Source organism: Lathyrus oleraceus, chromosome 3 (assembly GCF_024323335.1).
Source record: "Lathyrus oleraceus cultivar Zhongwan6 chromosome 3, CAAS_Psat_ZW6_1.0, whole genome shotgun sequence".
Taxonomy (NCBI): Eukaryota; Viridiplantae; Streptophyta; class Magnoliopsida; order Fabales; family Fabaceae; genus Lathyrus; species Lathyrus oleraceus.
Genome location: NC_066581.1, coordinates 368,657,804 through 368,729,892, shown reverse-complemented (window position 1 = coordinate 368,729,892; position 72,089 = coordinate 368,657,804). Strand labels below are relative to the sequence as shown.

Below are 72,089 nucleotides of genomic sequence, written 5' to 3'. Positions count from 1 at the left end.
GATGAAGAAAGCCTTTGATAAGAAGGTCAAGCCTCGCGTGTTCCGAGAAGGTGACCTCGTGCTCAATAAAGTTTTGTCTTTCGCGCCCGATTCCAGGGGCAAGTGGACTCCAAACTATGAAGGTCCATATGTTGTTAAGAGAGCCTTTTCAGGCGGTGCCTTGATACTTACAACTATGGATGGGGAGGATTTCACTCGTCCTATGAATTCAGATGCAGTCAAGAAATACTTCGCCTAAAAATAAAAATAGAATAGCTCGCTAAGTTGAAAACCCGAAAGGCCGGCTTAGGAAAAAATGAGCGTCTCGGTGGATTGAAAACCCGAAAGGGAGATCCAGGAAAAAGTTAGAGACATATAAAAAATGATGAAATATATATCCCGCTAGATTGAGTACCTCACCCTGGGGCAATCTAGTAAAAAATTAGGGATTTGGCAAGTAACTGCATCTTGACAAGACTTCGTTTTCCAGCTGTCATCTGTCAAAGATTCTCTCTCAGTCATCGTCAACTGAAGCTTCAAATACATTGGATTCAAAGTTGGTGGAGAAATGGTCATTATGTTCAAAATAGCCTTTTCCAATATATATCACCAATTTCAAATTTATAAAGATACATGGAGTCTTGCCATTTGCAGACTACCATTCCATCAAATAAATTTGAGCCTTTATCCAATTCTTTACACTCTTATTTGTTTCTGTTTAACAAATGTTTGCATGTTTTAATTGATGAATATCATTGTTTTAAACAAATAAAGTTTTTATAAATTGTTTTTAAACAAAGTGAACATTCACAAAGACTGAAAAGGATAATTGGGATATCTTCAGTGCTCTCCCAAGGATAGTATGATCTCCAAAAGGGTAAGACATTTGTTCATATTCCTAGCATATTTGTTATTCTCTTCATCATCTTTCAGGTTGTCTCCTCCGTGAGCGCAGAAAGGTAATACACCACCAAAACCCCAGAGAGTCCGGAGTTTGGTCTCAGTCTTCTAGCTCCCCAATGGCTCTGGTTCTAGCATCTGTGTTATCAATTATATGGTTGTCATCCCTTGTGTGGATTGACCTAAAATCCCTTATAGATTGATAAATTGATATGCTATCTTTTTGAGGAAGTTGGTCTTCCCTCATTCATGGAATTTTCCCGCAGAGTGAGCAAAAAATCCCAGCATGAGGGGAATTTTCAACAAGTTGGTTTGCAGCTTATCCCCAGTGGATTCGCGTACAGTGATCTCCAGCAGGTTTGCTTCCCATTCATCCTCAGTAGGGTTGTTCACCTTAGACTTCCCCAGTTTGGTCACCAGCAGGTTATCTCCAGCCGATCGCCTACAGGTTATTCCCGGTTCAGTCATCAGCAGTTGTTCCCCAGTGGAATTGCCTGATCGGAGCCTGATTGTGGTTACTTCCTCCTTCTCGGATAGTTTCATCCTAGCAGAGCGGGCAATGAAAATGCTTATTTTCTATCCCCAGTGGAGCGTTGTTTCTCTTTTCCTCGGCAGAGATTGTTTCTCTAGCAGTATGAGGAATTGTGATGGTTATTGGAACTTTTGTTTGGTGGTTGTTCCCCACAGAGTTTCATATCTTGTCCCGATAAATTCCCCAGTAGAGTTTCTTCTATGATGGAATCTTATCCGTGTAGTTCCCCCAGCTAAGGATCTGTCTGATCCTAGTTTGGCTTTGGAACTTCGAGGAGGACATGTTGTCTTCTTCCCTAGCGGAGTGTCTGGTGATGTCTCCGTAGCAGAGATATTCCTTCCGTGGTTAGAAGTGAATGATTGTTTGATGTGCTTCTGTTTGGTGGCTATTCCCCAAAGAATTCCACATCACCCCCTGATAAGATCCCCAGTAGAGTTCTTCTCTGATTGATCTTATCCTTGTCTCTGCGTATGGTTGGAAGATCCCCAGCTTTGGCAGTTGTGATCCTTTGCTTTTTCCCTACAACAGTCTCTGATTCCTAGTGATCCTGTTTGTTCCCCTAGTAGTGATCTTTGTCCCTGTAGTGACTTCGCTTGATCCTCAATGATGATTGGTTTCCTGGTATTTGCTTCCCCCCACCAGAATGGATTTCTCCTGTGGGCATAGCTTTCTCTTTTGAGATGTTGTACCGGCTGTCTGTCCATTGATTCTTGGACCTGTTTGTGTTAGATATGTATGTTTGTCAGCATTAATCATACATAAACCACGCATATACATGCATAATAATAACATTCAGATATTCATGCGGCATTCTTTGCCATATATCGTTGTTGTTATCTCCTGCTATTTGGTGATACATATTTCCCCAAGCAGATGATTGTGTCTGATCTCTACATAGATTCAACCCCATAAGCAGAAAGTGTCTACCCTTTCCTTCACATCCCCACTGAGTTATGTCCTCGTGGATGATTATTATTTCAGTTTCCTCCCAAAACATGTATTGGGACAAAATTACTCCCCTGAGTTATATCCTCATTGGGTCGAGTCTTGTTTCATTGCGTCTCTCTAGTTTGTTCCTAGACTGACTCCTTTCTTGTTATTTTTCCCCTGCACTTCCCTGTGGTTCAGGTGATCAATTACTCAGTAAACAGTGATTGTTCATTCTTTCCCCAGCGGAGGTTGTGGTCTTCTACCTAGTAACCGATAGTTGTAAGTCCTATTTCTGTGGTTTACTACCCAATAATCGGTAGTTGTAAACCCCATTTTTGTCCCCTTGCAGAGTTAACCCTTGATTTTATTCTTCCTAACCGATGACGGTTACTCTCTTCTATGGTTTTCTACCCAATAACTGATAGATGTAATCCCCTCTTTTTTGGTTATCTTTATCCAATATTCGGTATTGATATTCCTCCATTTTCTTGAGTATACCACCTAGTAACCGGTGATGTATCTCTCGGATCATTGCTTTTATCAATGTATCCCCAGTGAGTCATCTTTCATTTACCCGTGTTTGGTAATGATTGTTTCTCCCCTTAATTGGTCATCATTATATACCCAGTAACCGGTATCCCGATTTCCTTTCTTTTCGATCGATTTGTCCTTTTAACCCAGTAACCGGTTGAGGATAATCTTCCATGCGAGTATGTTATCTATGTTATGACGGTAATAGATAATATGTCTCATGCGCCCTTCTGTCGAATTCTTTTTCTTCCCCAGTCGAGTAAGATTCGTATTTCCTTATGGAATCGAATGCCCGTCCTGTAACCGAGTTTGCTTTTTCAGCCCTCCTTTCGGATGATGAGTGTTTTGGACATATTGAAGGAGAATTGCAATCCAAGGCGCAGCGGAATTTAAAAATTTCTCCATTTAGTGATCCTTACGAATGGGCATGATCAATGATAGAATCGTAACCTCTTGTGGCGATTCAAACCTTTGGTGCAGATCTCTTGTAACGATCAAAACCTTGTATACAAATCCACGGAGCGATCACGAACGTTGAACGATGACAACGTCTCTACTCAGTCCACACGAACGGGTTCCTTCAATCTCAGTGCTAGCTGGTACGAATGAAGGCTTTGAGTGAGAGAGAGAGGGAAACGAAATTCCAAGTCTTTACTTGAGTTTCAGTCTGAGTGGAGTGACAATGCTTCTACCCAAGGGGTTCTATTTATAGAACCACTTGTGTGGGCTTCAAGCTAAAAAGCCCACTTAAGTGTATTTTGGCCCATATCTCATAATATGCCCAAAATCACTTAAGTATTTGGTACCTTACCATATTTTGTATTCCACTTAAGTGCACCGTACCTTATGATGTTCCTTAGTTACTTTATCTCTCATCAATCCGTCCTTTGTGTGTGACCTTGTAGGTTTTCGCGGCGTCGACAATTATATTAAATCACACATTTAACATAATAAACAGTGAGCGGTATCTAGCAACACATCACTGCTACCCAAGACACGAAAATGTCATGTGATCTGACAAAACCTCCTGTGATAATGATTATGTGTATAATTACCCCTTTGCCCTTATGTCTATATTGAACACAAGATATAGACCGTGTCATTCTTGTCCAATTTAATATTGGGCCCATAGACATTTATCCTGTTACGCAGGATGGGCAAATTCCATCTAGGACACTCATGTGCCTCAGCATGCTTTGTGGAGTACCCATCAACTGTCTTTATGGTTATCCAGTTACAGACAATGTTGGATCAGCAATAAAGCACTCGACTCTACATCTAGGATCCATAGTGGTTTCAGGTCGAAGAGTGGTATACAATATTATCACCATGAGAATAACTTATACCACTTTGCATAACTTTCTATATAGTATTCTCATAGCGGGTCAATCCGGTATAAATATTACTCTTAATATTCATACCTATGTTTAAGACTTGATAACTCTTTATCCATGATCCATGAGATGTGATCATCAGTCTACAAACATAATACTCTTAATGCTTTAATGTTATCCCACTTCACACTAAAGCTCGACTACAGATACTTTAAGAATAGTGTCCTTATGTTTAATGTGCTCTCATGATTAAGTCACACTTAATACATTAAACAGACTATCTATTCCAGGGACTTTATTAATCAACCATAATAAAGAAAATACCTTTTGTTATTAATAAATAATTCGATACAAGTACCAAAAGTATTGGCCTCTAGGGCTTACACCAACAATCTCCCACTAGCACTAGAGCCAATCAGGCATACCCCGTATGCCCATTGATCTAGTATGGCCATCATGCTTCTGTTGCGCAAGAGGCATTGTCAGTGGGTCAACTATATTGTCAAGTGTAGGTACTTTACATATTTTTGCATCTCCTCTATCTATTATCTCTCGAATGAGATGATAACGCCTAAGTATGTGTTTGGATCGTTGGTGAGATCTAGGCTCCTTAGCTTGTGCGATAGCACCATTGTTATCACAATAGAGACCAATGGGATCCACAACGCTAGGGACTATGCCAAGTTCACTAATGAACTTCCTGATCCAAACAGCTTCCTTTGCTGCACTTGAGGCAGCAATATACTCGACCTCGGTTGTAGAATTAGCAACTGTATCTTGCTTTGAACCTTTCTAGCTCACAACGCCACCATTTAAGCAAAACACATAACCATTGGAACCATTAAAGCGTCTCAGCACTTTGTCTATGTACTCTGACTTAGGCCAAGCATTTTGTGATCTATCTCTATAGATTCTGATTCCTAATTTATAGGCTGCTTCACCTAGGTCCTTCATAGAAAAGCATTTCCCCAACCAAGACTTTACTTATTGCAGTGTAGGGATATCGTTTCCAATGGGTAATATGTCATCTACATATAATACCAGGTACACGATCATGCTCCCACTAACCTTCTTGTAGACACAAGGCTCATCTTCGTTCTTGATGAATCCACATTATTTTACTGTTTCATCAACACGAAGATTCCATGAGTAGGTCACAGGCTCATTTTGATCCATGAGCAATACATCACCTTGATTTGTTATGAGATATCCATATCTCTCAGGTAGGTGACGTATCCTGCTTGACCTACGCTGGTCTTGTTCTACTTGAGCAAGTTGCTCTTTACACAACTATTTGTGTTTCCTTCTCTAATTCCTCCATAGGTGTACCAATGCCTTGTGATTCTTGAATTTCTTCAAGCTCTACTTTCCTCCCACTGGTTCCTTTGGAAATAAAATCCTTTTCTAGGAAAACTCCTGTTCGAGCGACAAACACTTTGCCCTCAGAAGGATTGTAGAAGTAATACCCTCTTGTTTCTTTAGGATACCCCACAAATAAGCGTCTGTCAGATTTGGGCTCAAGCTTAGTCGAATATTATCGTTTCACATAAACTTCGCAACCCCAAATCTTCATGTAAGACATATGTGGTTTCTCAACACTCCATATCTCATATGGTGTCTTCTCAACCTTTTTGGATGGAACACGGTTAAGTGTGTAAGTTGTTGTCAACAGCGCATGTCCCCAAAAAGAGTTTAGAAGATCGGCGTGACTCATCATGGACCGGACCATGTCCAACAGGGTTCGATTTCTTCTCTCAGATACACCATTCCATTGGGGTGTTCCAGGAGGAGTGAGTTGGGATAGGATCCCACACTCTTTCAGATGGTCATCAAACTCTAGGCTTAAATACTCACCACCTCGATCTGATCGAAGAGTTTTAATATTCTTACCTAGTTGGTTTTGTACTTCATTCTTGAACTCCTTGAACTTTTTAAAGGACTCTGATTTGTGTTTCATTAAATACACATAACCATATCTACTGAAATCATCAGTGAATGTGATGAAGTACTGAAAACCTCCTCTGGCTGGTATGTTCAGTGGTCCACATACATCAGTATGTATGAGGGCCAAAAGATCATTAGCTCTTTCACCTTTTCCTATGAATGGAGACTTTGTCATCTTTCCAATTAAACAAGATCTGCATGTCTCATATGATTCATAATCAAAAGAGTCCAACAGTCCATCTTTATGGAGTTTGGAAATGCGTTTCTCATTTATGTGGCCTAATCGACAATGCCAAAGGTAAGTTGGATTTAACTCATTAGGTTTCATCCTTTTAGTATTGATGTTATAAATTGGCATTTCAAGATCAAGGACATATAATCCATTGTTCATTTGATCAGTAGCATAGAATATATCATTCAAATAAATTGAACAACAATTGTTCTTTATTATGAATGAAAAACCGAACTTGTCCAAACAAGAAACGGAAATAATATTCCTGTTGATTGCTGGTACATAATAACAGTTCTCTAACTGAATTATTAAACCACTAGGTAAAGTCAATTCATAAGTTCCTACGGCTAAGGCAACAAGCTTTGCTCCATTGCCAACTCGTAGGTCGACTTCACCTTTTGCCAAATCTCTACTCCTTTTTAGTCCATGCACATTTGTACAAATGTGAGAACCGCATCCAGTATCTAATACCCATGATGCAGAAGTAGATAAATTAATTTCAATAACAAAAATTCCTGAAGTTGGAGTCTCTACTCCATTCTTCCTATCTTCCAGGTACTTTGGGCAGTTCCTCTTCCAGTGTGCGGTCTTACCGCAATGGAAGCAGGTGCCTTCTTTTTCTATGCTTCCACTAGGCTTCAAAGCAGCAATAATGGGTTTGGGTTTGGAAACTTCCTTGCCTTTCCCTTTATCATGTTTGAGGACAATCCTCATGTTTCGGTACCAATCCAGAAAATTTGTCCCAGACGATTTTTCCTTCTCAAGGTTTGATCGTAATATGTTGTTAGAGGTGTTTGTTGTCATGGTTATCTACATAAGGATTAATGAAAATATAAGTATCATTGACATATTTAATTAGGCCTTTAATTAAATATGCTCCCACTATTTTATTCAAAACAAATGACCCTCATCATTTGATTCGGAAAATCCCGTTGGAAGATTTTCTAGTGGGTCGAGATCCATATTTCACTTCGTTCTAAGTCCGCGTAGGCGGATTACACAAAACTAGGTTATTTAGGTAGGAACTCCTTCCAATTATATCTCATACAACTCTCGAAAATTTCAGTTGGGTGAATAACTCCTTATTCCAATTCATCATATGGATCATTCCCAACTCTTGCTTCTAAACATATATATAATCTTATTATAATTTGTTTAGTTAAGTTTGACCCATTATTTTAACAGTTGGATATTACAATTATCCCATCGCACCTTACTAATATAGAACATGCACCTCGCGTAGGCGAAACCTACATTATTCGATACTAGTCTTGATGAGTGTTAAAACTTGGAAAGCATAAACTTGATATTTATTTTGAGGGAATTGCAATTTTTCTGATCTCACCGGCTTGTTTATCATATAAACCGTCTCTCACATGCATCAACATACATTCACCTGCATCAACATACATACAAACATAATGAAACAGTTATGGCCCCTAGCGCAATTGTTCTCCCAAGCCAATGAGAGAACCTAAGCTAACCTAACAACGATCTAAGCTTCTCCAAGCAAGATCTTCAAGGTTGTCCTCCTTTGGTACTGACTTCTTTGCTTTCTTTATATTATTACATTACAAAAGAAACTCGTTTTACATACGAGGGAGTGAGATGAGAAAAAGAAGTTACATTTGGGAGACAAAGACAGAGGCACGACACGCAGGTCGTATTTTAAAACCCAAAGCAGAATAAAGGAAAACTAAGCCCATAACCGATCACCACAAGACAATAATAAACACTTTATTATTATTATTAATTCCTTTAATTAATTAAAATCAAATTAAATCTCGACGACCGATCACCACATTTTAATGAACAATTCATTTAAAATCAATGTCGCTTTTCGCATCAACACTTGATACTTTTAAAGCACTGAGTTAGCCGAACGGGTGAATTTTGCCTTGCGTTAACCGGTTAACCATATGCGTTAACCGGTTAACACTGTTTGAAATCTGTTCAAAAATTCTTTTCTGCCTTGTGTTAACCGGTTAACCAAAAGCGTTAACCGGTTAACACTGTTTGAAAAACTCAAAAAAAAATTATTTCATATTGCATTAACCGGTTAACCATATGCGTTAACCGGTTAACACTGTTCCAAAAAGTGTTTAGAAAGCACAACTCTTGTGCAGTCAAACCCCAATCGCATAACTCTCTGACAACATAACCCTTGTGCCGTCACTAACCCTGATGCACCAATTTCAGACTGTCAAACACATCTCGATTGTTAATTCAGTATGATTGATCAACACGTCATTGCTTCACCATACTAATGTCGAATCAAGAAGCAAACGACCATTGATCGCTCAAAGGAAAACAATCATTAAGTGTTTGAATGAACGATACGAGAACACTATATCATATATAATGTATTTTGCATCAAGATTACATATATCATATATATGACTTGATCGATCTCAATTTAATCTTTGATTTATTCTGTCTTTAATCATATTATTACAGAACAAAAACAGTTATCAAATTCATGGTTTTGTAAGTGGCTCTGATACCACTGAAGGAGAATTGCCATCCAAGGCACAGCGGAATTTAAAAATTTCTCCATTTAGTGATCCTTACGAATGGGCATGATCAGTGATAGAATCGTTACCTCTTGTGGCGATTCAAACCTTTGGTGCAGATCTCTTGTAACGATCAAAACCTTGGATACAAATCCACGGAGCGATCACGAACGTTGAACGATGACAACGTCTCTACTCAGTCCACACGAACGGGTTCCTTCAATCTCAGTGCTAGCTGGTACGAATGAAGGCTTTGAGTGAGAGAGAGAGGGAAACGAAATTCCAAGTCTTTACTTGAGTTTCAGTCTGAGTGGAGTGACAATGCTTCTACCCAAGGGGTTCTATTTATAGAACCACTTGTGTGGGCTTCAAGCTAAAAAGCCCACTTAAGTGTATTTTGGCCCATATCTCATAATATGCCCAAAATCACTTAAGTATTTGGTACCTTACCATATTTTGTATTCCACTTAAGTGCACCATACCTTATGATGTTCCTTAGTTACTTTATCTCTCATCAATCCGTCCTTTGTGTGTGACCTTGTAGGTTTTCGCGGCGTCGACAATTATATTAAATCACACATTTAACATAATAAACAGTGAGCGGTATCTAGCAACACATCACTGCTACCCAAGACACGAAAATGTCATGTGATCTGACAAAACCTCCTGTGATAATGATTATGTGTATAATTACCCCTTTGCCCTTATGTCTATATTGAACACAAGATATAGACCGTGTCATTCTTGTCCAATTTAATATTGGGCCCATAGACATTTATCCTGTTACGCAGGATGGGCAAATTCCATCTAGGACACTCATGTGCCTCAGCATGCTTTGTGGAGTACCCATCAACTGTCTTTATGGTTATCCAGTTACAGACAATGTTGGATCAGCAATAAAGCACTCGACTCTACATCTAGGATCCATAGTGGTTTCAGGTCGAAGAGTGGTATACACTATTATCACCATGAGAATAACTTATGACACTTTGCATAACTTTCTATATAGTATTCTCATAGCGGGTCAATCCGGTATAAATATTACTCTTAATATTCATACATATGTTTAAGACTTGATAACTCTTTATCCATGATCCATGAGATGTGATCATCAGTCTACAAACATAATAGTCTTAATGTTTTAATGTTATCCCATTTTACACTAAAGCTCGACTACGAATACTTTAAGAATAGTGTCCTTATGTTTAATGTGCTCTCATGATTAAGTCACACTTAATACATTAAACGGACTATCTATTCCAGGGACTTTATTAATCAACCATAATAAAGAAAATGCCTTTTATTATTAATAAATAATTCGATACAAGTACCAAAAGTATTGGCCTTTAGGGCTTACACCAACACATATTCCCCAATTCACGCTTGGTTGGTCACCTATTATATACCCAGTAACCGGGATCCCTGGTGTTCCTTCCCTTCTGCTCCCTATTATGAGTTTTTCTCCCCTGTGGAGTCAGATTTTCCTGAGCTGAAATATACCTTTTAGGTTTTCCTCAAATATTTTTAGATGATTGATATCTCTCACCCTTATACCGGTCTTAGATATTCTTTCTCCCCGAGTGTGTTGTTCTCTCACCCTTATACCGGTGTTTTGATCACATGTCTCTTCGAGCTTATTACCCAGTAACCGGTAATACCTCATTTGTTTCTTCCCCACCTGAGTCCCTTAGCGGATTTTCCACATCCGAGTCCGGATTTTTATCCAAAGTATCCTTTGTGGATAGTTTTGTTGTATTGGCATATTCCCCAATACATACATCTTTGCGTCAGCTCGAGTCTTTCCATTGATTTATTTTCATGGAATCCCTTCGTGTCTCCCAACAAGTTTTAAGTCGTGACCTGCTCACGCATTTTATCCCCTTTATTCCCCAATAAAGTCCCCCAGAGTCTTTGTCCCATTTATGAGTGTATTACTCATATGGATTCTCAGTTTCTCCTGATTTCTTTTTCCTTTGTGGACACATATCCCCACAGAGTATTAACCTTTGCATACATACATTTGCATCATGAGGTCTCTTAGGGACCAAAATTCGTCTCTTTGTTATTACTTAAGCCCATTCTACCTCGTTGAGACGAAGATTTTAACCTTCATATATCCGGCTAGAATGACCTTAAATAGGGGCATCTGTAAGACCCTAATTTTGACCCTAAGATCCCTCATGGCATCATATCATTGCTCATTTTCATTTGCCTCAAGGATCATAGCATCTTGGCTCCTTACCCTAGGGTTAGGACTTATGTGAGTTGGGTTGAGACCACTAAGCATGCTTGAATTGTATATTATTGCTTTTCTTATTTTGTTTACTAACCAAAAGCACAAAAATATGTCACTAACTTTGTTTGTTTTCAAGCTCAAGCAGTCATGTGATCCAAGGCTCCTAGGAGACCCCTATGCTCATTGTGGTGGCCAAAAGAAAGTGAAAGCGAGAATGACAATGGTTCATAAAGATATAAATCATCATATATGCCTCCCAAGTATCTCAATTTGTCAATTTGATCAAGATAAACCAAAGGGCTTGAGGATTGTTTCCCAAGGAAACCCTAATTCAACTGTGCATTGACTGTGCCTTGCTCATGAAGAAACCTCAACCCATAATCAAATACAATCAAGGGAAGTTATTTCATTTATCATTTTATGCATATATGTGCCTATGTGAGTGTCCTCAATCACCCATTCATTAAGATTTGAAGTTTGGACTTGAGAAGTTGATCAGTCAATTCATCTGACTATTTTGAAATCCACTGAGATCTAACTTTTGATTGTTTGTCAAATGAAGATGACCCCAAGAGAAAAAATGTTCTTAAGAACCATATGAAGAACTTTCATGTTCATAAAAAATCCATTTTAAACTTGGAAGGTCATCATTCATTTCAAAACATTATAGGTCATTTTGACTGAAACCCTAATTTTGGGTCAACTTCCCAAGAACCTAACTCCTTCATTTTTTATGATTTTGAGTTGAGACCAAGTGAATTGGAAATTTTAAGATGTCTATTTAAATTGTTATGTTGGACAAAATTTCATAATCCTAAAATAAACAAATGTGATAATACAAAACATTATAGGTCACTTTGGACCAAAGTCATTGAAATGTGAAAAAGTCCAACTTCAAGTGCCCATAACTTTCTCATCAAAAATCCAAATGATGAAAACTTTAAGTCCAAATTGATTTTCTTGAAACTCTCTACAACTTTTATGTTGAAGGTTTTGTCATTTGAGGCTTTCATCATTAAAACATAAGGGCTTAAAGTTGGTCCATTTTGGCAAAATTTCCATATACATGTTTTGTACATTGAACTTCATGGCATGTTTTCAATATTTTCCCAACTCCAAATGGATTTTTGTTCAACATAACATTTGTTCCTCATGTCAAGAACTTTCCAACCATTACCCACATGCCTATGTTTCAATTTTGCAAATGGCATTTTCGTAGAGGAGAAGTTTTCGATTCAATTATGCATAACACATCAAAACTCCATGCACAAGCTTACACATTACAATCTGCATGTCCAATTCCATTTGGCTGATGTTTAGCACTCAATTGCCATTGCTTTTGGGCCTCCCATGCGCCTGTACAGGCCCATGCATGGAGGATCCAACTTCACATGCACACGAGTTTCTTCATGCATTGCATCATCCTTGCCTATAAATAGAATGCCTTGCACACATCAAACTTCAACCTAAAGGCGCATGAAGTTCTGCACAATTGAATCCCTAACCCTTACTCAAAGGGATTTTGATTTTTCTCTCAAATTTTCAAGTTAAATTTTCAACTTCATTGGTTGATCTTTGAACTTCAATTCCTTAGCCTAGCTTCTTTGTTACCTCAAGAACAAGTTGTATCAAAGAATTGGAGTGGATCAAGCATTGAAAAGCTGCTCTTCAAAGGTTTTCCCTCCAAGTGTTTTCCTTCGAAACTCCTTGGATATTGATCATTTTTTGTATTGGTTGGTACCTCTTAAGTCCTCATGTGAGAGGCAATTGGTTTGTGCTTTTAATTTTGATAATTGAGCGAACTCAGATTGAACACCTCATTTTTCTATCTCAGATTTCTCCTTCTATGAGAGTCTAGAGTAGAAACTAAGGGCACAGGGGTGATGTACATCACCCCAGCTTTCTATTGATGCATGGATCGTGTATTATGATCAAGGTTTGAAAACCTGCAACTCTGGCCGGAACAGTGAGTCTCACCGGAGAAGACAGTGGTTTCCACCACTGTCCCCATGTGGATGAGTTCCTGGCCATTGGATCCGTTGCTTCGAATCTAATCTGGACTCTTGGTTTGGTTGACTTCATTTAATGTCATGTGTGATGCTATTGACCAGAGTGTACCATACGCGCGTGTTTCCCAGCCTTTAGATGCACCACGTCAATTAATGAACCAAGATCCAAGCGCTGTGGATTTTTGCGTTTTTCTGAATTTTCATTTTATTTTATTTTATTCCAATTATTTTCAAAAATTCATAACTTCTTTATTTTGAATCACAAAAATATGGGACCAATTGCAAAAAAATTCTCTTAAATTCTAGTTTCAAAAAATGATTTTTAATTATTTTTGTGATTCAATTTAATATTTTTTGTGAATTATTTCTTTTCTGGTTATTTTTAATTCATTTAAAATACTTTTTAAAATTCAAAAATGCCAAAAATATTTTCTTAACATCTTTGAATGATGATGAATCTATGAAAAATATTCTCATCAATTTCTTAATTGATTTGAGATTTATTTGAGATTTTAGTTTAATTATGTTATTTTTCTTCATTTTTAATTGTTTAAAATTAGTTTCAGTTTTCAAAAAATGATGAAATTTTTTGTCAAACCTTGTTTGACCATGTTGAACTTATGATGATCCAATTGGACTTTTCCAAGTTGATTTGAATTGGATTTGAAGTTTGACCTTTATTTGTTTATTTTAGTTCAAGTATTATTTTAATTCCAAAAATTACCAAAAATATTTTTATTGCTTCTTGACTTCTAAGCTTCATTTCACTTCTGTTTACCATTGATTGATATTGATTCCATTCATGTTTGATCAATGTGTGTTGGTTATGTCATTTGAATTTCAATTATGTACATTTCATTTCTTCTTCTTCTTCTTCTTTTTTCTTTTTGATCAATGAGTTAATGATTGGTGGTTAGTCTTGACATATGAGGGGCTTAACCTTCTTTGATCCAAATCAAATTCATCTTGATCAAAGATCAAATGAATTACTTTGCATTAGAGACAGGTTGCTTCTTGGTCAAGCAAAAAACCTAAATCCATACAAGATCATTCTTCTTTTCTTTTGGCATGGAAAGTTGTAGGAGCTTGGCTTACTAGTCATGGTCTCTAACTTGTGTTTGTTTGCCTATAGTTTTATTGACCGGCCTCAGATAGGTGTGACTACTACATTAGTCCACTTACGATTGCTTAACACATCGCTAAATTGCCTTATGCCACACTAACACTAACTACTAATTACTAACTTTTAATTCAAGCATTTAATTCTTGCAATTTACTTTAATGCAATTTAATTTCTTGCTCATTAATTCATTTGTCTTTTGCCATTTGCTCACTTGAGTTCATGTTTATGTTAATGCAATTTGCCTTTTGCTCACTTGAGCATATTATTGTGTATATACTATTGCCTTGTGCTTGTTTTGTCTTGTTTGTGTGAACCCAATGCAAATGGACAAAGGACCTAGATTTAGGACCTTACCTATGCTAAATGGAGTTTCAAGAGCAACTAGGCCTCATGCCTTTAGAATGCTATATATGTTGAAGAGCAACTAGGTCTCATGCCTTTAGAATGCTTAATCTTGAAGATGAATTGAAAGGACCCTAATTCTAAACTCACTCTTGTCCATTCTTTTATTTGCATTGTGGAAATTTTTTATTTGTGTGTTCTTGTGTGATAGGGATCCTAAACTTGAGCGAATTAGAAGAACCATTGTCATGGACATCCAAGATAAGAGATACAAAAGCCATTTGGAAGATTCCTAAGAGCTTGGTTGATTATTTGCTTGATTGCTTGAGTCATTTGCTTATTGCTTGCTAAATCCAAAGGAAAGGAGAAACCTGGATCATCTTTATGATCTCAAGAAGAGAACTCCAAGTGGTTTTATTTCTCTTCCCTCATCTTTGCATGTTTAGGATCTAGCCCTTCTCTTCTTCTCTCCACTCTAACCCAAGCCAAACTTTTGTGTAAGCATTAACATTGCTTTTAAAAATTAGAAACCTAAGCACTATGCTTTTGATTTTTCAAACTCTTTTGATAACACTTATTTTGAATTGAATCTTAAGTCAACTTAGACCTTATTTTGTGAATACTTTTCATTTGTAAATACAACTCACTAAATTGTTTTTTGTGGTTGCAATGACCATTTGTGTTAAAGATTTTCATAAACATTAGCTATTAGGTTTGAGTTATCCTATAGGTTGATATAATACTCACTTATATCCTTAGTGATGGACTATAAGTCTTCCATGCTTATTATAGGGTTAACCCCTCACTAGCATGTTGAAGCTCTCCTCACATGGTGGATTTGTGGTTTTAGGTTGAGTTTTATCCCTTTGATAACAAAAGACCTTAAGGCTTTTGACCAATCAATTCACCAACTTATTTTGAGATTTTTACCCCGAACTACGAGGTTTTGATCCTACCTTTTTAAGATGGTACATAGGCAATGGGTTTATCCATTCAAACACAAAATTGTAAATAACTTGTATATTCTTTTCTCATCTCCCCAATCCTGTTTGCACAAATATTTTCACAAATACCAACCTACCTTACAACATTTGTAAAAAGGGCTCCCTTAGAGTACTAAGGATGTTTTGGGTGCTTAAAACCTTCCCATTGCATAACCAATCCCCTTACCCAGATCTCTGACATTTTTATTAGTTTTTGATTTGATAAAACTTCTCGGTTTTTGTTCGCTTTCTAACCTTTCCTTTGGATAAATAGAAGTGCGGTGGCGACTCAAATTGTATGATTTACTTTTGATTTAGTCAATAAATCTAAAGGTAACGAATACCCCTGCTACAGCGCCATACGATACGGAGAAACGGAGATTGGAGTCGTCCCAGGTATCAGATTAATAGAGAATTCCACTTCCCTTTCAGGAGGAAGAGAAGTGACGTCCTCGGGGAAAACTTCTGGAAATTCACAAACGATAGGAATTTGTTTAACATTCAGATTGTCGCTAGGTTCCTTGGTGAGACCAAGAGAACTGACTTTTCCTTCTCAAATAAGAAATTAACCAGGCCAACTGTACCTTCCAAGATAGTAGTCAATACATCCTTTGGAGTAGGTTCACTAGATTGAATGATAATCAACATCTCTTCACATCCAATAAACACCGAATTGGCGGAAAGCCAATCCATCCCCAAAACCACATCAACCTTCTTAAGTGGTAAACAAATAAGATCAATCTGGAAATTTCTACCATTCACCGAGAGCAAACAATTTTCACAAATTAACGGTGTCTCAACCACATCATCCATGGCAGTAGTGACCATCATAGAAGGAGACAAGGGAATTGCTTGCAAGCCAAGACGTTTCATACAGTGAATTGATACAAAAGAGTGTGTTGCCCCACAATCAAACAATACAAAACAAGGATGATCATTGACGAGACACATACTAGCAATCAAGGCATTGTTGCTCTTAGCCTTCCTTGCATCCAAAGTATAAACTTGGCCAGTGCTCCTCCCTTTCATCTGATTCCTATTCTGAGGGAAATCCTTAGCCATGTGTCCCTCCCTCTGACAAGTAAAACATTTAATTCCATTTCCGACACATCTTCCAAAATGAGACCTCTTACATACTTGACATTGCGGAGGATGGTTAGGTCGTTCATGTTGCACTTGTTTTCCCTTGAAATCTTGAGGTCTAGGCCTAAATTGGTTACCCGACCTCCCTTGGTCCTTCTGTCCACTCCTATACTGATCCCTTTCTTCTTGAACTTTCTTCAAACTGTTCTCAGCCACATAGCATTGCCTTAGCAATTTAGCATAAGTAGTGAATTCCCTTTGAGAAACACTATGAGAAACTTCACCTCTTAGACCAAAAAGGAATTGATCAATCTTCCACTTCTCATCTGGGGCGTAGTCGGCCTGTCTAGAATAAGCAGCCATATCTTCGAACTTCTAAGCATACGCAGCTACTATCATAGTACCCTGTCTAAGCTGCCGAAACTCAAATTCTTTCTGAGTCCTCAAAGAGTTAGGAAAATACTTATCTAGAAAAGTAATCTTAAAGTGCTCCCAATCTCTAGGTACCCCTTGATTGGTCGTAAGAGTCAAAGCACTCTCCCACCATCTCATAGCATGACCCTTCATCATGTGAGAAGCAAACACAACCTTATTCTCTTCACTACAATGCAATATCTGAAAAATCCTTTCCATGTTGGTTACCCACTAATGAGGCTTCATAGGATTTAATCCACCATGGAACTCAAGAGGATTCATGCGAAAGAAATCCCGGAAACTACCACCTACAGCTTCTTGTGGAACCCCTTGAGGATGAAGACCACTGTTCCACTGTTGCATCATCAGTTGCATGAATTGGTTTTGTTGCTGCTGCATCTGTTGCACAAACTAAGGCCATTGAAAACCTTCACTACAATTTGATGGTTCAGAGTCTGAATTCTGAGTTTTGGGACTACCACGACCTTTGCGTCTGTCAGCCATGGTCCTGAATGTCTTACAAATAGAATCAAGTTGATCAGGCTCAATACGATGAATATTACATCAAGGACAATGGTGATAACCCACATATGAGGCAGAAAGAAATACTTATAATATCTCATGGCTAGGTCGAGGATACGACCTGCTCTGATACCAATTGAAACACCCACATATAATATATGTCTAGAATACATATTATACATAGTGTAATACTGGTACTGAAACACATAAGCGCCTAGCGGCACAGTGTACATATTTACATGCCTAAAAGAAAACACTGCATGGTACAAAACATACACAAAAGTGCCCAAAATAAAAACTAAGACCTAGATCATTATAGAATGATCTCAAAAATATCTACATAGCGGAGTAGTCAATCAAAACATCAGGTAAGCAAGACATCACTTTATCTGGTCCTTACCCTTCACCTGCTCAGAACCACCTAAAAAAATAATCAACAACATTGGGTGAGATAATAATCCTAGTGGGTTCCCAATCTTATGGGTCCACTCGGCTCTACAGGGTTTTCTAATCAATTTCTAACTTAAGTCGACAAGGGAAAAAAGACTTAAGTGATGAGGAACTAACTCGCAATGTATGGCAACATGCTCCTAAGTTCTCGCAACTCAAAACAAGACCACTATATAGATTCACGAAACATCAATCCCTGAGCGGACCTATGTCTAGGGCAAGCCAAATTCATGCATGCTCGTATGATTCAACTTTCGCGGTGGATATCAGGTCCTCTATGAGTTCCAAACTCATTTCAAGCGACCGTCACCCGTATGGGACTCTAACCCACTTAGGTGTCCACCTTTCCCCCACGTCCGCCGTGGTTGGTGCACAAACACAATTGAGGCACGAATCATTGGTATCACATCCTATTGCTTACTCATCTAAGCATATCAAATAGGGATGTGCACCACCAAGGGCAAAACATTCTGAATACGTGATCGGTTCCATAAAGCATAACAAGATTCATCAATCACAGGTGACTTCATTGACCAATACACAAGAAATAACATTGCATGTTCCATACAAAGCGTCTCACTCTCAACTATGGCAACCATTCACTTAAGACCTCCACATAAGCATCGTACGAATGAACGTCGCCTTCTAATGTTATCTAAGTTATAAGTCTAACTTATTTCCTAAAATGATCACTAGGTTAATTCACTAGATTCAATATGTATTTCCCACATTTAACATTGATTCAATTCAAGTATAACATCACAAATGATTAATGGTTGATGAAATGCACTTAGAAACATTTAAGAAATGAATTTTGAAGTTTTTGGTATAAGCCAATCGATTAGTTGGGGAAGCCCAATCGATTGGCCCCTCTCACATTTCTATTTTTCAAAGAATACATAAGATCAATCGATTGATCCTCAGTGTCAATCAATTGGCACCTGAGAAATTTCTAGTTTTCCTAAACATAAAGTTTGTGCCATCGATTGGAGTCCCCTGTCAATTGATTGGTCCTGCTAAAATGTCCTTTTCTTCACAACAGAAAGTTGACACAATCGATTGCCATCAATGACCAATCGATTTTTCCTAAGCATTTGCCACTTTTTCATACACAGAGACATCATTTCTTCTGCAACTTCCAAAATTCCAACCTGCATAATGTTTGTTTCACTTCTAACTACCAATCTCTTGATATGAACATAACAACACATCGAAAAACTTCCAAACAACAACCACATCATTATGTCACAAGAATCTAATAAATGCAAGAACATACATAGAGACAATATCAATGAAATTTCACATGATTCATAGAGAAACTCATCATAATCAATAGGAAACATTCATCATATAGAATGGATTCTTATAGTTAACCTATGATTCTATAACCTAAATCCCTAGAAATATTAGGGTTTATAACTAGAACCCACCTTAAGAATGGAAGAGGAGGTTGAAGAAGATGATGAGATGAGATGGTGATGAAGTGATGAAGTGATGATGATGGGTTCCAAGCTTTTCTTCCTCCTTCTTCTCTCCACTAGCTTGTTTCCTCTTCTCTTGAGCTTCTTCTTCCTTTCCACTAGTTTGTCTGATACATAGAGAAAATGAAATGGTACAAGGGTAGTTGGTAAGAGACCACTTGTGAGAACATGTGGACCTTAAGCCATGAAACATTGTATGGTTAGAAAGTGGGTAAAAGTAGTAGAAAGAAATATCTTGAGTGATACCATACTTAGATAATTATTCTACCAGAGCAATTGACCCATTATTAGTGTTACCAAAATGTCCCAATTAGTAAAATGTAAGTCCCAATTAATATTAATTAAGTCAATATGGATTCATTATTCACTTTATTTATCCCAACTGATAACTTTTAGAGCACATAGAAACTCAATTGATCTCAATTAATAAGAATTTGAGTATTTAAGAAAATATGGGGTATTACATCTTCTAATCTAAAATACATGATAAAAAGCATTATGTAGGATAAATGGCAGCTACAACCAAGTCAACACAATGGAATTATAAGACCTCCTTTCTAAATTTGAATTCTATTGTTAGTATAGTTGATTATATTATTATGATTTCCTTTCATTTATATTTAAGTCAACTTAACAATTTTTACTATAGTCGACATAAGTTTATAACAAAGGTACCAAAATTGAAGAGGGGCATGAGCATGATACAATTTTCCTATCCACAAGTAAGCAAAAGATTTCATGAGTGAGTTCATTTAATTGCATGGAATTTCTTATTACATGTTTATAATTTTGAAGTATAAAACGCTAACTCCAACAGAGACACCGATATTCAACACAACATGGATAATCTGACACACCTTAATATCAAAAGCATAGATCATTGACACTACTATATATATGACAATATAAACCTGATATATGTCTATATTTAAATTTAGTTTTATAATGTTATTTTATAGGACAATTCACTTTATCTTATACGAGAGTTCATTTAATTGCATATAATATAATTCTTATTACATTTTTGTAATTTTGAACTATAAATCATGGACTCCAACACAAACACCGATACATAACACAACACGAATAATATAACACACGGCAATATAAAAAATGTAGATCATCGACACTGCTACATACATGTACAATATAAATCTAAATGTTTCTGTATTCAAAATTGTGTTTTACTATGTTATTTCATAAGGGAAATCAATTTCAATTGGTCTTTAAATATGACAAACAAACAAGTTTCCAACTATAGTTTAACTCCTAATGATAAATACAATTGGTCTTTAAATATGACAAAATCAACAAGTTGCCAACTATATTTTAACCCCAAATGATAAATACAATTGGTCGTACATTTTTAGTTATTTCATTTGTGTGTATTATTGCAAATTTTCCTATATGAATATCATTGGTCTATCTTTTCTAAATTAACCACTTTTTTAAAACCTGAAATTAAAAGTATAAAAAATAATAGTCATAAAAATTTGTAAATTGTTACTCAGTAATCATTTATATTATTAGCTGAAGATTCTAGCAAACATTGTGGTATTTATAATCATGTATTTCTCCTTAAAGAATTTGACCATTAATCACTCTAACTTAATATTATTTCAAAATTAATAAAGTTTTGAAGAATAATTATAAATTTACTACATCTGCGCATCACGTGGGTCTCGATCTAGTAATATTTTAAATTTGAAGCAATAAATTATATCACAACATATGCTAACACTTTAAATTTATTTGTGCCACATCATCTTATTGTCGAATGTGGTACCTCCCTAAACTCATTTTCAAAATGTCAAAGATAATAGTTATTCTCTATTAGAGTTCACGAGTTCAAATCCTTATAAAGACAAAAAAAAAAAAACATACAATAAAGACAAAAAAAATACAATATTTGTTCTCTATTGGAAGTCACAAGTTCAACTCTTCACAAGAGAAAAATATTTATGAAACTAAAATTAAAATTTTGTTTTCTTTAAAATCATTAAAAATAATTAATATAATATATTAAAATAGAATATATTAAATGTTTTTAATCTCAAAGTAGTTATAGCCAACATTATATTAACCTAACAATAAATTACTAAATTAGATTAATATATTATTTTCATAAATTTTATAGAATAATATTTACATTTTTCTTGTACTAATTACTATATTTAGTATTTTTATAATATTAAGTCTTTAAACTGAAACGCCTAATTATATCACGACATATGCTAACACTTATGATTAATTTGTGCCACATCATTCCACTATTTTGTGTGGCACCTCCCTAAACTAATTTTCAAAAGATCAAATGTATTAGTTATTCTTTATTAGAGGTCCCTAGCTCGACTCCTTACAAAGACAAAAAAATGCAATATTTATTCTCTATTGGAAGTCACAAGTTCAACTATTCACAAGACAAAATTAATTATGAATCTAAACACTAAAATTTAAATATTGTTTTCTTTAAAATCATTAAAAAAATTATTATAATATATTAAAATATAATATATTAAATATTTTTAATCTCAAACTAGTTATATCAAAAAATATATTAATCTAACAATAAATTACTAATTTAGATTAATATATTATTTTCATAAATTTTATACAACAATATTTATATATTTCTTGCAATTATTACTATATTTAATAGTTTTTAAATATTATGTTTTTAAATCTAATTTTAATTTTCTTCAATTATAAAAAAAACTTAATGGTATAGTAGTTTTTCATCATTTCATTTACAACAAATAATATATGAGAAGTCGAGAGTCGATTTTAACGTTAGATTTAAAAATTACAATGCAAAAACTTAAAAATAATATACTACATATATTCATAAATTTTATAAAGCCATTGCATGTTTAATTTGAGAATAATTTTAAATGATATTTTAATTTTATTTAAAATTAAATATAAATATATATATTTAGCAACTTAAAATTAAATATCTAAATCAAAGATAAGTAGAGCACGATAAGAACTTTCCATTAATGGTGTAAAGGATTATATATTACAAAATTTATATAAAAGTATTTAATAGTTATATTATCACTAGTGCATCTGTATGTTTTTTTAAATAAATTGAATAGGTGGTATAATTTCATTTTTTGTGGTAAATAAAAACATATTTGATAAGTTAAAAATAAGAAATTATAAATAAAATAATATAAATATATAATAAAGTCAATGAAAAATGATATACACTAAAGTTCAATATCTCTTTATATATGTATTATAAAAAAAGATATTACAAAGTTATACTATTCTATATTAAAAAATTAAATGCATTTCAACTTTTATATTAATTATAGTTGCTTTATGTGTACTTGTTTACATACTTTAAATTATTGTATAATTTTTATTTTATACTACTATTAAAATTATTTATTTGTTTATATCAAACAATTACTTTTCATAAGATTCATTGAAGAGAAATATTATCAACCTTTGTATCTATGAAAGAAAAACTACTTTTAATATTTGTAGTTATCACAAGCAAAATTTGAAACAAACTTTAAAAATAAATATAACCCATATTTTTTATTATTTATTTGGTGGGGGGCAACACATGACATGAATATAAAATAATCAAAATTTTTTTTAACAAATAATAAGGTTTCGAGGGGAAGTTGACCCAATGTCATACACTTAGATCCATGCTTGAAGATAAAATTCAAAAAGTCATGAGAATCAAAACAAAACAAAAAGCCACTTTATGATCATTTAAATTTGTAAAATAAAATTACGAATGTGACTCTAAATTTACAAATATATATATATATATATATATATATATATATATATATATATATATATATATATATATATATATATATTTCAAATAAAATTTATTTTTTATATGTGATTAATTCACATCATTGTCTTAATTATAATTCACAATAAAATATTGTAATATAAGCTTAATAATCATATATTTTCAAAACAATTTTTTTTTACATATTTACAGTTTAATAAAAATAAATAAACTAATTTACAATAGTATATCGCATGGATCTTTATCTAGTATATCATTAATTCAGCTCAGTTTTAAGGGTGCATATTCGAAATTGTAAAATCCTACATATTTACTAAAGGAGTAAGATTTTGACCACCGGCTTTCTAGACTAAAAATATATATAAGCATAAGAATAAAATAAATTGAACAAAAGAGACTACTAATACAATATTTTTAAGATATGATATATTATGTATAAATGATAAACGACATACTTACTATAATACTATCTCGGCTTTAATATAAAAAATAGATTAATTTTTAAAAAAAATATAGAATAACATAAATTATGTTTTTGTTTTAATATTAAGTATAGAATAACATAAATTATGTTTTTGTTTTAATATTAAGTATAGAATATTACAAAAATACAATATTTCTAATATTTTTTTAGTAATTGAAAATTATTTAATAAAAGCTGAAAAATAAAAAGGGCGAGGAGACATAAAATTTATGTATCAAACAATTAGTAAAATGTTAACTGGACATGCCCAATTTATCTTTAAAAAAAATTTCAAAAGAAAAAATAAAACTAAAGTGAATCTAGAAGGTTTTGTTTTAAAATGAATTAAAAAATAGACAACTTTTTTATTTAATAGATTCGAAAAAATGGAAAGGAAAAACTAAAGTGAACCTAGAAGGTTTTGTTTTAGAATAGAAAAATATATGTTATATATGTTTTATTTATTTTAAAATATAATTTTTTTACGTTATGATTGAGTATTCCAAAAAAATTAATGATTTAGGTTTCACCATATTTGGTTATGTTGTTGCCCCTGATCCATTCAAACCAGAAGAAATACCATTATTATGCAGGTAAGTAAATGCATACTCCTTTGACTCTTAATATTCAAATTTATATTTTTAGGCCCAACATTAAAATTATTTCAACCATTGATGAGTTGATTTCATACTTGCAAAGATATTATGATTGAGTATTCCAAAAAAATTAATGATTTAGGTTTCACCATATTTGAGTTGTTGTCAGAGGCATTAGGACTTAACCCTTCATTTCTCAAAGACTTTAATTGTGCTGAAGGACACATTATTCAGGGTCATTACTATCCACCATGCTCTGGACCTGAACTAACTCTGGGTGTTTCTAGTCACACTGATGCTGACTTCATCACATTACTTCTACAAGACCATATTGGTGGTCTTCAAGTTCTTCATGAGGGTCAATGGGTCAATGTTCCTCCAGTTCATGGTGCTCTTGTTGTAAACATAGGAGATCTTCTACAAGTACGTATTATTCGTTGTTGTTATCCTTTATCATTAGCTAGTAACCTCGTATGAATTTTATAAATTTTATTTATTTAAAAGGATACTGATATATGTTCAACAAAATCAAACACTCAATTTTTTTATCCTATTAGGGTTCTTTTTATTATAATGCAAAATTAGTTTGTCAATCTGAACGTGCAATGATTTTAGTAAAAAGTATGGAGAGTATACTATTTCTGTATCTAATATCAAGCACACCAACGTCCTCTGTCATTGTTCATACATGATTTATGTTCATTATGCCTAAACATTTTTATTGTCTAATTTATTGTCAGGTCTTTTTATGATTTGGCAAGTAATGATTTGGACTATCTAGAATTTTGCAACAATAATATCTTTTATGATAAAACCTCCTTTGTTGATTACAGGGTGATCATATTATGTTCTTTTCATGTAAGTGAGTTCCATCTCGTTTTCCAACCTTCTCGTCCTCTTTCTTGAATTGGTATAAGAATTTCTAATGTGTTTAGGCATATAGGGGCGCGTTGGGTGGCTAGCTTGATTCTCTCAACTTGATGTATATATGCTATCCTTTGATATTTGGATCTTCGGCTCTATAGTTCTTTTATTTAACTTAATTTTATTGTCCATGGTCTCAGTTTGGTGGTTGTGTTTGTGTTTGTGGGTGTATTATGAGCTAGTTTTACTCTAGCGTCTTACTTGTTTATTTGCGTCGTACTATTCAATTTAAATATATATAATTTATTACAAAATATAACAATGGTGTCACTCAAAGAGATTCTTCTAGAAGAATAACCCAATTTTATATTTTTTATTTATTCATTAACTGTTACACTTTTTTTATTAATATGTGGTGCAATTTAATGAATTTATTTTATATTGTTGTAGCTTATCACAAATAGCAAGTTTGTAAGTGTTTATCACCGAGTCATATCAAAGAACATAGGCCCGAGAATTTCTGTTGTAAGCTTCTTTGTGAATACTCCTGATCCAATTAAAGGTGAATCAAAGATTTATGGCCCTCTTAAGGAACTGATATCAGAAGAAATTCCGCCGATCTACAAAAACTTTACTATAAAAGAATTTTTGGATTATTTTTATGCAAAAGGCCTTGATGGGAATTCTTCCTTGGAGCCCTTCAAGTTATGAGTATAGCATGACAACTTATTTCCTATTTTCATCAAACATGTCATTATCTATTTGAATAACAAGTCTCATTTTCTGCTATAAGCATGCTTTATATGTATCAAGATTTTGAGATTGAAATAAATGACTTATTTATGCTCGTTGATATTTTCTAAAATATTTTGTAAAATGTTTTAAGCATCACTTTTTAATTTAGATGAAATAAGTGATTACATTTTCACATAGAAAAAAGTTGTGTACCAACTCCATGATGAGAAAGTATGGTGTTGGAGACAAATTGTATGAGCTTGTTGACCACATATATATATATATATATATATATATATATATATATATATATATATATATATATATATATATATATATATATATATATATATATATATATATATATATATATATATATATGCATAAAACATGTATTGGTTTAGTTTAAATGAATTTTTTCTCAATGTATAATTTTCTATTTCAGTTAAAAGTTATATAACCAACATTATATTTTATTCAATTGTTGTAATTTTAAGTGAATGTTCATTTCTTCTCGAAAATAGTTTGCTACAAAGAATACCTCACATTATTTATAGAAGATATTTTTCTAGAGGTAATTAACACAAACACCAGAGTCAACTAAGTTAGTTGCATTTGTTAATTTTACTATTGGAAAAAATTATCGAAAGATTAGCAACACAAATTATGTCATGGATCATAGGAATAAGTTTTGATAACAAAATAATGTCCAAGTCAGATGATTTTGGCACAAAATTATTACCTTAAATGATTAGAAAAAGAAAGACATACACATGAAAAATTAAAGAGATCTAAAAGGGTCAAGAGACAAATCTTTCCCATGGAACATGTCACAACTAACATATCATACAAATATTCTAAGTTGGTTTGAGATTAATGTGACCAGTATGTAACTTTTATTAAAAAGTACGTAACATTTGATAAAACTTATAACTCTTAATAAAATGAAGTTATTTCATTAAAGGTCGCAATCTTGTAAAACAACACCAATATGGTCTATCAATACTTCATTCATGATTCATAAAAATATAACAAAAACATACATCCTTTTCACTAAAATTCTTGATACTCTTCCCCACATTCGAGTTTTCACTTGTCTTGTGCAAACTCGAGTATAGGCTGAATTATCATGTATATTCATGCATATAAACTCTAAGACATTCAAGATTGCTTGAAATACTATAAGGAATGTGACCCGTTCACGATTCTAACCTCGATCCATTAAAATTTACAATAAATTTTTTAACAATATTATAATATTTTAAATAATGGCTAATATTTCATTTTAGAGTTTATTCCATATCAAAAATCAAGAACAATAATCTTCAACATAGAACCAGACATATTTTATTTTCACAAACAATTGATATTAGAGTGTGGTTATCAATATTATGAATTTTCTTTAGAGATTAATTGATTCGAATAATAATTTGAATTGGATAATACGTATTTGTAAGTTCTTGTAATATCAATTACATGATATATATTGTATTTTGATAAAACATAAATAATACATGTATCTATGGTAATATTTTTATTTTTTGACATATGTATATATAAATGAAGTAACTAATATATAAGTGAACATATATATTGCATATTGCTTCAATGTATTTGAATTGTAAAAAGTAATTTTATATTTATACTACCGTACGATGTAACAAAATAATGCATATATATACATTTTACTTTTGAATGAATCAATTAGTTTATTTATCTTTATATATATATATATATATATATATATATATATATATATATATATATATATATATATATATATATATATATATATATATATATATATATATATATATATATAACATGTATTGGTTTAGTTTAAATGAATTTTTTCTCAATGTATAATTTTCTATTTGAGTTAAAAGTTATAGTACCATAATCCTAGAATTGTTTCAAATGATGAATTATGTTTCTGAAATATTTATGAACTCGGAAGGGAAAGGAAATTGTTATTATTTTATTAATTTGAAATTATTTATTAAAGTGGAAATGTATTAATTATAAAATTGATTAAATTTATTAAAGTTTGTGATTTCATGTTTTGCAATAGAATTTGATTTAGATTTGATGGGAATAACATGTTTGTATTCAAGAGACTCATTACTATAAGACATATAAAGATCATCCAAAGATGAATCATGATTTATATAGACGTTTGAAATTGGAGTCCAATGTAACTATTGAATACCGAGATATGGAATTTTTAGATCCTTAGCATGGAGGATAAGAAATTCGAAATTCCCATAAACAATGAACCTCATGAGGAAGGTTCTCCGTGATTGGTAAAACACAAACCGAAAGTTCGTCACTAATGAAGTATCTCGTGAGGAAGATGTTGGTATAAGCTCTAGAGGCCAATACTTTTGGTATTTGTATCGAATTATTTATTAATAATAAAAGACTTTTTCTTTATTATGTTTGTTTAATAAAGTCCCTAGAATAGCTAGCCCGTTTATTGTATCAAGTGTGACTTGATCATGAGATCCCATTAAACATAAGCATATTATTCTTAAAGTATCCGTAGTCGAGCTTTGTTGTGAAGTGGGATAATATTAAAGCATTAAGACTATTATGTATATAGGCTGATGATCACATCTCATGGATCATGGATAAGGAGTTATCAAGTCTTAAACATAAGTATGAATATTGAGAGTAATATTTATACTGGATTGACCCACTATGAGAATACTATATAGAATGTTATGCTAAGTGTCATAAGTTATTCTCATGGTGATAATGGTGTATACCACCCTTTGACTTGAAACCACTATATACCCTAGATGTAGAGTCGAGTGCCTTATTGCTGATCAAACATTGTCTGTAACTGGATAACCATAAAGACAGTTGATGGATACTCCATGAAGCATGCTGAGGGACATGAGTGACCTAGATGGAATTTGCCCATCCTGCGTAACAGGATAAATGTCTACGGGCCCAATATTGAACTGGACAAGGATGACACGGTCTATGCCTTGTGTTCAATATAGACATAAGGGTAAAAGGGTAATTATACACATAAGTATTATCACAAAAGAATTTGTCAAATCACATGACATTTTCGTGTCTTGGGTAGTAGTGATGTGTTACTAGATATCGCTCACTTTTATTATGTTAAATATGTGATTTAATATAATTGCTAATGTCGCGAAAAGCTACAGGGTCACACACAAAAGGACAGGTTGATAAGAGATAGAGTAACTAAGGAACACCGTAAGGTACAGTGCACTTAAGTGAATTATAGAACATCGTAAGATACGGTGTGCTTAAGTAGAATATGAAATATGGTAAGGTACCACACGCTTAAGTGATTTTAGCATATCATAAGATATGGGCCACATACACTTAAGTAGGCTTTTTAGATTGCAGCCCACACAAGTGATTCTATAAATAGAACCCTTGTGCAGAAGCATTTGTGCAGTTGCAATTTTGTTTCTCTCTCTCTCTCTCTCTCACTCACTCAAAGCCTTCATTCGTAGCAGCTAGCACTGAGATTGAAGGAATCCGTTCTAGTGGACTGAGTAGAGGCGTTGTCACCCATTCAACGTTCGTGATCGCTTCGTAGATCTGCATTAAAGGTTTCAATCGCCACAAGAGGTAACGATTCTATCACTGATCATGCTCATTCGTAAGGATCACTAAAGGAGAAATTTTTAAATCCCACTGTGTTTTGGATCGCTTTTCTCCTTCAGAAGATTCTTCATGGATTGTTGAAAAACAACCCGAATTTAGAAAAATCAAGAGAGTCTGAAAAACTAAGGATCTAGAATCGAACAAAATTGATACATAGTTTATTTATTTTATGTAATAGAAGAAAATAGTAAGAATTTTGTTTGTAAGATTCCTATTACTCTTCAGGTTGAAGATGATCTTAATATTTATAAGGAAGCAATAACTTCAAGGAACCCCTCTTGTTTAAAAGGAAGTGGTCAATGATGTTTTAAAGAGAAGTTGTTCATCATTTGACACACATGCACTAGTAGCTAGCACAACAAAAATTAGGGTATTGTTTGCCTTAACTTTTTTGCATAACCTTATAGTTCCTGAAATTGATGTCAAAATAACATTCCTAAACATAGATCTTAATGAGGATACTTATATGGAGAAGATAGAAGGTTATGTAGAAATAAACAAAAGGTGTGCAAGTTTGCAAATCCTTGTATGAATTAAAACAAGCACCGAAAAAATGACATCAAAAGTTTGACTCTGTCACTGTAAAATTTACCAATTAAGGGGAGACACACAACTTAGGAGAGACTTTTCAATCAATATTAAAACATGAATTCAAAGATTTTTTCATCATAAAAAATGGGAGATTATGGAGACCACATCTTATATTTACTTCAGTTTTGATGAAGACAAAGATTATCAAAGAAGAAAAGGTTCAAATGTGTCATGCCCATCAATGATGAAGTTGATCAAGAAGGTTTAGCATAGAAATTCAAGTGAATATTTGAGACTAATGAACATAACTAAGGTGCTCATTGCAAGTCATATTATACTACTTTAAATTTCTCTGAATTTAATCTTTCTCTTCATCTAAAAAAACTTTCTTGCATCATGATGCATGATTATCTAAAAACCTTTTTCATCTAACTCTTGTTACAAGTGTTTCTACACAAAGTTGTGTGAGAATATTGTGATATTCATTTGTCTCCATATTGGTTATATGATTGATCATTAGCAACGAGATGAATGTAATTTTATAAAAGAAGAGGTTTCTAACTTCCATATTCTAGCGGTAAATTCATGACCATTAAGCTATTGATAAATTTAACGTCAATAAAACTAGAGTCGCCACCGTGCTTTTATTGTTTCCAAGGGAAAAGGGAAAAGTACGAACAAAACCCAAAGGTAAGAAGTTTTCAAATAAAAACTAATAAAATTCCAGAGACTACGGGTAAGGGGGTTGGTTACACAGAGGGAAGGTGTTAGCACCCAAAGTGTCCTAGGTACTCCTAGGGAGCCCTTTTTTGTGTGTACATGTGTTTTGGTATAAAATGATGTTTGCAATAAATAAAGTGTGGGGATGAGAAAAAAATTCATTAATTATATTTTTGTGTTTGACAAGACCTTCGGACTTGTGCCTATGTACCAACATAAAATGAGGGATTAAAACCTCGTAGTTCGTGGTGTCAATTTCAAAGTGAGGTGCTTGCTTTTAATAAAAGTTTAATTTTAAAAGAGGCACAAAAGGCCTAAAAGTGTTTGAATGAGTGTTAGTTCGTTTTGTATTTTGAAATTTTAAGTCAAATATGGTTAAGTTCATTTACAAGTTTGATTAAGAAAAAGGGTTTAAAAATGCAATGGCATAAGGCCAAGGTTTCTAATTTGCAATAAAGTCTAAGTTTAGAAATCACAAGCAAAGAAGATTTTAAGAAAGGGGAGAGATTTGAAATTAAAGAAGTGGGAGGATATGAAGAGACTAATCCTATGCAAATATTTAAAAGCTAAGAGTTGAAAAGATCTGACCAATGGGATGCAATCCAATAGACAAGAATGTCATATAGAAACCCATTTTTTCCTTGGACTTTAGAATCAAGCAATATCAGCACACAAATAGCAAGATGAAGAGCAAGGCATCAAATAAAGATAGCCACATCCAAGCTAGCAACTTCATGATCTTCTTCATAATCTCCCATGTATCAGATGAACTACTCCTTGAATGGCTCAGAATAATGCATTAGACACAGGTTCAAAGTAACAGCTTCATCAAGATCATGTAGCAGATGAACTCAAAAGGGATCTCAATACTTGCATTAGATAGAAGTTCACTTCACAAGCACTTGGTTTCATAATAGTTGGCATTGGCCAAGTCCTTTTTGCATAGGGAGTGTTGCCTAATTCTAAGTCCAAAGTCTCAGATCAAATCTAATAGTCCACACAAATATCTTTTAAGGTTTTTGTTGTTATCATGTACATTAAGGTCAAAAGACCACAAACAAAATACACAAACAAATATATACAATCACAATATAATCACAAGATATAGCTCAATTGAGCAAAGTGAAAATGACATTAAAATAAACAAGTTAAATGGTATGAATAATGGCAAATGATAAAAGACTTGAATTTAAAGTGCATAAAAGTAAATGACTTGAAATTAAATGTTAGTTGATTAGAAGTTTGTATTACTTTTGCTTTTTTGTTGTTTAAGTCATTCTTTGGAAAACACTCAACCCTCTATTCACAAGCATGGATCCTTGAACCAAGACATCTTCCAAAGAAAGGAAAAAAGGCCAAGTTTCCACACAATACCATGAAAGGGGGGAGACTTACAATCTCAGTTACTAGAATGTTATGCCTTTTGTGTCAAAATTTAGTGCTATGTTAAGCAATCGTAATTAGACTTATGTAGAAGTCACAACTATTTGAGGTCGGACAATCAAAATTTTGGTGTTAATGCATGTTAGAGGTATGGTATAATGAACCATACTCCTAAAACATACCACACACAAAAAGAAAATGGAAAAAAGGTGGACCTAATCTCATCCATACTTATGTTGATTTTGCAATCAACTAGCCTTAGGATATAGAGATATCATAGGTCAATGAAATGGATGGGGATAAAATGGGATTGAGATGAAGAGGGAGGGGAAGTGAAATCAACACAAATTGGTCATGGGAGGACTTTTACCAAATTAAAATCATTAATTCATTTTGGGAGATGAAATGTATATTTCATCAATCCCCTAAATCCAATGATTTTAATCCAACAAAGTCAAATCAACCTTGACCAAGGCCCAATAAAAGAAGTCAAACTCAACAAGTCAACACAAATAGCTCAACATAATTTAATTACATTTAAACAATTAAAAATACATTAAATTAAATTATGGTTGGTCAAAAACTTAAAACCTCTTCAAAACACCAAAAAAATGGCCAAGAGATTTATCATAGGTCAAACAAGGTCAAAGGACCTTGGAGAAAAAAATTCATATTTCTTGGAAACTTAAAAGTATTTGTCTATTGGATTTCTACCCACTTGGTCAGATCTTTTCAACTCTAAATTTTTAATTTTGTGCATAGGATAGTCTCTTCATCTTCTCCCCATTTCTTTAATTTCAAAATCTCTCCCTCCATTTTTCAAAATCTTCTTTGATTGGACTTATTTTGTTCTAAAACTTTGACCACTTTGCAAAAAGATAGAAACTCTGGCCTTATGCCATTGCATTTTCAAAATTCTTTTCTTAAATCAAACTTGTAAGTATACTTAATTATACTTGACTTAAACTTTCAAAAAAGCCAAAAAGAACTAACTCATTCAAACCATTTTAGGCTTTTGTTCCTTTCAAACTTAAATTTTGTTAAAATTAATGCATCCATTTTGAAATTTGTATCACGAAATACGAGGTTTTGATCCCTCATTTTTATGTTGGTACGTAGGCACAAGACCGAAGGTGTTGTCAAACACAAAAATATAATTAATGAATTCTTCTCTCATCCCCCCACTCTATTTGTTTGTAAACATCACTTTGTAAAAAATACATATGTACACAAAAAGGGCTCCCTAGGAGTACCTATGACACTTTGGATGCTAACACCTTCCCTCTGTGTAACTAACCCCCTTACCTGTGATCTCTGACTTTTTATTAGTTTTGATTTGAAAACTTATTACTTTTGGATTTTGTTTGTACTTTTTCCCTTTTCCCTTGGAAACAATAAAAGCGCAGTGGCGACTCTTATTATTTGATCTCTAGCTTGTCAATAGCTTGATGATCATGAATTTCCCGCTACAGAAATTAAGTGGCGACTCTACTAGGGAGTAGTCTCTAGTGGGTTTAGCCTACTTTTTGTGTGAATATATTTGTATATGTGATATTTGTATATATGTATGTGTGATATAATCTGTTTGTTGTGCTTGGTGATCTCTGAGTGGTGAAATAAGTTCTAACCCAAACTTGAGTGCGATTAAGATAGGAGGATGGTATAGTCATGTTCGACTTGTATGGAGTAGTCCTTAACAAGTTGGCTTGATATCCATCTGCTCAGTGGAGACTCCTTTGGATTTGGAAATGTCACACAAGTATTTGTGGTTAGGCATTACTATGTCTAATTGGGTCTGAGAAGTTGAGGATCTTAGAACATTTAACCCATCTTGGCCTATATAGGACGTAGTGCGGAAACTGTTCAAGTGTAGACTTGATAACAGTTGTTACGCGATACTACACTCCGACGATTTTCTCTTGAGAATATTATGGGTCGATGAGTCAGTCACCTTAACCTGTAATATCCGATAGATGGAATTAAGACTCTGGGAACTTTTTAGAACATGATCTACAAGTTTTTATCCTTAGTTCACTCCTTTAGGATGGTTCCTACCCAGACTCCATGCTCGTGACTTGCAACAAACCCTTGATTCTTGGTTGATCCAATCAAGTCTTTTCAATATCAATGGAACTTGGGTGTTGATAAGGTGTAAACCATAATCCACTAAAATGGATGATTGATCTTGACAATGACTTGATTCATCCCTTGACCTTTGTTTGCCTTGTATGTGATCCCTTATTTGTGATTATTGCATTCATGCATTCATGCGCATCATAACATTTATCACATGAAAATTTCAAGGAACTAAGGTATCATTTGCAAATATTTTCAGACCATGGATTGTGGACGAAGGAGCACTAAGAAGTACAGTTTCAGATGTCCCGACTTGAAAGAGTTAAGGAAGCTAGCATCTTTTGTATTAGATCCCTTGGACTTCAAACAACGTCATGGGAAGCTTCTATCCATCTTGTCTTCTGATGTGGTTGAAGGACTCTTGAGTGTGCTAGTGCAGTTCTATGATCCTCTCTACCATTGTTTCACTTTCCCAGATTTTCAGCTTGTGCCTACCTTGGAGGAGTATTCTCATCTTTTGGGGATACCTGTTTCTAGTAGAGTGCCTTTTAATGGATTGGAAGAGATTCCCCGATCTAGTATTATTGCTGAAGCTCTTCACTTGAAGAAGTCTGAGATAGAGGCTCATTGGGTAAAGAAAGGAGGGTTATTTGGATTGCCATCTGTTTTCCTCATCAAGGAAGCTACTACTTTTGCTCAAGCTGGTAGTGTGGATGCTTTTGAAGCTATCTTTGTGTTTCTCATCTATGGATTAGTTTTGTTCCCTAACATTGATGGTTTTGTTGATGTTAACGCTATTAGACTTTTCTTGATTGGGAATCCTGTGCCTACTTTGTTGGGTGATATGTATTTCTCTTTGCATCTAAGGAATTCTAAAGGTGGTGGAACGATTGTCTGTTGCATTCCTCTTCTGTACAAGTGGTTTATTTCGCACTTACCTCAGACGCCTGCTTTTGTGGAGAACAAACAATGTCTAAGGTGGTCTCAGAGAGTTATGTCTCTCACTAATGATGATATAGTTTGGTATGACCCATCTTTGAGCAGTTTGGAGATTATTGATAGTTGTGGTGAATTCTCTAATGTGCCTCTCATTGGTACACAATGAGGAATTAACTACAACCCTGCTTTGGCTCGTCGTCAACTTGGGTTCCCCTTGAGAGACAAACCTAATAACATGTTGTTAGAAGGTCTTTTCTATCAAGAGGGTAAAGATTCCCAACATTTGAAGCAGAAGATTGTGCATGTTTGGCATAATATGCATAGGAAAGCAAGATCCGAGCTTGGTCCGCGTAATTGTGTAGCTTTGGAAGCTTACACTCTTTGGGTGAAGAAGAGAGCTATGGAATTGAAGATGCCTTATCCCTGCGAAAGACCTATGTCTATGGTTGTGGTTGAGCCATTAACTCTCCCTAACCAAGATGTAGAGGAGTTGGAAGATGCGCTTGCCAAGATGAAGCAAGAGAAGGATATGTGGGAAGAGCGTTTCCGTGCTTTGAGCAAGAAGCATGAAGAGTTGCAATTGGAGTCTAAGGACAAAGATGCACTTATTGAGCTACTTGAAGACCGAGTGACGAAGAGACAGAGAGAGCCAGAGGTTTCATCTTCTAGCATGCCTCAGCCTTCCGTTGCTTGGAAGAAGATTGTTGACCAGCTTGTCCTCCAGAAGACTCAGATGAAGGCTTCTTTTGAGACCGAGATCCATCGCATTCAAAGGAAGTATGTGCCTACAGCCAAATCCTCTGGCATTGTTGTTAGGGATCCTTAGGATGACTAGTCTCCTTTCCTCTTGTATCTTTTTATTTTGCTTTATGAAATTGTACTCAGTGTAATCCTTCCAATTTATATAAATAAAAAGAGATTTTTGGTCATATCAAATTGTTACAATTGCCATTTAAATATTATATATATTTGCAAATGATATAGTAAGTTCCTTGAAAATAAAAATAATCAAGCATTGCATTTCATGCATCATTTGCATAAGCAGGTTTTTGCCAGATGTCCGATTGGTGTTTCTTCTGTGCTTTAGCCAAGCTGACTCACCGGTATAATACCCGAGCCAATCATCAGAAAATCATGGAACATTTGGAGCAAGAGAATAGAGAGCTGAAGGATGAGATCGCCTACCTGACTGCCATGATGGAGTTAGTTCTTGTTGCTCAGAATCAAGCTTCTCCAACACCTGTAACTCCTCCCGCAAGGACAGTCACTTCAGAAGTGGTTACCTCTACCGTGCCGGCTGCTACCGCCCACTTCGCGTCGAATATGCCTACCGGATTCCCGTAGGGAATGCCGCCCAACTTTGTGCCAGAAGGCTTTGCGCCTACCTTTGCTTCCATGCCGGCATCTAGCCCGGTCATGTCCGTGCCACCTCCCGTTGTGCACACTTTGCCTCGCGTAGAGGATACCATCTATCATTCCGAGCCTTCTGAGGGTCCAGATGTTTATGAGAAGATGGACGAAATGAAAGATCAGTTTCTTGAGCTGCGCAAGGAATTGAAGACGCTGAGAGGTAAATATTTGTTTGGGAAGAGTGCTGCCGAGTTGTGTTTGGTACCCAATGTCAAGATCCCGGTGAAGTTCAAAGTGCTTGACTTTGAAAAGTATAAGAGGAACTCTTGTCCGCTCAGTCATCTTGTGATGTATGCTCGCAAGATGTCAACACAAACAGACAATGACCAATTGCTTATTCACTAATTCCAAGATAGCCTGACTGGTGTTGCACTCTGTTAGTACATGGGGTTGGATAGTGCAAGCATACACACTTTCAACGACTTGGGAGAGGCTTTTGTGAAGAAATACAGGTATAATGTGGACATGGCGCTGAATACAGACCAGCTGAGGTCTATGTCTCAGAAGGACAAAGAGACATTTAAAGAGTACGCGCAAAGATAGAGGGAGTTGGCTGCCCAGATCACTCCTCCTTTGGAGGAGAAAGAGATGACGAAGATCTTCTTGAAAACCCTGAGTTCATTTTATTATGAATGAATGATCGCTAGTGCCCCCAGTGACTTTACCGAAATGGTATATATGGGGATCAGACTTGAGGAAGGAGTCCGTGAGGGACGTTTGTCAAGAGATGAGGCGTCAACAAGCAAGAGATATGGTAGCAACTTCTGTAAGAAGAAGGATAGTGAGACCAACGCAGTAATCAGCGGGAGGCAGAGGAGGCCTCAGATCAGAAGAAATCCACCACCCCGTCAACATCATCATCATCAAGTGTCATCAGTAATTCCGGTATTTTCTAATCAACAAGCAACACCAATTCAACAACAACAACAACATAAACATCATCAACAACAACAACCGCAACAAAGAATGAACACCTACAACAACAATACCAACAACAATCATCATCAACAGAACTTTGAGAGGAAGAAGGTATATTTTGACACGATTCCTATGTCGTATGCAGAGCTGTATCCCTCGCTAGTTCTCAAGAACTTAATCCAACCGAGGAACCCACCGCAAATCCCAGAACCACTTCCCTGGTGGTATAAACCTGAGCTTCGTTGTGCTTTTCATCAAGGAGCACCCGGACACGATATTGAAAATTGTTATCCATTGAAGTATGAGGTTCAAAAGCTTATGAAGAGTGGTATGGTGTCCTTTGAGGATCGTGCGCCAAATGTTAAAGAAAATCCTTTGTCCGCTCATGGGAACTCATCAATGAAAATGATGGACGGTTGTCCTGGAGAATTCAAGGTTTTTGACGTCCGGTTTATCCGAAGATCTTTGGTGCAGATGCATAAAGATATCTGTTTGGAGAGTGACTGTGAACATGACAATGATGGTTGTGTTATTTGTAGTGTGAACCCAAAAGGGTGTGATGTGGTGAAAAGGAACATCCAACGTCTGATGGATGAAGGCATGATTCAAATTGTCCAATCTCGTCATGTAGATGACGACGTCAATGTCATAGTGCCCATTTTCAAGCAACAAGAGCGGTTGATAATTCAATATGATAGCAACAACAATAATAATGTCAGTCAAAGATCAGTATCGCTGTTGGTAATACGGTTAGCGGGCCCAGTCCCGTATTCATCTGATAAGGTTATACCGTACCAGTACAATGCTACAGAATGGTTAAGAGGTCCCGTTACCTACAATTAGTTTAGTGGTGAGCATTGCTGATGTTACAAAGGTGACCCGCAGTGATCGAGTGTTTAGGCCAGTGGTCCCAGAAAAAAAAAGAGGAAACAATTGTTGGTAAGAAGGCGGAGGTGCCTAATGTAGATCCAGTTGGTTGTTCAAAGGATAAGTTTGGTGAATCCAGCAACTTGAAAGCCAATGATGATGATGAGGTACTCCGATTAATAAAAAGGAGTCAATTCAATGTGGTTGAGCAGCTGCTCCAAACTCCCTAAAAAATCTCAGTGTTGTCTCTGCTTTTGAATTCCGAAGCACACAAAGAAGTACTACAAAGAGTTCTTGAACAGGCATACGCAGAGCAGGATGTTACTGTGGATCAGTTTGATCACATCGTGGCTAACATCACTTCATGCAATAATTTGAGCTTTTGCGATGAAGAACTCCCTGAGGAGGGAAGAAATCATAACCTGGCTTTGCACATTTCAATGAACTGTAAGGAAGATGCTTTGTCAAATGTGCTTGTTGACACCGGTTCGTCACTCAATGTGCTTCTGAAGTCAACTTTGTCGAAGTTATCTTACCAAGGAGCGCCCATGAGGTATAGCGGTGTAATCGTCAAAGCCTTTGATAGTTCATGCAAGACAGTAATTGGTGAAGTGGACCTTCCAGTCAAGATAGGTCCGAGTGATTTTCAAATTACTTTTCAAGTAATGGATATCCACCCGGCCTACAGCTGTTTATTGGGAAGGCCATGGATTCATAAGGCAGGGGCTGTTACCTCCACTCTGCATCAAAAATTGAAATTTGTCAAGAATGGCAAGCTTGTGATTGTTGGGGGAGAGAAGGCGTTGTTGGTTAGCCATTTGCTATCTTTCTCGTATGTTGAAGCTGAGGATGAGGTTGGAACTTCGTTCCAAGCCTTGTCTATTGCTGCTGAGAAGAGAGTTGGGGCACCTATGTCCTCGTTGAAAGATGCCAAGAAGATTGTGGAAGAAGGGAATGTTGATCAGTGGGGGCGCATGGTAGAGGTCTTCGACAACAAAGGCAGAACCAGTTTGGGGTTCCAGAAAGGCTCATCAACTGGTAGGTCTGAAGATATGCAACTTAGCTTCCATAGCGGAAGGTTCATTCATGGCAATGAACAACACTTAGCTGTTGTGCTAGAGGATAACGAAGAGGAAGACTGCACCAACTTTGTAACGCATGGAAAGACATGCAACAATTGGATTGTCGTTGATATTCCTGTTATTTTGCATCGATCTAAGTAATTTCTTTTATATTTTTAAATCCTTCTCCTATGCCTAAGGGAGAAGTGAACATTGGTTGGGCATTTTAAATTGATCATCAATAAAATTAATTTTATTCATCCATATCTTTGATGTTTATTTTTACTTTTTGCTTTATTTTGAAAATGGTAATCACAAAAAACATAAATAAACAATATAATTGTCCATCTGTATAATATTTGATCACAAATTCACTTCTCTAAAATAAAAATATCAAATCATTATACAGGTTGGTTCCTAACCCCATTGAATACAATGATCCTTCTCCTTCTCTAAATTTTGAATTCCCTGTGTTTGAGGCAGATGAGGAAAGTGATGTAGAAGTGAGTGATGAATTGTCTCGTCTTCTTGAGCAAATGAAAAGATTATTCAGCTGTTTGAAGAGAAGATTGAGCTAGTCAACTTGGGTTCCGAAGATGATGTGAAGGAAGTCAAGATTGGGTCTCGACTGTGTCCAGATTCTAAGAAGGGGTTGATTGATCTTCTTCAAGAATATTCAGATGTGTTTGCTTGGTCCTATCAAGACATGCCTGGTTGGATTCTGAGATTGTGAAGCATAGATTTCCCTTGAAGCTAGAATGCCCGTCTGTCAAGCAAAAGTTAAGAATAACGCATCCTGATACGGCTGTGAAGATCAAAGAGGAAGTGCAGAAGCAGATTGATGTCGGTTTCCTTGTAACAGCTGAGTATCTGCAATGGGTGACCAATATTGTGCCTGTGCCGAAGAAAGATGGAAAAGTCTGCATGTGTGTTGACTATAGAGATTTGAATAAAGCCAGTCCGAAAGATGATATCCCTCTGCCACACATTGATATGTTGGTAGACAATACTGCTAAATTCAAAGTCTTTTCGTTTATGGATGGATTTTCCGGATACAATAAGATCAAAATGGCACCCGAAGATATGGAGAAGACCACATTCATTACACCCTAGGGAACATTCTGTTATAGAGTGATGCCTTTCGGTCTAAAGAATGCTGGTGCAACTTACCAGAGAGCAATGACTACTCTTTTTCATGATATGATGCATAAAGAGATTGAAGTATATGTCGATGACATGACTGTTAAATCAATTGATGAAGAGGAACATCTTGAGCATTTGTTGAAGTTATTCCAATGTTTGAGGAAGTATAAACTCCGCTTGAATCCCAATAAGTGTACTTTTGGTGTTCGTTCTGGTAAGTTGTTGGGCTTTATTGTCAGCGAGAAGGGTATTGAAGTTGATCCTGTCAAGGTCAAAGCAATACAAGAAATTCCAGATTCATTTCCCACATGAATGCCACATGTGCACCTATATTCAAGCTTCTTCGGAAAGATCAGTCTTGTGATTGGACCGAAGACTGCTAGAAAGCTTTTGACAGTATCAAAGAATATTTGCTTGAACCTCCTATTTTGTCTCCACCTGTTGAAGGAAGACCGTTGATCATGTATTTGACTGTGCTAGAAGATAGTATGGGTTGTGTTCTTTGTTAGCAAGATGAGACTGGGAAGAAAGAATTTGAAATTTACTACCTTCGTAAGAAGTTCACCGACTATGAGACTCGGTATTCTATGCTTGAAAAAACTTATTGTGCATTGGCTTGGGCTGCTAAGCGTCTGCGTCAGTATATGTTGAATCATACCACTTGGTTGATATCCAAAATGGATCCAATCAAGTATATATTTGAGAAGCCTACTTTAACTGGGAGAATTTCCCGTTGGCAGATGTTGTTGTCAGAGTATGATATCGAATACCGATCTTAGAAAGCAATCAAAGGTAGTATCTTGGCTCACCAACCAATTGAAGATTATCAGTCAGCGCAGTATGATTTTCCTGATGAAGAGATTTTGTACTTGAAAATGAAAGATTGTGATGAACCATTGCTTGGAGAAGGGCCAAAACCTGGTTCCCGTTGGGGCATGGTATTTGATGGAGCTGTTAATCAATATGGAAATGGCATTGGGGTAGTGATTATTACTCCTCAAGGAACGCATCTACCAGTTACAGCTAGATTGACTTTCAAGTGGACAAAAAACATGGCAGAATATGAAGCTTTCATTATGGGGCTTGAAGAGGCTATGAATCTCATAATCAAGTATTTGGATGTCTTTGGTGATTCGACTTTGGTTGTGAATCAGATCAAAGGAGAATGGGAGAAAAATCAACCTGGTTTAGTACCATATAAAGATTATGCGAGGAGGATTTCAACTTTCTTTACAAAGGTTGAATTTCATCATATTCCTCGAGATGAGAACCGGATGGCAGATGCTCTTGCAACATTGGCATCAATGATTATAGTGAAGTATTGGAATGAAGTTCCCAATTTATCTGCGATGCGTCTTGATAGGCCAACTCATGTGTTCGCTGTTGAAGAGATCAAAGACGAGAAGCCATGGTATTACGACATCAAGTGTTTCCTCCAAAGTCAGATTTACCCGCCTAGGGCATCCTTAAAAGATAAGAAGACTTTGAGAAGATTAGCTGGAAATTTCTACTTAAATAGTGATATACTGTACAAGAGAAACTTCGACATGGTTTTGCTCAGATGCGTGGATAGACACGAAGCAGACTTGTTGATGACCGAAGTGCATGAAGGTTCCTTTGGTACTCATTCCAATGGACATGCAATGGAAAAGAAGATGTTGTGAGCATGTTACTATTGGATGACAATGGAATCTGACTGTTGCAAATTTGTGAAGAAGTGCCACAAGTGTCAAATTTATGCTGATAAGATTCATGTTCGTCCGACATTATTGAATATTATCTCTTCCCCATGGCCCTTCTCCATGTGGGGGATTGATATGATTGGGATGATTGAGCCCAAAGCTTCAAATGGACATCGGTTCATTTTAGTGGCAATTGACTACTTCACAAAATGGGTTGAAGCGGCATCGTATGCAAATGTGACCAAGCAAGTTATTGTAAGGTTTATCAAGAATCAGATCATATGTCGGTATGGTGTGCCAAGTAAGATCATTACTAACAATGGATCGAACTTGAATAACAATATGGTAGAAGCTCTTTGTAAAGACTTCAAGATTACACATCATAAATCTTCTCCTTATAGACCTAAGATGAATGAGGCTATTGAAGCTGCGAATAAGAACATCAAGAAGATTATCTAGAAGATGGTTGTCACATATAAGGATTGGCATGAGATGCTTCCATTTGCTTTGCATGGGTATCGTACATCCGTCCGCACTTCAACAAGAGTAACCCCTTTCTCTCTTATATATGGTATGGAAGTAGTGCTCCCCGTAGAGGTTGAGATTCCTTCATTGCGTGTGCTCATGGAAGCCAAGTTGACTGAAGCTGAATGGTGTCAAACCAGGTTTGACTAGTTGAATTTAATCGAAGAGAAGAGATTAACTGCCATGTGTCATAGTCAGTTATATCAGCAGAGAATGAAGAAAGCTTTTAATAAGAAGGTCAAACCTCGAGTGTTCAGAGAAGGTGACCTTATGCTCAGAAGATTTTGACGCTCAAGCCAGATTCTAGAGGAAAATGGACTCCTAATTATGAAGGTTCATATGTTGTTAAGAGAGCCTTTTCAGGCGGTGCATTGATTCTTACAACAATGGATGGTGAAGAGTTCACTCGTCACGTGAACACAGATGCAGTCAAGAAATACTTCGCCTAAAAAAAGAAAAGAACAGCTTGCTAAGTTGAAAACCCGAAAGGGCGACTTAAGCAAAAATGAGCGTCTCGGTGGATTGAAAACCCGAAAGGGCAATCCAGGAAAAAATTAGAGACATAAAACAGAAAGAATTTCCCGATAAGTTGATACCCCACCTTGGGGCAACTTATGAAAAAATTAGGGATTATGGCAAGTAACTGCATTATGCTGATCTTTAGTGTTTTGAAGGCTTATTTGAGCACAAAGGGTTTACATCAGTTCATCCCCGGCGGTCAAGAGCACAGTGGATATCAAGAGTTGGTAGAAGGATTAAGGATCATTTGTATTCAATGTAACATTTTCCATGTAAATTACCATTTTCAACTTTGTAAAAATCTATGCAGTCTTGTCATTTACAGACTTCCATCGCATTAAATAAAGTTGAGCTTTTATCCAAATTGTTTCTACTCTTATTTACTTCAGCCAATAGTTTTAAATTTTATTATGATCATTTTGAAATTTTTAAATCAAAATCAAGTTTTCTTTAATATATAAAAACAAGAATTTTTTTCCAAAAGTAAGTAAAAGGAATATCAACATCATTTCAATAGTGAGTCCTTAAGTGTGAAGCATCAGAGGTTCCCCAAGCAGTTAACCCTTCGGGTATCCCTAGACATTGGTGTTGATTCAGTTCCTCGGTGAAGTGTTTGATCCTCAATGGAATTTCTTTGTCCCCAGCTGATTTGGTTGATTCAGATACCCTGCGGAGTGTTGTTTTCCCCGACAGAGTTTTTGCCTTCCCCAGCGAAGTTCGTATCTCCTCAGCAAGGTTGATCTTCAGAGATGGTTGATCTTATCCAGTAGATCGCTTTGGTGTCCCCACTAATCGCCATTCAATTTGCTCCTAGTCAGAGTTTCCTCCTAGTTTCTGAGCATATTTTGTTGATTATTTCTCTGTAGGGTTGCTCCCATTTTCATGGTGTTGGCCTAAAATTCCCCACAGATTGGATGATCTATCCTCAGCAGATCTCCTCCTTCCCCAGTTAGTTTTGAACCTTTGGGATGTCGATTTCTCTGTTCTCCAGCAGTTGTCTCCATATTTTATGGATTGACCGAGGATTGTACCGGTGGTTCAAATTCTTTGCGACACCTCTGTATCCTTTGTGCTCGTTTTGTCAGCATAATCATCATATATACATATACATTCATATAATTTCATAATTTGCATATCCTGCATCTTCATATTTGATTTGTTTGAGATTCTTATTCTCTGCTATGGCGGTATTTTATCCACATACCAAATATGGTGTCTGTCCTCCTTCAATTGTAGAATGTCAGCCCCTTAAGCAGAAAGACTTTAACCTTTCCCCGTTTCCCCACTGAGTTTGTTTCCTCGTGGATGGTTGTTATTTCAGTTTTCTTTCTAGTGGATCTTCTGGATGGAATTACTCCCCTTGAGTTATATCCTCATTGGGTTGAGTCTTGATTGATTTTTTCTTTCTAGCTCTTACCTAGATAGATGCTTTGGTCCCCTAAGAGTCTATTACCCAGTAACTGGTAATATTCTTCTTAGTTTGCAGTTTGTTACTTCTTGCCCAATACCCGACAAAAGTATCCTTTTCCTCCTCAGTAGAGTCCCCAGTGGATCTATTCCCTATGAAGTATATCCTTGATATGTTCATCCTGACCGGTGACGGATATCTTTCTTTCCCCTGCCTGAGTTTATCCTTGATATGTTCACTTTAACCGGTGACGGATATTCTCATTTTTGGTATTCTACCCAGTAAAAAGGTAGTTGTAATCCCTACTTTTCTCCTCAGAGAGTTAATCCTTGATATGTTCATCTTAACCGGTGACAAATTTTCTCTTCTATGATATTCTATCCTGTAACTAATAGATGTAATCCCTTTTTTTGCTCCTTTTCAGAGTCTACCCTTGATATGTTCATCTTAACCGGTGACATATTTTCTCTTTGATTGGTTTTCTACCCAGTAGCCGGTATTTGTAAATCCTGCTTTGTCCCTCACAGAGTTAATCCTCGATATGTTCATCCTAACCGGTGATAGATTCTCTCTCCGACGGTTTTCTATCCAGCTTTCGATAGATGTAATTCCTACCCTTTTTGTTCAGTTGGTATATCCTTGATATGTTCATCCTAACCGATGACGAGTATCCTTGATCAGTGCATTTTGATGCACGTTCTTCCATGTTTGTACTTAAGCATTTCTTCGGTTTGCTTTGATTATTTTTATGTTTTAATGTGTTTTCATAATTTATTTTATTTTTGCACTTATTTAATTTTCGTATTTAATTTTCAGCATTAGCAGCTTTCGTGAGAAAAATCATATCTTGAGCTATGAGTATCGAATTGAGACGTGCTACCAGTCGATGGAAAGCTAAGAAAAAGATCTACAACTTTTGTTCAGAAGTCGAGAGCTGAATCAGACTGTAGCAGGGCCATAAATTTCATTGAAGCTGCTGCATTATTTTTATATTTTGTTTGGGTTAGTTGTATTGGGCCTGGATCGTTCATTTGACCCGGTTGAGTTGTGAAACGGGTTTGGGTGTTTTTACCTAGCGGAGGCAGCCAAAAACAGGGTTACGTTTTTCTGTTCATGTACGATTTTTTGAGAGCTAGCAAGATGACTATGGAGAACTAATCCCTTTTGAATCAACCTGCTGTAATTCAGAATCCGCTTTGAGGTTTTTATTAATTCCAATTTGTTTCCTTTGAATTCTTCTGATTATTCCAATTATTTGCTTAATTTAATTGTTGCTATAGGATAGAATCCTTAAATTCGATTGATGAATGATGATCCCGAATCAATCTCGTGTTAACATAGCTTTTATTTTATCACGGACGATCAAGTTGCGTCTGCTTAATTCGCAATAGTTTTTAATCCGTTTGCTTAATTCAGAATTTGGGAATATTACTCGCATAATTTCCTTTACGCTTGTTAATGGTAATTGTAATCGAATAGGAGCAGACCCGTTAGGGATTTGGAATTTTATAAGAATCAGTGAAAAGTCGGAAGATGATGCAGTAGGTTGGTTCGTGTCAGCTTATTTTATAATCACTTTTAAAAATCACTTTTTCGAATCTAAACAAACCAACCCCCCCCCCCCTTTTTGTTCTATCGGTAGATTAATTAAACAAGAATCCTTGAGAACGATATTTGAGTCAATTTGTCGTTAAAATACATTTTTGATAAACTATTCGTTTTGATCCGCGTGCGACAGATGTAATTCCTACCCTTTTTGTTCAGTTGGTATATCCTTGATATGTTCATCCTAACTGATGACGGGTATCCTCCTTGGCATTCCCATGCAAGTATATCCTTGATATGTTCATCTTAACCGGTGACAAATTTTCTTCCCTGTTGAGTTTATCCTTGATATGCTCATCCTAACCGATGACGGATACTCTCGACCCTTGGTCTTCTGCCCAGTAACTGGTAGTTGTAAATCCTATCTTTCTGCATTTTTTTCCCAGCAAGGCTATTCTTACCCAGTAACCGGTAATGAATTTCCTCTCCTGACGGTTCCCAGCAAGTCATCCTTGATATGTTCATCCTAACCGATGACGGATGTTATCTCTGTCAGATCTTTATTATCTCCTTACCCAGTAACAGGTAGTAGATAATATATTTCTGCTCCCCCTGTGTTGAAGTTTATCTTCCCTAGTTGAGTTGAGTGCGCATTTCCTTAGTGAAATCGCTTTTCCTGCATGAGTCAAGTATTTCAGTTTTATCCTGACTTACTCGTATCCCCTGCAGATGTTGTTGTTTCTCTGGCTGGGTCTTTTCCATGTTTGTATGGAATCCCTCGAGTCCCCCAGTAGTTTTAAGTCGTAGCCTGGCCTACGCATAACTCCTTTTCCCCCTAGAGTCTCTGCCTCCTCAGTGAGTTTTCCTTACGGAATGCATTGTACTCCTGCGGATTTTCGGTCTCTCTGATTTCTTTTTCTTTTGTGGCAACGTTTCCCCACAAAGCTTTAACTTTTACATTCATATCATATGCATCATGAGGTCTCTTAGGGACCAAAATTTGTTTCTCTATGTTGTTATTTAAGCCCATTCTACTGAGTCGAGCCGAAGATTTTAACCTTTACCTCCTCAATTAGAATGTCCTTAAATAGGGGTAGCTGTAAGACCCCAACTTTGACCCTAAGATCCCTCATGCAATTTCATCATAAGCACTAGCATTGGGATCACACCTTGGCATCCTCCTTACCCCTCCTTCATTGGGTTTGAGAGAGATCACCAAGTATTTTGTGATTATATCATACTTGTATTTTATCATTTCACTAACCAAAATACCAAAAATATGTCTTTGCATTTGTCTAACTCTTTTGTAGGAAGGACATGATTCCATTGATTCATCAAGTTTACATCTAGGGTTTGAGACCCTCATGAACAAAGAGCACAACCAAGAATTGATCCAATAATGATTATGAACATCATATATGAGTCCCAATGATCTCTACATGTCATATTGGTCAAGTTCTCTTCAAGAGTTTGAGGGTGATTTGCCTTGGAAACCCTAGTTTGACTGGGTATTTTGAGTAACTTCTCCAACAAGCTATCTCACCAATTGATCAAATTTCTCAAGGAACACTTTAAAATTCATCATATTATGAATATATGATCTACCATGAGCCAAGAAAGTCAAGAGAATTGGAAGTTAGCAAGTTGGTTGATGGTGGTTGGCCAAATGGATTCATCTAATCAAAGTTGGGTCTCCCTAGACCCTATCTCCTACAATTTTCACCATATGAAAGTGATTCGAAGAGAAAACTTACTCTAAATGACATTCCAAACAACTTTCATGTTGATACCTAGATCTATTTTTTCTTGGAAAATCATTTTCTATGTTGAAACATTATAGGTCATTTTGTCTAAACCCTAATTTGAAAGTCAACTTCCCAAGGCCATAACTTGCTCAATTTTTATGAGATGGAATATTTCCAAGTTACAAAATCCAATTCAATGTGTTTAATTCAACTTTGATGTTTGGAGTGGGAGCTAATTCAACTTTTTTGAGCATGTGATATGAGGTTACATTATAGGTCACTTTTGACCTATACCATTGATCAAGTGATTTTTCCAAACTTCAAAAATAGATAACTCTATCATTTTAAATCCAAATGACATGAAATTTGTGACCATTTTGAATTTCTTTGAGAGACCTACAACTTTGATGAAGACACGTTTCTCATTTGAAGCTCATATAAAAAGTTGAGCAAGGTGGAATATTGAGACATATGGCTTGACACTTAGAAAAATTTTGATATGTCAAAAATTTCCAAACTTCCACCTTAAATTTCTCCAAATTCCAAGCTCCAAATGAAAAAATTTTGAACATGAAAGTTGTTCCTCTTGATCTCACCTTTCCAAATAGCTCAAATTCATTCATTTTGGACAAGGAATGCATAGGCTGCGCATGGCATGAACATGGTGACATCACTTGGCAAGGATCAAACTTCAAACATTCATACACAATTGCTTAGCACTCCAACATGACTTCAGCATTGCTTACACTCAATTATGGATCAGATAGAGTGATTTCATGGGCTTGTACATGCCCATGCACTCATGCATCACACATTGGTAATTTTGGAAGTTCATTTCAAGTGTGCAAATATCAAATGAATTGGCTATAAATAGAGCCTCAATTGCTCAGAATTTACACACATTCGCGCCAACTTTGATCCCCCATCTCAAACCCTCACTCTGCAAAGGATAAACCTGAGAAATTCATTTGAATTTGAGGTTGAATTTCCACTGTTTTGAAATTCAAATCTCCAGGAATCCACAGCCTTGTAAGCTTCCAATCCTTCTTCTACAAGCAAGTGGAGTGAGATCAAGCATAAGCAAGATCAAGATCAGTTGAATCCAAACCTCCATTGAAGGTATTTTCCAGAAATTTTGATCTCTCTGATTCTTTCAAATTCTTGCTCAATTCTATTGATTCTTTGGTTGTCTGAAGTCCTACCAATGTAGGCAAGAAGTTTGAGTTGCTTTGAGGCCAAATCAAATCAACTCAATTCATGTACCTCAAATTTCAACTCCATGTATCTCTCAATATACTTGGAGTTAGAGTGAATTGAGGCCAGATTCGAGCTCAGTGCCATTTTTACTTTGAAATCATGTCCTTGTTTTTAATTTTAGTGATGGTTAATGGTGGACCAGCCCGGTGAGGTCCACCATGGAAGAAGACCGGAGCTACAGCTCCGGCCATGCGCTGCCATGTCTCACAGCCACATGATCCTCTTGATTTGTTTTAATCTGGAGCGTGCATTTGAATTACCAATGTTGCAACCCGCTGTCTAATGACCATGGTAGAACGCGTATTTCTGGCCACTTGATCTGCCACTTCAATTAATGAGGGAGATCAAGTGGTCCACGTTTTTTCTGATATTTTTATTTTTATTTTAATTGCATTATTTTCAATAATTCATATTAAATTCAATATTGATCCATAAAATATGGGACTTTCACCAAAAGATTTCAAATATTTTTCTCTTTCATATTCTGAATTAAAATTATTTTTTGGATCATTATTAATATTTTTCATGAATTAATTGATTTGGCATTTGTTTTTAATTGTTTAAAAATATTTTTAAATATCCAAAAATTATGAAATTTTTTCTCCAAGGTCCTTTGACCTTGTTTGACCTATGATAAATCTCATGGCCATTTCTTTGGTGTTTTGATGAGATTTTAGGAATTGGACAAACCATATTTAATTTAAATGCACTATTTTAGTATTTTTTAAATTGAATAAATGTCAAATAAATTTGTTGACCAATTGTGATGACTTTGTTTATGTTTGACTCTTGTTGTTGGGCCTTGGTCAAGGTTGATTTGACTTTGTCAAGTTAATATCATTGGATTTAGGGGATTGATGGAATGTACATTCCATCTCCCAAAATGAATGGATGATATTAATTTGGTAAAAGTCCTCCTTTGACCAATTTGTGTTTTGATCCATTCCCCTCCCTCTTCATCTCATTCCTCTTCTTCAATCATTCATTCCATTTGGCCTATGACATCTCAAAGTCCTAATGCTAGTTGATTGAAAAATTGACATGAGTATGGATGAGATTAGACCACACCTTTTGCATATTCTTTTTGTGTGTGGTATGTTTCATGAGCATAGTTCATTATACTATGTCTCTAACATGCATTAACACCAAAATTTTATTGCCCGACCTCAAATAGTTGTGACTTCTACATAAGTCCAATTACGATTGCTTAACATAGCGCTAAATTTGTGACATAAAAGGCATAAGCGTTCTAGTTAGTGAGATTGTAAGTCTCCCCTCTTTCATGGTATTGTGTGGAAACTTGACCTTCTTTCCTTCCTTTGGAAGATGTTTTGGCTCAAGGATTCATGCTTGTGATAAGTGGGTTGAGTATTCTCCAAAGAATGTCTTGAAATGAAAAGCAAAAGAAAAACAATACTAACTTCTAACCTATTAACTACTAACTTTTAATTTCAAGCTTTTACTTTAATGCCATTTACTTTTAGCACTCTATTTCACTTTAATTGTTGACATCATTCTAATTGTTTATGTTAATGCAATTTTCACTTTGTCCATTTGGACCATATTGTGTGATATATTTAGTTTGTGTATACTTTTCTTGTTTGTGTGGTCTTTGACCATTAATGTACATAATAATAACAAAAACCCTAAAAAAAATTTGAGTGGATTGTTGGCTTGATCTTGGACAAATGGACTTAGAATCTAGGCAACCTTCCTATGCTAATGGACTTGGCCAATGCCAACTTGTTGAAGAACCAAGTGCTTGCAATTTGAACTTCATTTGATACATCATTCAAGACATCTATAAGTTCATCTGCAACATGATCATTGTGAAGCTGTTATTCTGAACCTATGACTTGTGGAATTCATTTGTTACACGGGCTATTTTGAAGAAGATCATGGAATGGATAATCTTGGATGTGGCCATCTTTTTTGATGCCTTGCTCTTCAAGATAATATAATCGTGCATTTGTGTATTGCTTGATTCTAAAAGTCCAAGGGAATTCTGGGTTTCTATTGACATTCTTGTCTATTGGATTGCTACCCACTTGGTCAGATCTTTTCAACTCTAAACTTTTAATTTTGTGCATAGGATAGTCTCTTCATCTTCTCCCAATTTCTTTAATTTCAAAGTCTCTCCCTCCATTTTTCATAATCTTCTTTGATTGGACTTATTTTGTTCTAAAACTTTGACCACTTTGTAAAAAGATAGAAACTTTGGCCTTATGCCATTACATTTTCAAACTTCTTTTCTTAAATCAAACTTGTAAATAAACTTAACTATACTTGACTTAAACTTTCAAAAAATACAAAAAGAAGTAACTCATTCAAACCATTTTAGGCCTTTGTGCCTTTCAAACTTAAATTTTGTTAAAATCAATGCATCCATTTTGAAATTTGTATCACGAACTACGAGGTTTTGATCCCACATTTTTTATGTTGGTACGTAGGCACAAGACCGAAGGTCTTGTCAAACACAAAAATAAAATTAATGAATTCTTCTCTCACCCCCCCCCCCCCCAATTCTATTTGTTTGTAAACATCACTATGTACAAAATACATATGCACACAAAAAGGGCTCCCTAGGAGTACCTAGGACACTTTGGATGCTAACACCTTCTCTCTGTGTAACCAACCCCCTTACCTGTGATCTTTGACTTTTTATTAGTTTTGATTTGAAAACTTCTTACTTTTGGGTTTTGTTCGTACTTTTTCCCTTTTCCCTTGGAAACAATAAAAGTGCGGTGGCGACTCTTGTTATTTGATCTCTAGCTTGTCAATAGCTTGATGATCATGAATTTCCCGCTACAATCACCAAGGACCTTCTTATGAAGCGTACATCAAAGACCTTGAACTCCCCTGGACAACCTTCCACCATATTAACAGATGAATTCCCATGTGTAGGTAGTGGGTTAGCTTTAACATTCGGCTCACGCTTCTCAAAGGACACCATTCCACTCTTTACCAACTTTTGAACTTCATACTTGAGAGGATATCAGTTCTCTATACCGTGGCCAGGGGCTCCTTGATGAAAACAACAGTGGAGTTCTGGTTTGTACCACCATGGAAGTGGTTCGGGAATTTGCGGAGGATTTCTTGGTTGTAGTAGGTTCTTAAGAGCCAAAGACGGATATAATTCTGCACATATCATCGGAATCGGTTCAAAAGAGACCTTTTTCCTCTCAAAATTTTGTTTTTGATGATTGTTGGTGGTGTTGTTGTAGGTGTTTGTTCGCTGTTGTGGTTGTTGTTATTGACGTTGTTGTTGTTGAATTAGTGCTGACTGATTTGCTAAAAATACTGGAATGACTGATGAGACTTGATGATGATGTTGACGGGGTGGTTGATTTCTTCTTATCTGAGGCCTCCTTTGCCTCCCAACTGAAACTACATTAGCTTCACTTTCCTTCTTCTTGCTGAAACTATTATCATACCTCTTGTTGGATGACACCTCCTCTCTAGACAACCGTCCTTCTCGGACACCTTCTTCGAGCCTCATCCCTATGTTTACCATTTCGGTAAAGTCACTGGGGGCACTGGCAATCATCCGCTCATAGTAAAATGAGCTCAAGGTCTTAAGAAAAATCTTGGTCATCTCCTTTTCTTCCAAAGGAGGGGTAATCTGAGCAGCAACGTCTCTCCATCACTGAGCATACTCCTTGAATGTCTCCTCATCTTTTTGAGACAACGACCTCAACTGATCTCTGTCTAGAGCCATATCAACATTATACTTATATCGCTTCACAAATGCCTCGCCCAAATTGTTGAACATGCAGATGCTCGCACTATCCAAGCCCATGTACCACCTCAGAGCGACACCGGTCAGACTGTCTTGAAAATAATGGATCAAAAACTAATCATTATCGGTTTGAGTAGTTATCTTTCAAGCGTATATCACTAAATGACTGAGTGGAAAGGTATCCCTTTGTATTTCTCAAAGTCAGGCACTTTGAATTTCACCGGAATCTTCACATTTGGAACCAAACACAGTTCCGCAACACTCTTCCCAAACAAGTCCTTACCCCTCAAAGTTTTCAACTCCTTACGCAACTCAAGGAATTGGTCATTCATCTCATCCATCATTTCATACACATCAGGTCCCTTAGACGGATCAGAATGATAGATGGTGTCTTCTGAATGAGGCAGGGTATGCACAACAGGCGGCGGCACAGACATGACCGGGCTAGATGCCGGCATGGAAGCAAAGGTAGGCGCAAAGCCTTCAGGAACAAAGTTCGGCGGCATTCCCCACAGGAATCCAGCAGGCATGTTGGGTGCAAAATGAGTAGCAGTTGCAGGAATGGTAGAGGTAGCCACCTCGGAAATGACAGTCCTCTAAGGAGGAGGAGTTGCGGGTATTGGAGAAGACTGACTCTGAGCAGCTAGGACTGACTCCATCATGGCAGTCAGACGGGAAATCTCATCCTTCAGGTCTTTGTTCTATTGTTCAAGATGCTCCATAATCTTCAGATGATTGGCGCGGGTATTGTATCCATGAGTCAGCTTGGCTGAAGCACAGAAGAAACACCAATGAGACATCTGGAGAAAGAGAAACCTGCTATGCAGATGATGCATGAAATGCAATGCTTGTTTATTTTTGTTTTCAAGGAACTTACTATATTATTTGCAAATATATATATATAACAATAATTGCAACAATTTGATATGACAATAAAATATCTCTTTTATTTATATAATTGGAAGGATTACACTGAGTACAATTTCAGAAACCAAAAACACAAAATACAAGAGAAAAGGAGACTAGTCATCCTAAGGATCCCTAACAACAACATTAGATGATCTGGTGGCAGGAGCGTACTTCCTTCGAATGCGTCGGATCTCGGTCTCAAAAGAAGCCTTCGTCTAAGTCTTCTCGAGGACAAGCTGATCAACAATCTTCTTCCAAGCGATGGAAGGTTGAGGCATACTAGAGGAAGATGAAACCTCTAGCTCTCTCTATCTCTTAGTCACCCGGTCTTCAAGCAGCTCAATAAGTTCATCTTTGTCCTTAGACTCGAGCTACAACTCCTCATGCTTTCTGCTCAAAGCATGGAAATGCTCTTCCCACATATCTTTCTCTTGCTTCATCTTGGTGAGTGCATCTTCCAACTCCTCTACATCTTGGTTAGGGAGAGTTAATGGCTCAACCACTACCATAGACATAGGTCTCTCACAATAATAAGGCATTTTCAACTCCAAAGCTCTCTTCTTCACCCAAAGAGTGTAAGCTTCCAAAGCTACACAATTGCACGAACCAAGCTCGCATCTTCCTTTCCTATGCACATTATGCCAAGCATGAACAATCTTCAAGCTTTAAATGTTGTGGATCTTTACCCTCTTGATAGAAAAGACCTTCTAACAAAGTGTTATTAGGTTTGTCTCTCAAGGGGAACCCAAGTTGACGACGAGCCAAAACAGGGTTGTAGTTAATTCCTCATTGTGTACCAATGAGAGGCACGTTAGAGAATTCACCACAAAAATAAATAATCTCCAAACTGCTTAATAAAGGATCATACCAAACTATATCATCATTAGTGAGAGACATAAGTCTCTGAGACCACCGTAGACATTGTTTGTTCTCCACAAAAGCAGGTGTTTGAGGCAAGTGCGAGATAAACCACTTGTATAGAAGAGGCACGCAACAGACAATAGTTCCACCTCCTTTAGAATTCCTTAGATGAAAAGAGAAGTACATATTGACTAACAGAGTAGGCACATGATTCTCAATCAAGAAGATTCCAATGGTGTTAACATCAACAAAACCGTCAATGTTAGGGAACAAAGCTAATCCATAAATAAGCAATACAAAGATAGCTTCAAAAGCGTCCACACTACCGGCTTGAGTAAAGGCAGTAGCATCCTTGACGAGGAACTCAGAAGTCAACCCAAATAATCTTCCTTTCTTCATCCAATGAGCCTTTATCTCAGACTTCTTCAAGTGAAGAGTTTCAGCAATAAGATGGGATTTGGGAATCTCTTCCAATCCACTAAATGGCACTTTGTTAGAAACAGGTATTCCCAAGAGATGGGCATACTCCTCCAACATAGGCACAAGCTGATAATTTGGAAAAGTGAAGCAACGGTAGAGAGAGTCATAGAAATAAACGAACACACTCAGAAGTCCTTCAACTACATCGGCAGATAAGATAGATAGAAGCTTCCCATGGCTTTGTTTTAAGTCCAAGGGATTTAATACAAAAGATTTTAGCTTCCTTAACTCTTTCAAGTCGGGACATCTAAAACTGTATTTCTTAGTGTTCCTTCTTCCACAATCCATGGTCTGAAAATATTTGTAAATAACACCTCAGTTCCTTGAAATTTTTGTGTGATGAATGTAATGATGCGCATGAATGCATGAATGCAACAATCACAAATAAGGGATCACACACAAGGCAAACAAATAAAGGTCAAGGGATGAATCAAGTCATTGTCAAGATCAATCATCCATTTGGGTGGATTATGGTTTACACCTTATCAACACCCAAGTTCCATTGATATTGACAAGACTTGATTGGATCAACCAAGAATCAAGGGTTTGTTGTGAGTCACGAGCATGGAGTCTGGGTAAGAACCATCCCAAAGGAGTGAACTAAGGATAAAAACCTGTAAATCATGTTCTAAAAAGTTCCCAGAGTCTTAATTCCATCTATCGGATATTATAGGTTAGGATGACTGACTCATCAACCCATAATATTCTCAAGAGAAACTCGTCTGAGTGTAGTAGCATGTAACAACTGTTGTCAAGTCTACACTTGAACAGTCTCCGCACTATGTCCTAACTAGGCCAAGAGGGGTTAAATATTCTACAGTCCTCAGCTTCTCGGACCCCAAATTAGAGATAGTAATGCCTAACCACAAATAACTTGTGTGACATTCCTAACTCCAAAAGGGTCTCCACTGAGTAGATGGGTCTCAAGCCAACTTGTTAAGGATAACTCCACACAAGTCGAACATGACTATACCATCCTCCTATCTTAATTGCACTCAAGTTCGGGTTAGAACTTATCTCACCACTCAGAGATCACCAAGCACAACAAGCAGATCATATCACATAAACAAATATAAAAAACATCAAATATACAATTATATACACACAAAAAAGAAGGCTAAACCCACTGGAGACTACTCCCCAGCAGAGTCCCCACTTAATTTCTGTAGCTGTAAATTCATAATCATCAAGCTATGGATAAGTTAGACATCAATAAAACAAGAGTCACCATCGCACTTTTATTATTTTCAAGAGAAAAGGGAAAAGTACGAACAAAATCCAAGAGATAAGAAGTTTTCAAATCAAAACTATTAAAATGCCAGAGATTACAGGTAAGGGGGTTGGTTACACAAAGGGACGGTGTTAGCACCCAAAGTGTCCTAGGTACTCCTAGGGAGCCCTTTCTTGTGTGCATATGTGTTTTTATGTAAAATGATGTTTTCATAAAAATAGAATGGGGGGGGGGGTGATAAAAGAATTAATTAATTATATTTTTATGTTTGACAATACCTTCGGACTTGTGCCTACGTACCAACATAAAAATGAGGGATCAAAACCTCGTAGTTCGTGGTAAAAATTTCAAAGTGGATGCATTGCTTTTAACAAAAATTTAAGTTTGAAAGGAACAAGGGCCTAAAAATGGTTTGAATGAGTGTTAGCTCTTTTTGGATTTTGAAAATTTTATTCAATTATGGTTAAGTTCATTTACAAAGTTAGAATTAAGAAAACGAGTTAAAAAAATGCAATGGCATAAGGCCAAAGTTTCTAGTTTGCAAAATGGTCAAAGTTTAGAAAAAGACAAGCATAAGCAAAGAAGATTTTTAAAAGGAGGGAGAGATTTTGAATTTAAAAAAATGGGGAGGAGATAGAGAGACTAATCCTAAGCATAAATTTAAAAGTTAAGAGTTGAAAAGATCTGACCAATGGGCTGCAATCCAATAAACAAGAATGTCATATAGAAACCCAAATTCCCCTTGGACTTTTAGAATCACATAACAATTAATACACAAACAGCAAGTTGAAGAACAAGGCATCAAATAAAGATATTCACATCCAAGCTTAACAACTCCATGATCTTCTTCAAGTTTTGCCCATGTAGCAGATGACTTCAAAGGATGGCATAAGTCATAGGTTCAAAATAACAGCTTCATAATGATCATGATGCAGATGAACTCAAATGGACCTTCAATTTTGTATCAGATGAAGTTTCAATTCACAAGCATTTGGTTTCATGAAAGTTGGCATTGGCCAAGTCCTTTGCAAAGGGAGTGTTGCCTAAATTCTAAGTCCAATTGTCTCAGATCAAACCAACAGTCCACACAAGATATTTTTTTAGGGTTTTTGTTCTTATTATGTACATTAAGGTCAAAAGACCACACAAGCAAACAAATATATACAAACACAAAATATCACACAATATGGTCCAAATGGACAAAGTGAAAATGACATTAAAGTAAACAACTTGAATGGTATGAATAATGGTAAATGAATAAGGCTTAAGAATTAACGTGCATTAAAAGTAAATGACTTGAAATTAAATGTTAGTTGTTAGTGAGTTAGAAGTTAGTATGGCTTTTGCTTTTGTTTTGTTTAAGTCATTCTTTGGAGAACACTCAACCCACTTATCACAAGCATAGATCCTTAAACCAAGACATCTTCCAAAGGAAGGAAAAAAGGCCAAGTTTCCACACAATACCATGAAAGAGGAGAGACTTACAATCTCACTAACTAGAATGCTATGCCTTTTTGTGTTAGAATTTAGCGCTATGTTAAGCAATCGTAATTGGACTTGTGTAGAAGTCACAACTATTTGAGGTTGGGCAATAGAATTTTGGTGTTAATGCATGTTAGAGACATAGTATGATAAATTATACTCATGAAACATACCACACACAAAAAGAATATGCAAAATGGGGGACCTAATCTCATCCATACTTATGTTGATTTTGCAATCAACTAGCCTTAGGATATAAAGACATTATAGGTCCATGACATGAATGCATAAAGAATGGGAATAAGATTAAGAGGGAGGGGGAATGGATCAAACACAAATTGGACAAAGGAGGACTTTTACCAAGTTAAGATCATTCATTCATTTTGGGAGATGGAATGTACATTCCATCAATCCCCTAAATCCAATGATCTTAACCTAACAAAGTCAAATCAACCTTGACCAAGGCCCAACAACACAAGTCAAACTCCCAAAGTCAATTAAAATGGCCCTACACAATTAATTTGGCATTTAATAAATTAAAAATATTAAAAATAATGCATTAAATTAAATATGGTTGGTCAATTTCCTAAAACCTCATCAAAACACCAAATAAATGGCCATGAGATTTATCATAGGTCAAACAAAGTCAAAGGACCTTGGAGAAAAATTTTCAGAATTTTTGGAAACTTAAAAGTAGTTTTAAATAATTAAAAATATTCACAAAATCAATTAAATCATGAAAAATATTAATAATGATCCAAAAAATAATTTTAGACAAAATGACCTATAATGTTTCAACATAAAAAAATGACTTTCCAAGCAAAATTAGCTCTAGACCTCAACATGAAAGTTGTTTGGAATGCCATTTAGAGTAACTTTACTCTTGGAATAATTTTCGTATGATGAAAAATGTAGGAGATAGGCTCTAGGAGATCCCAGTTTTGATCAGATGAATTCATCTGGCCCACTACCATCAACCAACTTGCTAAGTTGCAATTCTCTTGACTTTTTAGGCTCATGGGAGGTTATAGATGCATAAGATGATGAAATTTGAAGTGTCCCTTGAGAAATTTGATCAATTTGTGAAGAAGCTTGTTGAAGAAGTTACTCAAGATACTCAGATGAACTAGGGTTTCCAAGGCAAACCAACTTCAATCTCTTGAAGAAATCTTGATCAAAATAACATGTAAAGATAATGGGGACTCATATATGATGTCTAGAACCATTGTGGATTATTCCTTGGTTGTGCTCTTAGCTATGAGGGTCTTAAACCCTAGATGTGAACTTGATAGATCAATGGTGATCATGTCCTACCTACAAAAGAGTTAGACAAATGCAAAGATATATTTTTGGTATTTTAGTTAGTATATGATAAAATAACAAGTATGATACAATCACATAGTGCTTGGTAATCTCTCCCAAAACAAACCCAATGAAAGAGGAGTAAGGAGGATGCCAAGGTATGATCCCAATGCTAATGCATATGATGAGGTAGCATGAGGGATCTTAGGGTCAAAATTGGGGTCTTACAGGGCTGACTACCGACCTTGCTACGGTTCGGAAGGCCTGTATGTCGTAGGCATTGGCGCTTATTTTAACTTTGTTTTAAATTAATGGAAAAAAAACGCTTTTAGGATTTCATTTTATTGTGTTTTATTGCTTTATTGTTTTAAATATTTGCTAACAAATGTTGTGGCATTTTTGAAATGAATAATCGAAACTAACCAAGAGTTTTGCAAACAAAATGCATCCATACATGCATTCATACATTTTCAAAATAGAGTCTCACTCCGTCCTTTCTTCCTCCAGTTTCACACTGAATCTTCAACACCCGTACAATACTCGCGCCCGAGCAAGACAAAGGATGGCTGAACAAGAGCAAGAAAGTGCTCGAGTTAGAGCTGAATTAGACGAAATCAAGGGGGGCATGTCCCAGATGAGAGAAATGCTCGAAGCTTTGACTTTCAGATTTGAAGCTCCACAAGCGACTGTGATTTTGGAGATCACGGGCCCAGCAGTCGAAGTTCAACTTCAGAGGTCTTTACCTTCAACCCTACCTCCCTATGGGTTACCTTACGACTTCATCCCTAGAGTAGAGGTAGTGCATGCCATGGGGAAATTTGTCCAACAAGCTGTGTCATTGCCAGTTTACACCGATGCACGCCCAGTCGTCCATACTATTGCTCCACCAGTTGCCTATGTTAGGTATGTTCTGCATTTTGAAGATCAACATCATCTATATTCGACTTTCGAATCAACCGTTAGTGGTGATGAAGTGAGATTTGAAGATTTCAGAGAAGTGAAAGAGAACATGCAAGTCCTTGAGAAGAAGTTTCGAGCATTGGAAGGAGACCACGTCATTGGTTCTGCTGCCAAAGAAATATGCCTTGTATCTGGGTTGGTGATTCCGACTAAGTTCAAAACTCTAGATTTTGACAAATCTAAGAGGCATACTTGCCCAAAAAGCCATCTCATCATGTATTACCGTAAAATGGCTTCTCACGTGGAAGATGGCAAGCTGATAATCCACTATTTCCAAGATAGCTTGAGTGAGGCTCCTTCCAAATGGTATTTGAGTCTAGATCAAAGTAGGATTAGATGTTTCCAAGACCTATTAGATGCGTTCATCAAACATTACAAATACAACATGGACATGGCGCCTGATAAAAGACAACTGCAAAGCATGTTCCAGTGCGATAACGAATCCTTCAAGGAATATGCATAGAGATGGAGAGAACTGACCTCTCAAGTTGAACCACCTCTTGCCAAAAAAAAGCTTGATGAACTATTCATTGACACTGTCCAACCCCAATTCTATGAGAAGATGGTTGGAAGTGCTTCCTTGGGTTTCTCTAAGCTTGTTGCCATAGGAAATCATGTTGAATATGGCTAGAGAAATGGTAAACTTGTAGTTGCGGTCGGAGCGTCGAGTGATAATCTGAAGAAGTTCTCTGGAGGGTTTCCCAAAAAGAATGAAGGTGAAACCAACACTGTGTCTATTGGCCAAGGAAGAGCTCCCCCAAGAAGAAGACAACAACAACAATATTCATAACAGCAGTATGTTCAACAACCTTTTCCATATCAGCGACATATATATCTCGTTGAGTACGCCCCACAACCGTACGTACCCGCTGTGACGCCCGCCTTCAATCAACAACCTGCTCAGACATATCAACCAGCTCTAGTTTATCGACCAGCTCCAGCTCAACAACGTGCTCCTACTCCCCCAGTTTATTAGCAAGCACCATCCACTCCTACCTATCAATAGCCGAGAGCTCAAGCTCCAAGACAAAATGCTCAAAATCAAAACAGGAGACAGGGTGATAGGGTAACCTTCAATCCAATACCAATGTCATATACTGAGCTTTATCCCTCTCTGTTGCAAAAAGGTTTGGTGGTTCCTAGACCTATGGGACCTCCACCTGATTGTTTGCCTCCATGGTACAACCCTAACACACATTGTCCTTTTCATGAGGGTGCTCTCGGGCATGACCTAGAGGGTTTCTATGCTTTGAAGCATAGGGTTTGTGAGCTTATTGATAGCAAGATTCTGTCTTTTAGGGATATCGGACTAAACGTGAAGAATAATCCTTTTCCCCCCCATGGAGACCCTACAGTGAACGTGATTGAAGATGCCTCTGATGGTGTTATGGTTGAGAAGGTTGATGATGTTAAAACTCCTATGGTAGCATTCCATGCCCGATTGGTGGAAGCTGGCCTAATTGATGTTTGTCATGACAACTATGAAGAGTGTGCCACACACCCAAGGGGGTGTCAGATAGTACGTGATAATATTCAAGACTTGATGAAAAAAGGAGTGCTTAAAATCTCCAGTGTTGCAAAGAATGAAGATGTATCAGTAATTGAACCTTGTTTTAATCTACCTGGCCCGGTTGAAATCTCTTACTATAGTAGGAAAGTGGTGTCTGTGAATAGTCATCTGTCACCTGTTGTGATCTGTATGCCTACGTTGTTTCCATATGAAAGAACCAAAGTTGTGCCTTGGAAATATGATATTACCGTTGTGGATAAGATCGTTGAAGGAAGTAAATACGGTGGAGTGTCAGAAATTGTGAACAAAGACGTCACCAATATTGCAGGAATGAGCAGAATGACCCGTAATGGTCGAATTTATACACCTGAATTCAATGTGACTCCTCAAGTACCAGCCAAGGAATCTACAGTTATAGCTCCTGCTAAAGAACCCGAAGTGGTCCAATCTGAAGATGTTGTTGAATTCCTAAAGTTGATAAAAAGAAGTGATTACAAGGTTGTGGATCAGCTGCATCAAACACCATCTAAGATTTCTATTTTGTCTCTGTTATTGAACTCCCAAGCCCATAGGGAGGCTTTGTTGAAGGTGCTTTCCCAAGCTCATGTAACACAAAGCATAACAGTAGACCAGTTTGATGGGGTGGTTGTAAACATCCTAGCTTACAATACTTTAAGCTTTAGTGGAGAGGAATTACCTGAGGATGGACAAAATCACAATCGTGCTCTCCATATCTAAGTGAAGTGAAAAGGTGATGCTTTGGTAAGAGTTTTGGTTGATATTGGATCTTCTTTGAATGTGATGCCAAAGAGAACACTTGTCAAGTTGTCTTATCAAGGACCAGCCATGAAGCCCAGTGCCTTGATAGTGAAAGCTTTTGATGGTTCCCGGAGAACCGTGATTGGAGAGGTAGACCTGCCCATATTGATTGGCCCTCACATACTCCCAATTACTTTCCAAGTCATGGATATTAATCCAGCGTATAAATGCTTATTAGGGCGTCCCTGGATTCATGCTGCAGGGGCAGTTACCTCCACTTTACATCAGAAAATGAAGTTTGTAGTGGACAATCAATTGATCATGGTTTATGGAGAGGAGGACTTTATGGTCAGTCACTTTTCAACCTTCAGCTACATTGAGGCTGACGAGGACGCTTTGGAAACTTATTTCCAAGCTCTTGAAATAGCCAACGCCACTTTTATGGAGATGAAGGACCCTATTGGGAAAGATTATTCATCTTTCGCTTCTCTGAAAAACGTAAAGTCTAGTATTGAAGGAGGAAACCCTGAAGGTTAGGGCCAACTTATTGATGTTCGTGAGAAGCATAATCGCTTTGGTATGGGATATGTGCCTTCCACTGCTAGAGGAGCCTGGGTCCCTGCAAAGGACAACAATCGGAGCATCCAAGAAGTATTCCTCAGTACATGATTCATCAATGGAGATCAGGTCAACGCAATTGAAGACAACACCGAAGATGAAGATGAGCCATGTTTGTTTTACCGGTGTGAGACAACTTTGAACAATTGGAAGGCGGTTGAGATCCCTGCAATTTTTCCTTTTTCAAAGTAATAATTGTTGTTTTTCCTTTCAAATCCTTAGCTATGCCCAAGGCTAATGGATCATGTTGTAGGGCCCCTTTTCATTTTCAAATAATCATTATCAGTGAATGAAATACATTTTGTTAAATTCTTATTGTTCATTTATTTGCTTTTTCTTAAGGAAATGACAATCTTTTCGAAAACACAAAAACTTTTTTCATTTGTGCATCCTTTATTTTTACTTTTCTAAGAAAATCAATCATTCAAACATCCAGAATAAATGATAACCCCGTTTAATCCAATGACTCTACTCCCTCTCATAACTTTGACTTCCATATCTACCAAGCGGAAGAAGAGGGTGAAGAAGATTGTTACATCCCCGACGAATTGGAAAGGCTGCTCGAGCACGAGTCCAAAGCCCTTCAGCCACATAAAGAACCAGTGGAAACAATCAACCTTGGAACAGAGGAAGAGAAGAAAGAAGTTAAAGTCGGGACCACACTTGAAGCAAGCGTCAAAGAGAGATTGGCCAAGCTGCTACTAGAATATGTGGATGTATTCGCATGGTCATACCAGGATATGCCAGGACTGGACATTGACATCATTGAACACAAGCTACCGTTTCATCCAGACTGTCCGCTAGTAAACAGAAACTCCGAAGAACAAGACTAGATATGGCTCTGAAGATTTGTGAAGAAGTCAAACGAAAATTTGACGTTGGTTTCCTTGTAGTGGCAAAGTACCCACAATGGGTAGCTAATATTGTACCTGTGCCTAAAAAGGACGACAAGGTAAGGATGTGTGTTGACTATAGGGATCTAAACAAAGATAGTCCAAAGGACAATTTCCCTCTACCACACATTGATACTCTGGTAGACAACACTGCAAGTTTTGTTGTATTCTCCTTTATGGATGGATTTTCTGGATACAATCAAATCAAGATGGATCCAAATGACATGGAGAAGACCACTTTTATTACCCCTTGGGGCATTTTTTGCTACAAGGTGATGCCTTTCGGTCTCAAAAATGTCGGGGCAACTTACCAAAGAGCTATGGTCACTCTTTTCCATGGTATGATACACAAGGAGATTGAGGTATATGTCGATGACATGATCGCTAAATCTCATAATGAAGAAGATCATATGAACCATCTAAAGAAGTTCTTTGAACGCCTCAGAAAGTTTAGATTATGATTAAACCCTGCAAAATGCACATTTGATGTTCGTTTAGGGAAGTTGCTTGGTTTCATTGTTAGTCAACGAGGAATTGAGGTGGACCCTGACAAGGTCCGAGCTATACAAGAAATGCCTTCTCCACGTACTGAGAGAGAAGTTAGAGGGTTCCTTGGACGTTTGAATTATATCTCAAGGTTTATCTCACATATGATGGCCACGTGTGAGCCTATCTTCAAATTGCTTCAAAAAGATCAAGCTATCGTATTGAATTCTGATTGTCAAAAAGCTTTTGAGAAGATCCATCAATACTTCCAAGAGCCTCCTATTCTGATTCCACATGTCCTAGGAAAACCATTAATCATGTATCTAATTGTGCTTAAAGAGTCAATGGGATGCGTGCTGGGGCAACATGACGAAACTGGTCGGAAAGAACATGTTATTTACTATCTAAGCAAAAAGTTTAGCGATTATGAGAGTTGATATTCGCTTTTGGAGAAAACTTGTTGCGCGCTAGCATGGGCCGCTCATCGTTTGAGGCAGTATATGATTTGTCATACTACTTTGTTGATCTCAAAGATGGATCCAATAAAGTATATCTTTGAGAAACATGCCTTAACTGGAAGACTTTCCCGTTGGTAGATGCTCTTGTCAGAATACGACATCCAGTACGTAATCCAGAAAGCAATCAAGGGAACTGTTTTAGCAGAGTATCTCGCTCACCAACCAGTTGAAGACTATCAGCCATTGAAGTTTGATTTCTCTGATGAGGATATAATGGTGATAAAGGATTGTGAGGTCCCAGGCCCATATGAAGGACCAGAACCAGGATCTCGATGGAAGCTCGCTTTCGATGGTTCCTCCAATTACAATGGTCATGGTGTGGGATCTGTTTTGATGAATCCAAATGGTGGTTTTACCCCTTTCACAGCAAGGTTGTGCTTTGATTATATGAATAATTTCGTAGAGTATGAAGCTTGTATCCTTGGTATTGAAGCCGCAATTAATCTGCGAATCAAGATCCTTGAGGTGTATAGAGACTCGGCCTTGGTGATCTATCAGGTCAAAGGTGAATGGGAGACCCGTGATGCGAAGTTAATCCGTATCGTGCTCATGTTGTAAAACTGATTGAATACTTTGACGATATCACTTTCCATCACATCCCAAGAGTTGAAAATCAAGTGGCTGACGCTTTGGCAACATTAGCATCAATGTACCAAGTCAGATTCCATCATGAAGATTTGGTTATTCGAATAGAGAGAAGAGATGAGCATGCCTACTGTCAACTAATTGAAGAAGAAACTGATGGTAAACCATGGTTTCATGACATTAAGCGCTATCTACTAAGTCAAGAGAATCCAAAAGATGCTACATTGTTGGATAGGAAAACGCTGAAGAGGTTATCATCTAAATTTATTTGAGCAATGATGTGCTTTACAAGAGAAACCATGACATGGTTCTGCTCAGATGTATGGATAGACACAAAGCAGACATGTTAATCAAGGAGATTAATGAAGGATCCTTTGGAACCCCTTCTAATGGGCATGCCATGGCCAAAAGATTTTGAGAGATGGCTATTATTGGTTGACCATGGAGTCCGATGGTTTCATCTATGCTTGAAAATGTCCTAAATGCCAAATTTATACTGACAAAGTGCATGTACCACCAACACTGCTGAATGTTTTGACATCGCCTTGGCCATTCTCAATGTGGGGCATCGACATGATTGGTGCTATAGAGCATAAAGATTCCAATGGTCATAGTTTCATCCTAGTTGCCATTGATTACTTTACTAAATGGGTGGAGGCTGCTTCCTACACCAATGTGACGAGACATGTGGTCGCTCGCTTTATCAGGAAGGAGATTATCTGCCGCTATAGAATCCCCAGCAAGATCATTACCGACAACTGTTCAAACTTGAACAACAAGACAATGACAAAATTATGTGAGAGTTTCAAGATTGACCACCATAATTCGTCTCCATATCGTCCAAAGATGAACAGTGTTGTTGAAGCTGACAACAAAAATATTAAGAAGATCCTGCAAAAGATGGTGAAAACCTACAAAGATTGGCATGAGATGTTACCCTTTGCATTGCATGGATACTGGACCTCAGCCCACACTTCAATAGGGGAAACCCCATTCTCCTTGGTCTATGAGATGGAAGCAGTTCTCCCTGTTGAAATAGAGATACCTTCATTGAGAATATTGATGGAGGACAAGCTAGATGAAGCTGAATGGATCCAGAATAGTTATGATCAACTTAACCTCATTGATGAGAAGTGTATGTCCGCTCTGTTCCATGGACAATTGTACCAGCGACGAATCAAGAAAGCTTTTGACAAGAAGGTCCGTCCTCGAGAGTTCAAGGAAGGCGATCTCATGCTCAAGAAGATCTTTCCAGTACACAAAGATTCACGTGGGAAATGGACTCCCAACTATGAAGGTCCATACGTTGTAAAGAGAGCATACTCTGGAGGTGCTCTATTTCTCACAACTATGGATGGAGAAGAGCTCATTCATCCTGTGAACTCTGATGCAGTCAAAAGATATTATGCCTAACAAAAACCCGCTAAGTTGAAAACCTAAAAGGGTGACTTAGGCAAAAATGGGTATCCCGGTGAACTGAAAACCCGAAAGGGCGGTCCAAGCAAAAGTTAGGGATAATAAAAAAAAATGGTAGCTCGCTAAGTTGAAAACCTGAAAGGTAGACTTAGGAAAAAAAGAGCGTCCCGGTGGATTGAAAATCCGAAAGGGAGATCTAGGCAAAAATTAGGGACAAAAGGCATAGACTACATCAATTGTCACTAATCAACATAAAAGAGCTAAAGGTGGAAGATCGATCCAACGACTCCCTTCAGAAGCGAGGTTTTGTGGAGTCATTGTTATTAGGGATAGTAGTAGTCATTATGATTCAATGTAAACATTTCCCCCATTTCCATTTTCAAATTTGTAATGTTCCATGGAGATAAACCATTTGTGTGCTACCATTCTTGAATAAATACAAGTTTGCCTGTCAATTTCTATCCTTTGTTGTTTTTCTCTGATTTTCTTTGTTATGCAAGATGTCATTTATTTGTTAATAATGAAATTTTTGAACTTAAAAATAAATTTTCAACATATTAAGAAAAACGATTTTTGCTTTGACATGTGGAAATATTAAAAGAAATCTTTCGTCTTTCCCCACAAGTCTCAAGTTGCAAGACTTTTTCTGGAATAATCAACATATATCTCCAGAGAGCACAATTCACCATTCCCCGAAAGGATTACTGGGCCAGTTGTAGCTGTTCAACTTAATAGATTCCCCTTTGATGCATTTATCATCACTCCTTTGGTTGAGTTGTTGGTGTTGAGGATTCAGTACCTCCATAAAGCCTTCTTTAAAACTCTCAGTCTGCATATTGTCAACATTTTCATATCATAATCATTCATATATCACACATAAAAGAAAAATCAAAATCATACATAGCCTGAGGTATACTTCGTGCTCATTTGCATAATCTCAGGGCTCATTGTTGATTTTTATCCCTTGACCTCTAAGTCCAGTTGTTACTGGCGTCGTTTGTTAAGACTGGTTGTCACCAGCCTCTTTGGTCAAATCCAGTTGTAACTGGTATCTCTTTAAAAGTCTGGTTGTCACCAACATTTTATCTCAAATCCAATTGTAATTGGTATCTCAAGTCCAGCTGTAACTGACGCTATGTTAAAATCCATTTATAAATGGTATGTTAAGTCTGGTTATCACCACCTTTATTTGCAAGTCCAATTGTTATTGGCATTTACCTGTTAAGTCCAGTTGTGACTGGCATCCGATTTTCAAATCCATTTGTTACTGGTACCCTTTCGAGCCTAGTTGTAATTAGAATTTTTGTTAAAATCCAATTGTAATTGGTATCTTAAGTCTGGTTGTCACCAGCACCCTTGAAGTCCAGTTGTAGCTGGTACCTCTTTAAAGTCTGGTTTGTCATCAGCATCTTTTGTCAAAAACCAATTGTAATCGGTATCTTAAGTTTGGTTGTCACCAACACCAATGAAGTCCAGTTGTAACTAGCACCAATCCGTTTGAAGCTGGTTGTAACCCATACTTACGGTATAAGTCCAATTATTGTTGGCACCTACAAATAGTTTTCTATCTTATTTTCCCTGGTGTTTCATGGAAAGTTGTCGTTCTAACTCTTTCGTTATCAGGAATTTCTAAGATCGGATGATTTTCTTGTGAGAATTCTCCATATTGGTCAAAAATATTCCAGTTGTCATCAGGTCATGTATGAACCTGCTAATATACCCCCTTTGATTTTTCTAATCTTGTTAGGTCATGTTTGAACCTAATATCGAAATCCTTTGATATTCCCCAGCATTGTCAGGTCATGTATGAACCCGTTGCTGAATTTTTCTTTTATTTTCTTTCTAGTATCGACAAGTCATGTCTAAACTTGCCGATGGAACTTTTTATTCCAGTATCTTCAGGTCATGTATGAGCCTGTTGACTGAACCTCTTTGATTGTTCCGATGTTTTCAAGTCATGTATGAACCTTCTATTTAAATTCTCCTTGATTTTCTGGTGTTGCTAAGTCATGTATGAACCTTTCTTTGGAACTTTCTTAAAATACTCAGGTCGTTATCAGGTCATGTGTGAACCTGTTGATGAAGTCTCTTGTATTTTAAAGTGTTGTTTGTCAACTGTCACTTTGAGTACTCCCCGATGTGCGTCTGATTCTCTAGCGGGATTGCTATTCCCAACGATTTTCTACCCTTATTATTGTTTCCAGTGGGCCACCAATACCTTAGTGTCCTTCATTCCCCACAAATTTGTCTATCTTGCATAAAGTCTCCTATTAGGATTCATCATGTCCCTAGCAGATGAAGATCACTCCAATATAGAGTCCCTCATCCATGCATATCATATCATATTATTTTCATTTGCTGGATCAAAATCGGAGTCTTCTTGGTATTTAACCATCCCCCACTGCGATCCTATGAAAAGATGCCGGTTCATATTCTCTGGTTGAAGATGCTTAAATAAGGGCAATTGTCATACCCTGATTTTGGTCCTAAAAATTCTCCCAATCAATCATTCATTTGCATTGCCCCTCATGATCATTTCATCTGCTCATGAGGCTACCCACCTACATTCTTTGTTTAAACTTGCTATCACTTTCCATTCCATAACTTTTGAGTTTTGCCTTTTGTTTTGGTATAAGATAATTAACTTTCATAGTCAAGCTAGATTTGGAACCTCTTTTCATTTGATAGAATTAGGCGAAACCTCATGACTTTCGTTCTTGTGTCCAATTCCGACCCACGTTTTTGTCATTTCATCTCTTGTTCAAGTTATTCACCTATGTGATCATTCATCTTTCGTTGTCACATTCTTGGTTCGCACCACCTTTCAATAATTTCCTGTGCCAAGTGTAAGACATTGCAATTTTGGTCATCATCCATATTCATTATCCATTCATTCATGATTAAAATAATTCTCCACATGTCTTCTATCCACATTCATACTCCCCATTTCATATTCAAGTTCTTCACTTTATATTGGAAAACTTTTCATTTTTCCATTTTTAAGAATTCGCACATATTCAATCATATTCCAACTATTTCATTCATGTCCAAGAATTTTCTCACATTCATTCAATCATGGTCATCCGGTTACATGGCATGGGATTAGTTCGTAATCTTAAAGAATCACCACATAACTTTGTTTTGCTAAAAGAATACCAATCATGGTCATCCGGTTACAAGGAAATAACTTTGTTTTGCTACAAGAACACCAATTTTCATTCACATCAAGGTCATATTCATTACAAATCATAAGATGTTTCTAAACTTACAAAATTTACAAAATTGGCATTTGGACCAAATTCAACTCATCCAAAAACCCTAAAAATCCCAATGCCCATTTCACTCTTGGTCTTTGGTTGGTGTCGTGCGCTTTTGTACTTCATGTGCCATGCCTTAACTTGTGCGAAGAGCCATACAAAACCGTTTTACTCGGTCCAACCTTGGTTTTCTTTTCAAGCTTTTGAAGCGAACCAGAGTATGCCATAGTTCAATTCTGCATAACAATAATTGCAGTAGGTTCTGCATCCTTCACCAATCTGCAATCGAGCTATGTAGTAGACACCAATCCTGTAGGGTTTGTCTCCAACCAAGCCAGATGAAATGCACATCATTCCAATAATAATAAATATCAAAACACAATAGAACCATGCTACTATAAACAACTACAATTCAGTCAAAATCTTGAAACATAAGAAAGGGCAAACGTTTGGGACCAATACCAAATCATTGCGCATTAACAGAACAACCAACAAATTGGAGAGAAGAAGACATGGTGGAAGAGTATGACATAAAATGGTTTAATTTCATTTGGAAATGTTAAGAATAATACATCAGTAAGGAGGGTCAAGTTCACAGCAGTAAAAATTAAGTTTTTACTAACAGTAAGGGACCAATGTAAGTAGGGAAGAGGGACCACAAGGTCGGTGAGGACAAAAATTCCAGGGCATTTCGTATTGACGCTCACCACTACTCACACAACGCCTTTGTTTGCATACCACTACTAATGGAAAAAAGGGGAATCGGGGGGACCATGGAGGAAGGATAAATTTTGTCCTTCACGAATTCAACAGTGGTGTTACATAACCAGATCGAAAAACAAAAAAAGGAGAGAGGACTTACGGGATTCGAAAGACAAAGAGAGAAAATCCTAACAAAAGTTCTGCAGAAACCAAAATTTCTATAAAAAACCAAGATTCCACGAGTTCCTTGGGAATACGGTAGTAGAGCTTCATTTTGACGCCCTGTTATTTTGGACAAGGCCTCTACCAAAACGAAGCACGCGAGAAAGCTCACGCAGAGGAAGAACCGACCGACAAGAGATAACTTGGAAGAAGGATCCAGGCGTTACCTTTCCAATCGTCGTTTGATCTTGTTGTGATGGGTAAGTCCCTCCTCACATCACGCTTTGGGTTTTCGATTTGATCTCGACCAGTAACAATTCATTCTTGACCATAGAATAGGCGAGAAGTAGGTTTTTATTTCGGGTTGGAATTTTCTTTTCGATTTGAGCTTCGGTTCCGTCATCTTTGTATGATTCGTGATAATTTTTGTTTTTTGTTGATTTTCCTTACTGTTCAAAGGTGGAAAGATTTGGTCTTTTGGGAATAGTTTGGATTTTCTTGACGGAGGGAGACGAGTACTATTTGTTTGCTTCACTTTCGGTTTTCTTCCAAATTTTCTCATAATTGATTTTTAATATTATTGAAAGCCCCTCTGTTTGGAAGTGACACCCGTGCCAGTCCGTTTTACCCGAGGCTTTTGGCTCTTCATTTCTACTGCTTCTCATTAAAAGCTTCCAGCCAGCAATTAATGATGGCCACTTTTCCTTGACTATCGCCCATTAGCAATGCGGCTAGGGTTTGCCTTTTGGCTCCTTAGTACTTCCGCACTTGGGCCAACCATTGAAACGGGTCTTCACTGACCCGAGGCCAGACGGTCCAAGATATTATGTTGGGCTTTATTTTAATTCAAGTCCAACGG

General features: G+C 36.4%; 4 protein-coding genes across 4 annotated transcripts; 3 read left to right on the top strand and 1 right to left on the bottom strand.

The window, feature by feature from the left end:
- Positions 1–15,937: 15,937 nt before the first annotated feature.
- LOC127131323 (uncharacterized) lies at positions 15,938–17,034 on the bottom strand. The gene is made up of 2 exons (XM_051060247.1): positions 16,173–17,034; positions 15,938–16,053 (listed from the first exon to the last, which is right to left on the bottom strand). The coding sequence occupies exons 1-2, from the start codon at positions 17,032–17,034 to the stop codon at positions 15,938–15,940; spliced, it is 978 nt and encodes a 325-aa protein (XP_050916204.1).
- Positions 17,035–24,274: 7,240 nt separating this feature from the next.
- LOC127131322 (1-aminocyclopropane-1-carboxylate oxidase homolog 1) lies at positions 24,275–26,037 on the top strand. Its single transcript, XM_051060246.1, has 3 exons — positions 24,275–24,378; positions 24,477–24,804; positions 25,696–26,037. Exons 1-3 carry the CDS (start codon positions 24,275–24,277, stop codon positions 25,954–25,956), a joined length of 693 nt encoding a protein of 230 aa, XP_050916203.1. The 3' UTR covers positions 25,957–26,037.
- A 33,889-nt stretch (positions 26,038–59,926) lies between these two features.
- LOC127131321 (uncharacterized) lies at positions 59,927–60,787 on the top strand. Its single transcript, XM_051060244.1, has one exon. The coding sequence runs from the start codon at positions 59,927–59,929 to the stop codon at positions 60,785–60,787; it is 861 nt and encodes a 286-aa protein (XP_050916201.1).
- A 624-nt stretch (positions 60,788–61,411) lies between these two features.
- On the top strand, positions 61,412–62,572 carry LOC127131320 (uncharacterized). The gene has a single exon (XM_051060243.1). The coding sequence runs from the start codon at positions 61,412–61,414 to the stop codon at positions 62,570–62,572; it is 1,161 nt and encodes a 386-aa protein (XP_050916200.1).
- Positions 62,573–72,089: the final 9,517 nt, after the last annotated feature.

Excerpts from the sequence above, each read along its gene's own strand:
- LOC127131323 (XM_051060247.1), bottom strand. The coding sequence starts at position 17,034 with ATGGCTGCTTATTCTAGACAGGCCGACTACGCCCCAGATGAGAAGTGG. Across the intron at positions 16,054-16,172 it reads ATTGACTACTATCTTGGAAG|AAGTTTTCCCCGAGGACGTC; the intron begins GTACAGTTGGCC and ends GTGAATTTCCAG.
- LOC127131322 (XM_051060246.1), top strand. The coding sequence starts at position 24,275 with ATGATTGAGTATTCCAAAAAAATTAATGATTTAGGTTTCACCATATTT. Across the intron at positions 24,379-24,476 it reads GAAATACCATTATTATGCAG|TTGCAAAGATATTATGATTG; the intron begins GTAAGTAAATGC and ends TTGATTTCATAC. Across the intron at positions 24,805-25,695 it reads ACATAGGAGATCTTCTACAA|CTTATCACAAATAGCAAGTT; the intron begins GTACGTATTATT and ends ATATTGTTGTAG.
- LOC127131321 (XM_051060244.1), top strand. The coding sequence starts at position 59,927 with ATGGCTGAACAAGAGCAAGAAAGTGCTCGAGTTAGAGCTGAATTAGAC.
- LOC127131320 (XM_051060243.1), top strand. The coding sequence starts at position 61,412 with ATGTCATATACTGAGCTTTATCCCTCTCTGTTGCAAAAAGGTTTGGTG.